The sequence below is a fragment of the Mobula hypostoma genome, chromosome 4 (assembly GCF_963921235.1).
Source record: "Mobula hypostoma chromosome 4, sMobHyp1.1, whole genome shotgun sequence".
Taxonomy (NCBI): domain Eukaryota; kingdom Metazoa; phylum Chordata; class Chondrichthyes; order Myliobatiformes; family Myliobatidae; genus Mobula; species Mobula hypostoma.
In genome coordinates, this window is record NC_086100.1 from 33,523,386 (window position 1) to 33,595,474 (window position 72,089).

Below are 72,089 nucleotides of genomic sequence, written 5' to 3' on the forward strand. Positions count from 1 at the left end.
ATGTACCTCAAATCCCTTTAAATCTTCCTCTCACCTTAAATCTGAACTCTCTTGCTTTTGAAAGCATCAAGTTGGATAAGACTCCAGGACTGGATGAGATGTACCCCAGGCTACTGTGGGAGGCGAGGAGAGGAGATTGTTGAGACTCTGGCAATGATCTTTGCATCATCAGTGGGGACAGGAGAGGTTCCAGAGGACTGGAGGGTTGCAGATGTTGTTCCCTTATTCAAGAAAAGGAGTACAGATAGCCCAGGAAATTATAGACCAGTGAGTCTTACTTCAGTGGTTGGTAAATTGATGGAAAAGATCCTGAGAGGCAGGATTTATGAACATTTGGAGAGGCATAGTATGATTAGGAATAGTCAGCATGGCTTTGTAAAAGGCAGGTCATGCCTTACGAGCCTGATTGAATTTTTTGAGGATGTAACTAAACACGTTGATGAAGTTAGAGCAGTAGATGTAGTGTAGATAGATTTCAGCCAGACATTTGATAAGGTACACCATTCAAGGCTTGTTGAGAAAGTGAGTGAGCATGGGATCTAAGGGGACATTGCTTTGTGGATCCAGAGTTGGCTTGCCCACGGAAGGCAAAGAGTGGTTGTAGACAGGTCTTTTACAATGCGGGGCGCTGGTAGCGGGACCCAAATGCAAGACACAGACACTGGAGTACAAGGAACAGGACTTGACTAGAGTAGGGACGTGACAGGATACAGACAAGGAGCAGAGACAAGAACGCAGACTTGGGCTAGGACAAGGACAAGAAACCGGGAACCCGTACAAGGAACTATGAACTAGAAGCCAGGGCATGGGAAAGCGGGATCAGGACTAGGAACCACAGACTTGGAGCCTGTGCTTGGGCTTCGAGCCAGAGACTGGACAAGGACCCAGGACCTGGGTCTTGCCTTGGGCTCGGACCCCAGAACTAGGCAAGGACATGACATGGCTACAGGACAAGATATGGCTGGGGTCTTGGCTCTTGAGGCTTCAGGCTGGGGTCTTGAGGCTTGAGCTTGGAGGGAGGCTTGGGGTCTTGAGGCCTGAGCTTGGAGACAGGCTTGGGGTCTTGAGCCTTGAGCTTGGAGACAGGCTTGGGGTCTTGAGGCTTGAGGCTGCAGGCTGGGGACTTGGGTCTTGAGGCTTGGAATGTGGAGGCTGATAACTCGGAGGCTGGAGCTCAGAGATAGACTGGGAACTGTACATCAACATAGAGCCGGGACTTATCCTTCGAAAAGCCGGGACTCATCTTTAACACGACACCAACGTGAGACAGGACAGTACATAGACATAGAGCCGGGACCTATACTTAGACAAGCCGGGACTCAACTTCTTCTCCACACCAAGGTGGGACAGAACCATCCGTCGGGTAACGGCAGAATGGCCAGACTTACCCAACAGAGGCAAAGACAAGACAAAACATGCCCCCCACAGGGCAACGGCAGAATGGCCTGACTTACTCCATGGAAGCGAGGACAAGAGACAAACACCAAAGAATGACAGACAGTTCCATCTCTGCATTGAGGTAGCTCCGAGTAGCAGTCACGGCCAGCAACCTCAGCTGGCTATCGAAACAGCCAGATCCCTACCTAGCTCAGAGTGGCTGATGGCCACTCAGCTGGCCCAGGAAACAGCCGAATCCATACCACAAAGACAGCTCTGACTACTGACAGCAAGGCTGCATGAGGGGATGGTTCCCCAACGTGGTCTAAAGATAGCAAGTGGCCGATCTAGCCTTCCACCAGCAGGTTGCTCCCAGGGGATCTTGACAAGAGAAACCAGCAGCCCACACTCAACCCCAAGGCTTCTTATATTCCAAGCCCCAAGATGGGAATCAGGTACCTATGATTAACTCAACCAAATCAAGGGACGGCTGGAAGACCCAGAGTCCTGAGTCCACAGATCGGACCATGAACTGGAATGCAGACTTCACGGACTGGACCATAACAGGGTCATATTCTGCGTGGAGGCCGGTGACCAGTGGTGTCCCTCAGGGATCTGTTCTGGGACCCCTTCTCTTTGTGATTTTTATCAATGACCTGGATGAGGAAGTGGAGGGATGGGTTAGTAAATTTGCTAAAGACACAAAGGTTGGGGGTGTTGTGGAGTGCTGTCAGAGGTTACAGCAGGACATCAGTAGAATGCAAAACTGGGCTGAGAAGTGGCAGATGGAGTTCAACCCAGATAAATGTGAGGTGGTTCATTTTGGTAGGTCAAATGTGATGGCAGAGTATAGTATTAATGGTAGTGTGGAGGATCAGAGGGATCTTGGGGTCCGAGTCCATAGGACACTCAAAGTTGCTGCACAGGTTGACTCTGTGGTTAAGAAGGTATACAGTGCATTGGTCTTCAACAACCGTAGGATTGAGTTTAGGAGCCTAGAAGTAATGTTACAGCTATATAGGACCCTGGTCAGACTCCACCTGGAGTACTGTGCTCAGATCTGGTCGCCTCACTACAGGAAGGATGTGGAAACTATAGAAAGGGTGCAGAGGAGATTTACAAGGATGTTGCCTGGATTGCCTTATGAGAATAGGTTGAGTGAATTTGGCCTTTTTTCCTTGGAGCGGCGGAGGATGAGAGGTAACCTGATAGAGGTGTATAAGACGGTGTGGATAGTCAGAGGCTTTTTCCCGGGGCTGAAATGGCTAACACAGTTTCCCAGGGCACAGTTTTAAGGTGCTTGGAAGAAGGTACAGATGAGAGGTCAGGGGTAGGTTTTTTATGCAGAGAGAGGTGAGTGTGTGGAATAGGCTGCCGGCGACGGTGGTGGAGGTGGATACAATACAGTAATGTCTTTTTAGAGACTCCTGGATAGGTACATGGAGCTTAGAAAAATAGAGGGCTATGATTTACCCTGGGTAATTTCTAAAGTAAGTAAACATTCGGCGCAGCATTGTGGGCTGAAGGGACTGTTTTGTGCTGTAGGTTTTCTATGTTTCTATGTTTCTATGTTAATCCTTTCATTCCAGGAGTCTTTTTTCTGAACCTCCTCTGGGCCTTCTCCAGTGCCAGCAGATCTTCCTTTAGAGACAGTGCCTAAAATTGATCAGAATATTCTAATGTGGTTTGACCAACCTTATAAAATCTCAGCAATACATCCTTGCTTTCTTGTCCCTTCAAAATGAATGCTAGTATTTATTTTCCTTACTACTGGCTCAACCTGCAAGTTTACCTTAAGGGAATCTTGAACTAGGACTCTCAAGTCCCATTTTACCTTCAATTTCTGAATTCCCTACCCACTTATAAGATAGTCTACACTTTTATGCATTCCACTAAAGTGCATAATCCCACACTTTCCAATTTTGTATTCCATCTGCTACATCTTTGCCCATTCTTCCTACCTGTTCAAGACTTTCTATAGATTCCATGCTTTGAAAAAATACTTGTCCCTCCACCTATCATCTGCAAACTTGGCCACTGCCAAACTACTGGTGCTCTTTTTTGTGGGGGCAGAACAGAGAAAACTTTATGGTGCAGCTGCTAGTTTTGTACTCCAGCTGGGGTCTTGATGTTAGTACCTAACTGTGAAACAGGGGGATATTAGCTCATAGTCATAGTCATAGTCATACTTTATTGATCACGGAGGAAATTGGTTTTCATTACAGTTGCACCATAAATAATAAATAGTAATAGAACCATAAATAGTTAAATAGTAATATGTAAATTATGCCAGTAAATTATGAAATAAGTCCAGGACCAGCCAATTGGCTCAGGGTGTCTGACCCTCTAAGGGAGGAGTTGTAAAGTTTGATGGACACAGGCAGGAATGACTTCCTATGACGCTCTGTGCTGCATCTTGGTGGAATGAGTCTCTGGCTGAATGTACTCCTGTGCCCACCCAGTACATTATGTAGTGGATGGGAGACATCGACCAAGATGGCATGCAACTTAGACAGCATCCTCTTTTCAGACACCACCGTGAGAGAGTCCAGTTCCATCCCCGCAACATCACTGGCCTTATGAATGAGTTTGTTGATTCTGTTGGTGTCTGCTACCCTCAGCCTGCTGCACCAGCGCACAATAGCAAACATCATAGCACTGGCCACCACAGACTCGTAGAACATCCTCAGCATCGACCAGCAGATGTTAAAGGACCTCAGTCTCCTCAGGAAGTAGAGACGGCTCTGACCCTTCTTGTAGACAGCCTCAGCGTTCTTTGACCAGTCCAGTTTATTGTCAATTCGTATCCCCAGGTATTTGTAATCCTCCACCATGTCCACACTGACCCCCTGGATGGAAACAGGGGTCACTGGTACCCTAGCTGTCCTCAGGACTACCACCAGCTCCTTAGTCTTTTTCACATTAAGCTGCAGATAATTCTGCTCACACCATGTGACAAAGTTTCCTACCGTAGCCCTGTACTCAGCCTCATCTCCCTTGCTGATGCATCCAACTATGGCAGAGTCATCCGAAAACTTCTGAAGATGACAAGACAGTAGTTGAAGTCCGAGGTGTAAATGTTGACGAGAAAGGGAGACAAGACAGTCCCCTGTGGAGCCCCAGTGCTGCTGATCACTCTGTTGGACACACAGTGTTGCAAGCACACGTACTGCTAATAGTAAGGTGAACTTACTATTAGCTTAAAATATTTTTCTCATTTTATTGTCAATGGAAAATAATCACTAAGAAATATGGGGTACCCAGCTATGTACAATAAAGTAAAACAGAAAAGATTTTCGTTAATCTTGAGTATTTGCTGAATTAAAAAAAAATCAAGTAAGTATTTAAACTAGCCAACTGCTGCATCAAAACTGGCTGGTGAAGATGTACTGCCCAACGTCTCCCATCAGCAAACTCACTACCTCTTGAGTGCATCCTGGGTGAGGTGGGGATATGATCTCAAACTTCTGGCTAATTAAGTAAGAAATTATCTGGAAATTTCCACTCTGACCCCTGCAGCTGAGTGAATCTGAACTAAGATTTCATGTTACACAATTAATTTTGACCCATATCCGTTTGCTCTGACCTAGGTGGTGAATCATTTACATTCTGTTTCATTGGTATACTGTGAATCAGTACTCATCACACAAGCTTGAAGCCTATAATTTGGGTCTATTTGGCTCTGGGAAAGAGGGAGCATCTGACCTATTTCTTTTCTTACATAATTATTTTGCATAATGCCTGATCCACCCCAACCTATCAAATTGATCTCTTCAAGGTGAATACCACCTAACCCCTTTTTTATTTTGTAGACTTTAATCTATTAAGGGTCAAGAAGGTAATTTAAAGTTTCTAATTTTGGCTAAAGTACTATCATCACCTATTTTAACATTCATGATTTTACTGTTAAGTGTACAATTTGTTGCTGACAGCTAAGTGTCAGTTCAAGTTTAAGGAATGTCACAAAGTAATTGAGTAATATTCTTGATATCAGGCAGCCCATTCAGATATGCACTGTAAAATCTTTCAAAGGCCCTCCCTGTCAAAACATAGGCAAAGGTAAGCATGATAGGAGAAGCATATCATCCTTTGCTATTTCAGGCAGCTGCAAAGGGATCCCATCATAAGTTGCATCTTCTCTTCTTTCCTCACTTCTGCTTTCCACAGGGACCACATACAGTAACTCCCTGTTCTGCTTAAACCTCCCTACCTACTCTCCATTTCCTGCTACATTCCCCTGAAACCACAGATTACCCCTACAATTCCTCCCTCACCACCATCCAGAGGTCTGAACAGTCCTTGTAGGTGGGGCACCTCCTCCAACCTGATCTATTATTTTAGGCAAAGCCCCCATCGGTGAGACCAGGTGTAGACTGGGAGTCTGTTTTTCTGAGCAGCTGCTTTCCATTTGCAATGGCCATCTTGATCTCTTGGTTGTGTGCCATATCATCTTCCCTCCCTATTACCACATTGACCTGTCTGTGTTGCCATTTTCCAAACACAATCTACACGAACCAGCGTCTCATATTCATTCTTGCTACCCACCAATCTAATGATATTAACATTGAATTTTCCAATTCTAGGTAACCCCATCCCCCAAAGTTCCTTTTCCTCTCCTACCTGTTCAACCAGGGTCTTTCTCCCTTTTTCCACCTTGTTCATACTGTGCCCCATCCCCATTGCTTCTGTGCATCATCCTCCCCCATCTTGTTCTGTCTGCTCATCACCTTCACTCAAATCCGCCTAGATTTCTTCTCCCTCAGCCTATCTCTATCCTTCTTATCCCTTTGGCACTATCTGTTCATAATTCATCTATTACTTGGTTCCATTCATCACCTTCCTGCCTCTGTCTCTAACTTCACTCTCCCACACTCTTCCCTACTCCCACACCCAAATCTGGCATAATCTGTCTTTTTTTTCTCTTTATCTGTTTCCACTCATCAACCACTTGCCTCTAAACTCCCCCTCTCTCTTCACCCATGTCCCCAACCTGTTTCTGTTTGTCTATTATCCCCCACCTCATACATTTCCACTTATCATAATTTACCACCTACCAGTCCCTGGCTTACTTCTCCCCTTACCACTTTATACAGTACTGGATATCTTCCTTATACCTGTCAGTCCTGATGTAGGGTCCCACTCCAGAGATGCTGCTCAATGCATGACCCACTGAGTTCTTCCAGCAATTTGCTCCAGTTTCCAGCATGTGCAAGTCTCTTGTGTCATAAAATATTTCTGATTCTAAAGCATGACGCTTAGTCTTAATCTTTAACCAATTTTTCATCTCAACTGCCTGAAAGCCTTTACTTAACTTACCTATCAGATGCTCAGATATAGAGTTTTTAAAATTAATTTTAGAAATTAAAGTCCAACTAAATGAACACTAACAGCAATTTACATTGCTTAGGGGCAATCTTTTCAATGAGATTCACTGAAACCACAGACTTCAGAACAATTTTAAAAGTAAAGTTGTATATATTGGTCGTGTGATTAAAATCATAAGACACAGGGGCAAATTTTGTCCATTAGCTCATCGAGTCCACTCCGCCATTTGATTATGGCTGATCTATTTTCCTTCTCACGCCTATTCTCCTGTCTCTTCCTATAACCTTTGATCTCCTTACTAATCCTATCAGCATCCACTTTCAATTTACCCAAAGACTTGGCCACCATAGTCATCTGTGGCAACAAATGGCACAGATCCACCAGCATCTGGCAAAAAAAAACCCTCCTCGTCTCTATTATAAAGGATGTCAATGTGCTCTGAGGCTGTGCCCTCTGGTCCTAGACAGTCACACTATAGGAAACATCTTTTCACATCCACTCTATCTAAGCCTCTCAATATTCATTAGGTTTTAATGAGAAGCCCCTCATTCTTCTAAACTCCAGCAAGTCAGACTCAAAGCCATCAAGTGTTCCCCATATATTAACTCTTTTATTCCCAGGATCATTCTCTAACTGGATGCTCCAGTGGATGCTCTCCAATACCAGCACATTATTTCTTAGATAAGGGATTAAAGCTGCTCACTATACTCCAAATGCTTTATAAAGCCCCCGCATTACATCCTTGCTTATATATTCTAATTCTCTTAAAATAAATGTTCACATTGCATTTGCCTTCCCTACTACGGATTCAACTTGTAAGTTGACCTTTGGGGAATCCTGCACTAATACTCTCAAGTCCCTTTGCACCTCTGATTTCTGAATTCAATCCCGATTTAGAAAATTGTCTACCCTTTATTTCTTATACCAAAGTGAATGATCAAACACTTCCCTACACTGCATACCATCTGCCAATTTTTTGCCCATTCTTCTACTCTGTCCAAACCCTTTTGCAGATTCCCTGCCTCCTCAATGCTATCTGCTCCTCCACCTGTCTTTGTATCATCCATAAAGTTGTCCATAATGCCATCAATCCCATCATTCAGATCATTAACATATAATGTAAAAAGTAAGGAACCCAGCACCAACTCTTTCTTCAGGGATCATTTTGCTTGGACTGACATGGTCCTGGATATTAAAAGAAATCAGCAAATGATGGGGCTATACAGTGAATCATGCAGCATCTATGGAGAGAGGAACTCTGAACATTTCAGCTCAATGATCCTTTCAGATTTCCATCACCTGCGTGTTTTTTTGTTTTCACTTCAGGAACTGAATACCTTCTAACATCATATTACAAGCACACAATTTGTGGTACTATTTGTTTGTGTGATGATTTAATTCTTTTGGTTAACATTAAAAAGGGCATGCTTGAGGTTTGTAACACACTGGTACCATTTTGATAAGGTTTGCAAATCAGCCTCCTGTTACAGAAACTGTCCAGTTTCCACTCTTGGTCAGTGAATTGAAAACCAGTCCTCAGGAGCAACATACAGGTTATCTCAACATTAAAACAAATATCCTTTGCTCTGGAAAAGTCAACTGATAGTGCAAAGGTTCACAAATAACTCTTCATAAAGCCAAGGTGACCAGTCAATAGCAAAAGCTCAAAATCAGGTCTTTCCAGGTTCATAATCCTGTCATTTATGTGGCTGTAATCAAAGAAAAAAAATAACATCAGTAGCAACTTCAAGCTGTGAGGTGTCTTTAACATTGCAAAATCTCCTCAGGTCTTTCACAGAAGGGTCAGAGAACAACATATACAAAGTTGAAAACACATTTGACAAAACAAAAGGCAGCCTTTAAGGTGTATTTTCGAGGAGGAAAAGGGATGGAGATGTTTAAGCTGGAATTCCAGATCTAATCATATTGGCAGCTAATAACATGGGGGACCACCAGTGAAGTGATTAAAATCATGGAAGATCAAGGGCCAGAATTAATAGTTTTTAAAATGATGCTCTCACAACCTCATTTCTGATGCACCAAATATCTTTGAACCAGCTCCCATTTCCTTACTGTATGATGTAAAATGGTTGTAATGCTGTATAATATTAAACAGTTCAGGCAAAGTAACGTTACAAGAGTCTGAAGAAATGGGGGAACATCTTGACCAATGAGTGAAAATAGATGTAAAACCAGAAAGAGTGTTAGATAAATAGAGCAAAGCTTGTAGAGTGTAGCAACTATATAGAAAGGTGAAACAAACTTGATTAGACTTGGGTGCAGGCTTTTCACAGTGTTACTGCAACCATACTGTACCTTAATGTCCTGATGATGCATTGGAACACTACTATTCCCCAAGCCCTGCAATGGGGCCATTGTGATAGTCAAGTACCCCATTATTTTACCATATGTTTGAGTCAAATGATGTGGCACCTTTTTTAATATATTTTCAGTGACTGAAGCCAAAATATGAAGCTTCACGTACCCCTGATGGGTGAAGCACTTGAGAACTGCTAAAAATGGCAGAACATGGCAGGTGGATTTTTCTATTTGCTGCACAATGGAGTTTGCTGCCAGATGAAATTAGATTCATTTTCCACTGTGCTGGCTTAAAGATGCTGGCAGTGAAGATTCAGTATGGAAATGCCAGCTTCATGGTGGTGCTGTTCGACCATCTGCTGAGCAAGGCTCTCGCCCTGATGCACAAAGTGATGAATTTTGAATGCAATTTTCTAAGTGGCAGCTTCCGATTTGGGTAGGAGTTAAAGGGAGGGGGGAAGCTGGTGTGGAGCACAAGATTCTATTTGAGGTGAGCAGAATATTCCAATGTTGTACATCGGCATTTTGTTTCTCAACTGCCTCTTCCCAACAACAAACAGTTGGCACTGTAACTGCAATGTGAATTCTACCTATCTCAATACATAGAGGACCCCTCACAACTGCATGATAACTCCAGGAACATCACTAAAACCCCTGAGTAGAGGGACTCTGAATCTTTTCAAATGTGGCCGCCATTGAAATTTACCTCCAGCGTACATAATATGAAACAAGTACTTTATAAGTAACACTTCTTAAAAAAAAAAATATGGTAAATGATCACTGCAAATAATGAAGAGGTGAGCAAAGGGGAACCTAACTCAAGGGTCGAGGTAAGTGTGTGCAATCGAGGTCGAGGCATCCTCGAGTGATTAGAGTTGGAAGGAGTGGACCGAAGTAAAGTTGGGGCGGAGGAGTTTTGGAGCCCATCCTTCCAAACCAAGAGCGAGATTTGATTGAGTTAAACACAGGCCGATCTAGAAAGGTCAGGCACGGGCCATAATGTAGCAGCAGCATCCAGGCCCGGAGTGTATCAATGCGACAGGACCTGGGTCTTTGAGCATGGAATGACCCAATGTTTGGATGATTTAAACTCTGGACTGGATGGATTGAAAAGATTCAGAGACGAGGGTGGGGCCAGTTCTTCTCACTTCTCCTCAACATTAGCTCAGCTCTTCACCGCACTGAAGTTAAAGCTATGGCCTGCTCTGCAAAATCCTCCATCGTGTAACTCTATTGCAGTGTCAGCGATCAGCATTCATGGTTCAATTTCCACTGCTGTCTGTAAGGAGTTTGTACATTCTCTCTGTGGCTGTGAGGGGTCCAGTCAACATACAGCTTAGGGTTAGTAAACTGTGGACATGCTATGTTTGTGTGGAAGCATGTCTGCACATGCAGTCTGCCCACAGCATATATTCAGACTGTATTGGTCATTGATGCAAATGGTGCATTTCACTGTATGTTTTCTGTTTCAATGTACATGTGACAAACAAAGCTAACTTAACCTTACAGAATAAGCAAACCAATGTCTGTGACGTTCCCAAAACTGAGGTCCCACTTATACTAAATCAATTATACCAGATAGTAGGTTCTCCAAGACCCTATAATAATTCACAATGGAGTCCAGTTGTATAAATGTGTCTGAACAATTAATTGGAAATAACTCTAGGCAGCTCCTGCAGACCATAATATTGTTTCAAGACATCACACCCCTCCACAACAGGAGGCACTATGGTGCATCTGGTCTTCAATCCTGACTTCTGGTTGTGACTGTGTGGAGTTTGCATGTTCTCTTTCTGATAATGTAGTTTTCTGCAACAGCTTAGTTTGGCTCCTATGTCGAAAGGTTAATTGACTACTGTGAGTTAGCTCCAGTGCAGATGGGAAGAAGGCGAGTCAGGTTGAAATTGACGATAATGTGGGAGAGATGGATTACAGGGAAATAAATAGGGGAGTGGGAATGGTGGCATTTCTCTGAGAGCCGCATAGATTCAATAAGCTTAATATCTTCCTTCCATGTAGTGAGAAAATGCCAGTATGTCAGGATCTCTGTCCATTAGCAAGAATCAAAACTTTCCACGGGAAGAAATAGATGAGTCAGCCTAACAAACAGCAGAAAAACTTCTCCAATTGTTTCTGATGAGAACTTCAAAGATTTCTGTCATGGATGCTGACAGCATTGCAGAGGAATAAATGTACCAGAGGTCCAGACCAAAAGCTCAAGCAAAAAGTGAGAAACATTCTGCCAAATATATCATGTCACACAGACCAGACAGAATGCAGAAGGCATGAATGCGATTTTGACACTAAGGATTCACAGCAACAATATATTTTTGACAGCAAAACTGCAAAGCCATTTCCTCATTTTATACTCATGCATGCATTGTTTTTGTTGTATGCAAGTGGAAGGGAGGATTGCTGAAGTTCAAGTTTAATTGTCGTTCAGCCATACATGAATACTCACGAATACACATAAACAAAACAACACTATTCTGGGGCCAAGGTGCAAATCACAGCACCAACAATCATAAACAGCAGAAGGCACATATAGCACATATAAGGTAACAAGCATATATAACAAGCACATATAACATAGCAGTAAAATACAGTCATATAAAAAAATAGACCCTAAGTCCATGAATGTTGCAGCAGTCTGCAGTTGAACACTATACAGCTTGTCTTCTGCCAAGTGAACACTGGGGGGCAGCACTGACTCCAGCATGGATGCTGCTCCACAGCCACCCCTGCACTTCGGAGGAGCACCCAAATCAAGTCGCCACGTGCAACTGCAAACAGGACACAACAACTTTGGTTGACCCCATAGAAGCCACTGCATTTGAGCATGATTGCCATCTTACTGGAAGTACGCTCATAATAGTCTTGGCAACACACATCAAAGTTGCTGGTGAACGCAGCAGGCCAGGCAGCATCTGTAGGAAGAGGTGCAGTCGACGCTTTAGGCCGAGATCCTTCGTTAATAGTCTTGGTGCAGTTCAAGTGTCCAGGTTACACTAACTACCTGATTATAAAGCAATAATTTGACAATTCCTCTTGCTTTGCACTAAAATCTGCTTGTACATTCTCATGGCATCTTACTATTATTTCCATTTTCTTTGGTCTAATATTATGCTGTAGATTTATATTATAACTTTAATTTCCAGTTCTGATGACAGGCCTGGAAATATTTATTTATACTTAACTTTGCAGATGCTGATGGATTTCGTGTATTTGCAGTATTTTATAATTTAACTTTAATCCCTTCTCATTTTGCTCAATCCAATGAGATGAATTAATCATAGAACATAGAATGGTGCAGCAAAGTAACTGGCCTTTTGGTACCCAGTATGTTGTGCCGAACTAATTAAAATAGTAATCAATGTCCACTAGACTAATCCCTTCTGCACATAATGTCCATATCCTTCTATTTCCTGCACATTTATGTGCCTGCCAAAGAGACTTTTGAATGGCTCTATCATACGGCTCACCCCATCAGTACATTCCTGGCACCCAACACTCTCTGTGTAAATAAAAATTGTCCTGCACATCTCCTTTGAAATGATCTCCTCTCGGTTTAAGTGCACACCCTCCGATATTAGATGGTGGGTAGTGTTTGAAGGGAGTTATTAGAGCTAGATGTCTGTAATTAATGGTGTCCGCAAGGATCTGTACTGGGATCTCTGCTGTTTGTAATGTATATAAGTGACCTGGATGAAAATATAGATGAAGGTGTTAGTAAGTTTGTGGATGATACCAGGATTGCAGGACTCATGGATGGTGTAGAAGACTGGCAAAGAATACGGCACAATATAGATCAGTTGCAGATATAGGCAGAAAAATGGCAGATAGAGTTTAACCCAAATGAATGTGAGCTCCTTAGGGAAAATGCAATGTTTAGGGAAAGATCCTTGACAGTGCTGCTGAGCAGAGATATCTTGGAGTCCAAGTTCATAACTCCTTGAAAGTGGTTAAGAAGAGCTATGGAATGCTTGCTTTTATCAGTTGAGGCATTGAGTTCAAAAGTCAAGAGATTATGTTGCAACTTTATAGAACTCTGGTTAGACTACATCTGGAGTATTGTGCACAGTTCTGGTCACCCCACTATAGGAAAGATGTTGAGGCTTCGGAGAGGGTGCAGAAAGGCTTTACCAGGACACTGCATGGTTTAGAGAGCATGTACTATCAAGAGAGGCTCAACAACTTGGGCTGTTTTCTCTGGAGCAGCAAAGGCCGACTGAGGGGAGATCTGATAGAGGTTTCTAAGATTATTAGAGGCATAAAGTAGACAGGGAGCGTCTTTTTCCTGGGGTAGAAATGTCTCATAGCAGACGGCATGCATTGAAAGTGAGGGGAGGTAGGTTCAAAGTGGATATGAAGTGTAAGCTTTTTACTCAGAGAGTGGTGAATGCCTGGAATGGTGGTGGAGGCAAATATATTACAGGCTTTTAAGAGAAGTTTAGAGAGGCGCGTGACCGTGAGGAAGATGGAAGGATATTGACATTGTGTAGGTAGGAGGGATTAGTTTTTGGGAGTTTTTTGATTTAGATTTTAGCTGGATTGGCACAATATTGTGGGCTGAAGGGCTGTACTGTTCTATGTTCTATGTCCTTGCAGCTGAACCTGTTAAGCATTACGTGAACCAGTATGCTACCATGCTGCCCTACAGTGGCTAATTATGGAGGTCATTGCTAGGTACGTTGACAAAGTTATAACAGGTAAACCAATGATACAGTGAAGACTTCTCCAATGATTTCACTGCGTTATAATAATGCTTAAGGCAGAGACAGTATATCATGTTATTGTTTCCTCAATTCATAAAACTCCTTGAAATTTCGAGCTACTTGCAAGAACTGAATTTTCTCAAACAGAAATCAAATACTGCAGAGACAAGAAACCAGAAAAAAAATATTGGGACAGAGAACAGCTCTGACAGCAGGACAGAGAAACAGATGTAATTAGTTGGAAATTGTCCCTGATTTGTACCACTAAATGTAATATGTAGGCACATCAGCTGGTTGTGCATCACCTCCAAAATTAATAGGTTGCATTTGAAAGCAGAATGTAGGCACTGACATTGCAATGTAATGCCTTAAGTACTGCTGAGAGATGAATTTCTTGGCAAATCATTCAGCTTCCTAACTAGTAGTCAGAACCAGAATACCATGATTGCCATTTGTGTTTCAGAGGCTCTTACAGTTTACCAGTTACCAGCACACAAAAGACAGTTCTGATGACTCATTTTGAGGAATTAACTATGATGACATGTATAGAGATAAATATGCACACAATCAACACATCAGAACATATGATACATGTGCAGACACCAAAATAATGCATATGCTCACATGTCAACACACTTGCTAACATAGTCAATTGTTAAGGATTAAATCATTATTGAATTATTATTAGTAGAAAAGGTGAAAGGAGAAACACTTAACAGGAAGGCTGCAGATATTTCTAAGTTCTATCTTTCCCAGTCTTATTGAAAACTAATCTGTACTTACTAAAACAAATCAGAGTAACTGGGCAGTTCTAACATTGAGGAACATCAGAAGACACTTTATCTCACTGTACCCAAGTGGAATCTAAGGATTTGTTTCTCCATTACTATTCCAAACATTGATCACACTTTTTAACTCATACTTTCCAAAAGACCGTAAGACATAGGAGCAGAATTAGGCCATTTGGCCCATTGAGTCTGCTCCACCATTTCATCATGGCTGATCCAATTTTCCTCTCAGCCCCAGTCTCCTGCCTTCTCACCATATCCCTTCATGCCCTGATCAATCAAGAATCTATCAACCTGTGCCTTAAAGACTTGGCCTCCACAGCTGCCTATGGCAAAGAATTTCACAGATTCACCACTCTTTGGCTAAAGAAATTCCTTCTCATCTCCATTCAAAATGGACAGCCCTCTATTCTGAGACTGTGTCCTCTGGTCTTAGACTCTCCTGCTATAAGAAACATTCCCTCTGCATCAAGTCTCATTGTAAATTGTCCCACGATAAGGCTAGGGTTAAATCAGGGGTTTTCTGGGCATCGTGGCTCAAAGGGCTAGTAGGGCCTATTCTGCACGGTATCTCAATGCATAGATAAACAAATTCCCTGCAGGAGGCTAATCAATGATAAGCTATTTATGGTACTGCCTTAGGGTATTTCTTTACATATCAAAGCATTTTTAATCTCTCTCTAACTCATAGGTCAACATTTTGGAATGCCATGTCCAGTTTTGCTCCCTGGATCAAATGGAGAGTGGAGAGGAATCCAGGAAGGCTGAAGAATTTGCATCCCATTTCACTAAAAAAAGTATAAACGGCTCTGATTAATTGCTGTGAAGATTTGGCAATTATGCAGTCTAATTTATTTCCCATTAAGCTGGAAAATATAACGAAATGAGCTGCACGCTCTTCTGAATGATTTCAGAAAAAATAAAAAAAAACTTGGAACAGATTTTGTTTGTCAACAGGGATGTTTTCAATATTTCTAGCTTCCTTTAATGGTTTATGCATGAGATGCATAACTGATCATATACTCCATGGGACATGATTTATGGTTCACTGAAAGAATCATGCATGTATTTGTGCAGTGCAATTGCCAGGACCGAATAAAACTGATACCTTGGCATTTCATGGATCCATTCTTTAACACTGATGTGTTACATGAATCTTCCTATGACATTTTGTGTTCCTGGGGAAATTAAATAAGTGATGGAAAAAAGTCGTTTTGTGAAGAATATAAATTGAGTAATCTGAAAACTTCACTTCATTCTCACACTTTTATAAAATAAATTACTGGCCTATCAAAAACACCCACAATCTATGCAGCAGAAACTTTATGCGTGTTTCCCTTAATAACTTTTACTTCTCTCAATGGGAAGCTGTCAACTTTTCTACCTTTTTTTTTGTTGGCTGCGGTCCACTTACCTCCATTTGCCCTTCATATACGTCCAAACTACCCTCTGCTATAGACTCATAGACGGTAATCCAATGCAGAGTCAAGCCCTTCAGTCCAAATTGTCCATGCTAACCAACATAATCATCTAAGCTGGTCACATTCGCCACTGTTTGACAGATATCCCTCCAAAACTTTTCTGTCCATGTTCCAGTTAATCTGTATTTTAAATCTTACCAAGTGCTTAAGACTTTTGCATTAGGATTAGGGTTAGGGTTATATATATATTTTAAATATCTCTGCCTATGTGTATATATAAACTATATATCTATATTTTTCATTACACTGTATAAACGTACGTATATGCACACACATATGCATATGCATATATATATATATATACATATAAAATTGTAATTTATAGTCTATTTTATGTATCACACTGAACTGCTGCCACAAAACAACAAATTTCTTGACATATGTCAGTGGTAATAAACCTGATTCAGATTCGGCTTCGGATGGAAGGAAGGAAGTAGGGTGTCAGAAAGAGGATTAGCAGTGATCCATATGCCTCTGCTGTCACCTACTCTGTCAAAACATTGGCTGCCACCCAGCCCACTGAGCCTGACTCTGGTAGTGGGCAACACTACTCTGTAGTTGCTGGTGGTTGTGGTGCGCAATGTTTCCCGAAAGGAGAGGAAAGAGCGTTGTGTGCGAGACTGTGTGGCGTGTCTACCGTGCTGAAACATGAATGCATGTTATACATCTCTGAGTATTAATACAGTGGCAATTGTAGGAAAGTGTGATAAAGTATAAAAGTAAGATGTAGAGTGGTAGAAGTTAGCGATAACTGTGTTAGGACCTGTGTGTGTGAGGCTAGTAATATATTCAAAGCCATTGAGTGTAGGTGTGTGGGCAGGTGGCCAAGTGGTTAAGGCATTGGACTAGCTACCTGAAGGTCGTGAGTTCGAGCCCCGGCTGAGAGAACGTGTTGTGTCCTTGAGCAAGGCACTTAATCACACATTGCTCTGCGACGACACTGGTGCCAAGCTGTATGGGTCCTAATGCCCTTCCCTTGGACAACATTGGTGTCGTGGAGAGGGGTGACTTGCAGATTTGCTTCCGGCTTCTTAGGCTTCACTTCTGGCATCGAGTCCTCCCAGTGCCTTTTGGAGATAAGATTGCTGCTGGAATTTCTGATCTATATTAGTGAGCTGTAAGTGACTGTCGGAGATATGATCAATAAGTCTGGGTGACGTGATATTTGTGTGGTGCTGTAGGCAGTGAGGGCAATTATATAAGGCTATAGATCAGGTGGAGAGTTGTGTGGGGCATTGGCAGACAGAACTAAATACAAGCAAGTGTGAGTGATGTTCTGGGATGCCAAATAACGATGGGACATACACAGCAAATGCTGGCGACAGAAGCGATATTGACGAGCCAAGACATCTTGATGAACAAGTCCACAATTTTCTTAAAGTGGTCATTTAGAATTGAGTCGCCTGGGACTGTACTTGCTGGAATTCAGAAGAATGAGAGGAGATCTTATAGAAACATACAAAATTATGAAAGGAATAGAAAAGATGGAGGCAGAAAAGTTGTTTCCTCTGATAGGTGAGACTAGAACTGGGGGGACATAGCCTCAACATTTGGGGGAGTAGATTTAGGATGGAGATGAGGAGAAACTGCTTTTCACAGAGGGTGGTGAATCTGTGGAATTCTCTGCCCAATGAAGCAGTGGAGGCCACAGTAAATATGTTTATGAGAAGGTTGGATAGATTTTTGCGTAGTAGGGGAATTAAGGGTTATGGGGAAAAGGCAGGTAGGTGAAGATGGCCAGAACAACCATGATCTTATTGAATGGCGGGGCAGGGTTGACAGGCCAGATGGCCTACTCCTGTTCCTATTTCTTATGTTCTTACGTTCTTATGTCAATACAGTTGGATAGAATGTGTAAAGGTGACATAGGATTTTGGCCTGAAACACCGACTGCTTGTTTCCTTGCATTGATACTGCCTGGCATCTAATGGATTTCTCCAGCATTTTGTGCTTATTGCTCAAGATTTCCAGCATCTGCAGAATCTCTTCTGTTTACGATAGGGAATGCTTGACTTAGGATGAGGCACAGAATACAAGAATTGGTACAAAATTTTATAACTTTACAAACTTTGTAGTTTGGTTTTCCAGAACAGGCAGGTCCTCTCACATATAGTAAAGCTGTGAGAGATATAGACCTGTTAGTTTGTCAGAGTCTTTGTACCATGATGGATTGTCTGAAACAAGAGGCAAAAATTTAACATTGGGAGATGGCCTCGGAGGGGATCAAAGTGGAATGTCTGTCACACGGGGAGTGTTTGATATCTGGAATGTCCTGCTAGAGGAAGTGGTGGAGGCAGATAGAATCAGAGTTTGGAAGCTTGAATATTCAAGACGATTATTATTTACAGAGATGGTTTTAAATAGTTTATTCCCTGGAGAACAGGATAATGGGGGGAGATCTCATAGAGGTCTATAAGATTATGAGGAGTGTAGTAAGGGTGAATGCATACAGGCTGAATGAGACTAGAATTAAAAGTCATAAGTTAAAGGTAGAATATTTAAGGAGATTCTGAGGGGAAACTGCTTCACTCAGAGAGTGGTGTGAATGTTGAATGAACTGCCAATGGAAGTGGTAGATGAGGGTTTGATTGAAACATTTACGAGAAGTTTCGATAGCTACAAGGATGAGAGGGGCATGGATGACTATGGTCCGCGTGAAGGTGGATGGGATAAGGCAGAAAACTAGGCTGGCACTGACTAGATGGGCCAAAGAGCCTGCTTCTGTGCTGCTGTGCTCTATGACTCCATGATTCTACCGGCTAAGCCACAGAAGATAATGGGCGTCATGCAGGCAAATGGGATTAGTACAGTTAGGTACGATTCTCAACAGAGACGTGGTGTGCTGAAACGCCCATTTCTGTGCAACATAACTCTATGACTCTTAATGAGAAACTACATACAAGTAGCATCTCTAGTCTGCTAATCAAGAATCTGCATGCCTAAATCCTTCCAGAGCTTTCTGTGGCTTGAGGAATCTTTCGAAACTTTGTCATGATTTCCAGCCAACCACACAGGAAGTGACCAGCTAACTGTGAAAAAAATATATAATCTGCTGTCACCTCGACCATCTTTATTACTCAGAAAAATTCACACCTAGAGTATGAAACTCCATGACTAGCATTAGGTGAATTCAAGACTCAGGTTTATTTAATGTCATTTCCAGTAAGCAAGTGTGAAGGAAAACGAAATATTTGTTACTCCGGATCAAATGCAGCACAAAAATAAAACACAGTGAGATAAAGAACACTAACATTTAAAGGCACTATAAATATAAATACGTACGACAGCTTATATGCATAGGTTGATCATATGTCCATAAAGTGACATTAAGCATCTGAGTGTCTGTACATTAGGCGACCTCGACAGGAAATGATAAAGTAGTGGTGGTGGTGGGGGGTGTGGAGTGGTGGGTTAGTGGGTGGAGGTGTTGATCAGCCTTTTCTGACACCTTCCTTTATAAATGTGCTTGATGGAGTGTAGGCTGGTGCCAGTGAAGCATTGTGCAGATGGGCATCCTAGACCCTTCCTGTCCACCGCAGTGCAACTTCCATACCATGCTGTGCAATCATTGCAAAGAAATGGACAAGTTCCCGGTGGGAATTGAACTGGAACTAACTATCCATAATTTCACTCAGGTTCACTGACCGAGTATAAAAGGCAGCGACGCACGGCAGTTATCTTGGAGATCTGACCAGCCACCAGTCAGCATTTGGGATTGATTATCAAGAACAAATTAAAGAAAGGCAGGGACAAGTGGAGCAGCCACTGTAGGTAGAGTTTGTTCTCCCCCACCTCCTTTACATTTGATGAGTTAGAACAGTAGCGATGCCAGGCAGGATGGTTGAATGCTCCCTCTTGCAGACTGTGGGACTGTGGGAAGGCAGGGAGACCTCCAGTGTCCCCCATGACTACAAATGTCAGAAGTGCATCCAGCTGCAGCTTCTAACAATCCGTATTAAGGAGCTGGAGCTGAAACTGAATGAACATCCGGATCATTCAGGAGGCTGAGGGGGTGAAAGACAGGACATATAGTGAGGTAGTTACACCCAAGGTGAAGGATGCAGGAAAATGGGAGACAGACTTGAAGGAAAAGGATGTTCAGGAGCCATTTCAGAGTACCCCTGCTGCCATCCACCTCAACAACAGGTATGTCACTTTGGATACTGTTAGGGGGAATGACCTAACAGAGGAAAGTCACAGTGGCTGGGTCTCTGGCACTGAGTTTGTCTCCGTGACTCAGATGGGAGGTAGGGGAGATGAGGCACGCTGTGGAGGTAGGGCATTCGCTTGATAGGGAAACAGAAAGGAGATTCTGTGGGCGCCCGGATGATATGTTGCCTCCCGGGTGCCAGAGTCTGGGACATCTCAGACTGAGCCCTTGGCATTCTGAGGTGGGAAGGTGAACAATCAGAGGTTGTGGTCAATGTAGGTACCAATGACATGGGTAGGATGAGTGAAGAGGCTCTGTATAGAGAGTTCAGGGAGATAGGTGCTTAGTTAAAGGGCAGGACTTCCAGAGCTGCGATCTCAGTGTTGCTACCTGTGCCACATGTTAATGAGGTCGGAACTAGGAAGATTATATAATTTAACAAATGGCTAAGGAGTTGGTGTAGGACAGAGGGTATAAGATTTTTGGATCGTTGGGCTCTCTTTCAGAGAAGGTGGGACTTGTACTGAAGAGACAGGTTACACCTGAACAGGAAAGGAACTAATATCCCAATGGGAAGGTATGCAAGTGCTGCACAGTGGGTCTTAAACTAGAGTTCCAGGGGGGATGGGAACCAGAGTGCCAGAACAGTTAGCGGAGAGGTTGTGGAGACAGATGTTGGTAAGACCTCAGACAAAGTTAGGAATCAAAAGATTGAGCATGGTGCGACTAGTGTCCTGAGTTATGTATACTTTAATGCAAGAGGTATTGTAGGAAAGGTGGATAAGCTCAGAGCATGGATGAACAGTTGGAATAATGACATTGTAGCCATTAGTGAGACTTAGTTGCAGGAGGGGCAGGAGTGGCAGTTTATTATTCTGGGGTTTCTTTGTTTTAGACATGACATAACAGAGCAAGATTATAGGAGGAGGGGTGCATTACTAGTCAGGGAAAGTGCCATGGCACTGTTCAGTCAGGACAGACTGGAAAACTTGTGTAGTGAGGTGTTATGTGTGGAACTGAGAAATAAGAAAGGTTAATGGGGCTATATTACAGATCACACAACAGTCCTAGGAATTTAGAGGAACAAATTTATAGAGAGATCGCAGACTGTTGCAAGAAACATAAGTTTATTATAGTAGGTGATTTTAACTTTCCACAGGTTGACTGGGAATCCCATACTGTAAAAGAACTAGATGGGATAGAGTTTGTCAAATGTGTTCGGGGAAGTTTCCTTCATCAGTACATAGAAGTCCCAACAAGAGATCGTGCGGTACTGGATCGAGTATTAGAGAATGACACAGTTTGTATAGGGGAACACTTTGACTCTAGTGATCACAATGCCATTAGTTTCAAAGTAAATATGCAGTAAGATAAGTCTGTACTGTGAGCTGAGATTCTAAATTGGAGAAAAGCCAGTTTTGACGGTATCAAAAATGATCTGCCAAGTGTGGATTGGGACAGGCTGTTTCTGGCAAAACTGTACTTGGAAAGCAGGAGGCCCACAAAAATAAAGTTTTGAGAGTACAAAGCTTGTATGTGCCTGGCAAAATATAAGGTAAAGATAACAAATGTAGGGAACCGTGTTTTCAAAAGATATTAAGGCCCATGTTAAGAGAAAAAAGGAGGTACATAGCAGGTATAGGCAGGCAGGAACAAATGAGGGGCTTATGAAGTCTAAGAAATACAAGAGAACACTTAAGAAAGAAATCCAGAGAGCTTAAAGAAGGCATGATGTTGCTGTAGCAGACAAGGTGAAGGAGAATCCTAAGGGACTCTACAGGTATGTTAAGAGCGAAAGGATTGCAAGGTTCAGAACTGGTCCTTAGGAAGATCAGAATGGTAATCCAGCCAAAGCAGACGGGAGAGATCTTAAATACATTTTTTTGCATCTGTATTTACTCAGGAGATGGACACAGAGTCTATAGAGGTGAGGAAAATCAGGATAAATTCCCAGGGTCTGACAAGGTGTTCCCTCAGACCCTACGGGAGGCAAGTGCTGAAAATGCTGGGGCCCCAGCAGAAATATTTAAATCATCCTTAGCAACAGGAAAGGTACCGGAGGATTGGAGGATAGCCAATGTTGTTCTGCTCTAAACATAAACCAAGAAATTATAGACTGGTGAGTCTGACATCAGTTGTGGGAAGGTTATTGGAAGGTATTCTAAGAGACCGTATATATGTGCCTGAATAGACATAGACTGATTAAGGATAATAAACGTGGTTTCATGCGTGGTAAGTCATGTCTAACCAATCTTATAGAGTTTTTGAGGAAGTTACCAGGAATGCGGAAGAAGGCAAGGCTGTGGAGGTGGTCTACATGGTATTTAGCAAGGCATTTGACAAGGTCTCACATGGGAGGTTGGTCAAGAAGGTTCAGTAGCTCAGTATTTAAGATGAGGTAGTAAATTGGATTAGATATTGGCTTTGTGGGAGCAGCCAGGGAGTGGTAGTAGATGATTGTCTCTCTGACAGGAGGTCTGTGACTAGTGGTGTCCCGCAGGGACCAGTGCTGTGTTCTTTGTTGTTTGTCATCGATATTAATGACCTGGATGATAATGTGGTTAAGTGCATCAGCAAAAATGTGGATGACACCTAGATTGGAGGTAGGAAGTCTATCATAGCTTGCAGAGGGATCTGCATCAGCTGAAAAATGGGGTGAAAAAAGGCAGGTGGAATTTAATGCAGACAAATGTGAGGTTTTGTACTTCAGTAGGCCCAACCAGGGTAGGTCTTACACAGAGAACGGTAGGGCACTGTGGAGTTTGGTAGAACAAGGAGATCTGGATACAGGTCCATAATTCATTGAAAGTGATATCACTGATAGATAGGGTCATAAAGAATATTGCCTTTCCTTCATAAATCAATATATTCAGTACAGTCGATGATATGTTATGCTGAAGTTGTATAAGACATTGGTGAGGCCTAACTTGGAGTATTGTGTAAAGTTTTGTTCTCCTACCTAAAGGAAAGACGGTAACAAGGTTGGAAGAGTACAGAGGAAATTTACAAGAATGTCGCCGATTCTAGAGGTCCTGAGTTATAAGGAAAGATTAAGTAGATTAGGACTGTATTTGTTAGAATGTAAAAGATTGAAAAGAGATTTTATAGAGGCATACAAAATTATAACGAGTATAGATAGGGTAAATGGAAGCAGGCTTTTTCCACTGAGGTTGGGTGGAACTAAAACCAGCAGTCATGGGTTAAGGGTGAAAGGGGAAATATTTAAGGGGAAATGAGGGGAAACGTATTCACTCAGAGGGTGAGCTACCAGCACAAGTCATGCATACTAGCTTGATTTCAAAGTTTAAGAGAAGTTTGGATAGGTACATGGATGGTAGGGGTATGCAGGACTATGGTCCTGGTGCAGGTCGATGGGAGTAGGCAGTTTAAATGGTTTTGGCTTTGGCATTAACTAGATGGGCCAAAAGGCCTGTTACTGTGCTGGACTTCTCTATGACTCTAAGCCAGAGGTTCTCGTACATTAACTTCAGCACATATTTTAGAGTCATCAAAATTCTGAGCAAAAACATTTTAGTGGTAACCTTCAGATTTAGTACATATCAATTTTCATATAAAGAGTTCATCTTTAAAAATGTCAGATTAACTACTTGCAATAAGACTAATACAAGCTGGCGCTCTTGTGAAATAAACCCAATGATTTAAGTAAGTGATGCACAGAATAATTGGGAAAAAGTGCAGCCTCAACTTAAGAAACAGTAATTTATTCCTGAACTTCTTATCCACAACCTGTCTTTAGAACAGCTGGCATCTCCCAAGCTATTGTGGAAACCTAAGATGTATAATTATCATGTCTTCTTAAGCATTCTAGAATGATTGGTTTGAAAGAAACTCAGTAATTATCATTTTCACCGTGAAAAGACATCTGCCTGTGTTCAAATTCATGTCATCAGCTTTTGTCAAGCTTTCAAGTGAAACTATGTTCCCAGTAAATGAGTTCAAGCGTCGTGAGGTAATGTCGCAGCTCTATAAAACCCCGGTTAGGCCACACTTGGAGTATTGTGTTCAGTTCTAGTTACCTCATTATAGGAAGGATGTGGAAGCATTAGAGAGGGTGCAGAGGAGATTTACCAGGAAGCCGCCTGGATAATAGAACATATCCTATGAGGTAAAGTTGAGTAAGCTAGTGCTTTTTTGTGGAGCGAAGGAGGTTGAAAGGTGACTTGATAGAGGTGTATGTGACGATAAGAAACATAAATTGAATGGAGAGCCAGTGCCTTTTTCCCAGGATGGAAATGGCTAATATGAGTGCGTATAATTTTAAGGTGATTGCAGGAAAGTATAGGTTTGTGACACAGACAGTGGTGGGCACTTGGAATGCGCTGGATGGTGGTAGTGGCACATATGCTAGCGAGATTTAAGAGACTCTTAGGCATAAGATGAAAGTAAAATGTGGAGCTATATGGGAGAGTTAGATTGATCTTGAAGTAGGTTAAAAGATTGGCACAACAGTTTCTTAGAAAACTGCATGGTCTGAAGGTAGGTTAGTCCTGGGACTGAGTGGTGTACACCCCAGGTGGCTGAAGAGATTGTGGAGACATCAGTAATAATCTTTCAAGAATCAATTGATTCTGGCATGGTTCTGGCGGAAAGGAAAATTGCAAATATCACTCCAGTCTTCAAGAAGGGAGAGAGTTAGAAGAAAGGAAATTATAAACCAATTAATCTGACATCTGTGGATGGGAGATGCATGGTGGTGGGCCTAGTGTTAGTGCAGGGAAACCCCTATCTAAAGAACTGGAGTCAACTGTTGACAATATGGTTGTGGAGTACTTGAAGGCATATGATAAAATAGGCTGTAGTCAGCATGGTTTCCTCAAGGGAAAATCTTGCCTGACAAATCTGTTGGAATTCTTTGAAGGAATGACAAGTAGGATAGATAAAGGAGAATGGTTGATGTTATGTACTTGGATTTTTCAGAAGGCCATTGATAAGGTGCCACGCGTGAGGCTGTTTTACATGTTATAAGCCCATGGTATTACTGCAAAGATACAAGTATGGATAAAGCAGTGGATGATTGGCAGGAGGGAAAGAGTAGGAATAAAGGGAGCCATTTCTGGTTGGCTGCTGAAGACTATTGGTGTTCTACAGGGGTCTGTGTCGGGACCGCTCCTTTTTACATTTTATTTTAATAACTTAGATGTCAGAACTAAAGGGTTTATTGCAAAGCTTGTGGACGATACAAAGATAGGTAGAGGGATAGGTAGTTTTGAGGATGTAGAGAGGCTACAGAAGGACAAATAGGTTAGGAGAATGGGCAAAGAGGTGGCAGATGGAATACCGAGTTGGGAAGTGTACGATCATGTAGTTCAGAAGAAATAAAAGTGTAGACTATTTCTAAATGGAGAAAAAAATTCAAAAAATGGAGGTGCAAAGGGACCTGGGAATCCTAGTGCAGGACTCACTAAAGGTTAATTTGTATTCTGAGTCTGTGTTGAGGAAGGTGAACACAATGTTAGCATTCAGTTGAAGAAGACTAGAATATAAAGGCAAAAATGCATGTTGAGACTTTATAAAGCACTGGTGAGACCTCACTTGGAGTATTGTGAGCAGTTTTGGGCCCTTATCTTAGAAAGGATGTGCTGAAACTAAGGAGGGTTCAAGGGAGGTTCATGAAAATGATTGAACTGCTTGTCATATGAAGAATGTTTGATGGCTCAAGGCCAGTATTCGCTGGAATTCAGAAAAATGAGGGGTGCTGTCATTGAAACCTATCGAATTTTGAAAAGCCTCAAAAGAGTGGATGTGGACAGGCTGTTTCCTATGGTGGGAGAGTCTAGGACCAGAGGACACACTCTCAGAATAGAGGGTTGTCCTTTTGGAATGAAGATGAGGAGGAATTTCTTTAGCCAGAGAGTAGTGAATCTGTGGAATTTGTTGCCACAAGTGGCTGTGGAGGCCAAGTCTTTATGTATATTTAAGGCAGGAATTGACAAATTCTTGATCAGTCAGGGCATGAAGGGATATGGGGAGAAGACAGGAGTTTGGGGCTGAGAGGAAAAATTGATCAGCCATGATGAAATAGTGGAGTAGACCCAATGGTCCAGATGGCCTAATTCTGCTCTTATATCTTCTGGTCTTATGGGCTAATATTGTGGACCAAAGGGCGTGTACTGTTCTATGTTCAATGTTTTAAAGTTCTTTTCGATCTTTGAATTCCGCTCTTTCTCAGCTGCCTGGATGCAATAAGATGGACTGGATAAAGATATAATTGTGATGCAATAATGTGTGCATTAAACTGTTTTATGGGCATAGACCAGGTAGTCTAGTGAAAATAAGTCTGTGTTCAGATTTCTGTGCTCAAACTTTCACCTCAAGCAATATAAAAGGGTTTTCTCTCCCACCACAGAAAATTGAGGTATCAGTCATGCCCAACCACAAGCCTACAAAAGCATATGGTTTCTTCTATAGTGTACTGAACAAATAAAAATTGTCCTGATACTTCACCAGCTTGAATAACTATCTGATCTGATCCAGTGAGCTTCAGCGTAAGACCAAGAAATGTACCCTAGGGATGATCTTACTGAAGCTAAAGATTTTATACTACCTTAGCTCTGAAAATTGATGAACTAAGGATCATCCGGGAGGTCGAGTAATTAATAAATAAAAGTTTTGAGCAGGTGGTTACACCCAGAGTGTAGAATTCAGGGACTGGATGGGTGAACACTGAGAGAGGTAAAGGGAGTAAGTGGTCAGTGCAGTGTCCCCTGTGGCTATTCCCCTCAGTGGCAGGTACACCTCTTTAGATACTGCTGAGGGGGATGACTTATCTGGGCAAGGCAGTGATCGCTATACCACTAGCACTGTGGTCAGCTCTGAGCCTCAGAAGGATAGGGTGAAGTCAGACGGAGAAATAGTTACAAGGGACTCAATAGTTAGAGAGTCAGATATGAGATTCTGAGGCAGCAAACGAGATGCCAGGGTTATGTGCTGCCTCCTGGGTGCTAGAGTCCAGGATATCTCTGAGCGGTTGCAGAATATTCTTGAAGGGTAGGGTGAGCAGCCAGAGGTCATGGCAGGAGAGGGGTAGAGGTCCTGCACAGTAAGTTTAGGGAGTTAGGAAGGAGGTTGAAGAGCAGGACCTCCAAGGTGGTAATCTCCGGATTACTCCTGGTGCAACAAGCTGGGGAAGGTCAGAACAGGAAGATAGCGCAGACGAATGAGTGGCTGAGGAGGTGGTGAAGAGGGCAGGTTTTCAAGTTCTTGGATCACTGGAACCTTTCCTGGGGAAAGGGTGACCTTTACAAGTGGGATGGGTTGCACATGAACTGAAGGACAACCAATATCCTGAGAGGAAGGTTTCCTAATGCTACTGGGGAGGTTTTAAACTAGATTAGACGTGAAGAGGCAGAGAATGGGGTGGTTGGTGCACAAGTAGAGACAGCCTGTAGGGAGTTTGTGAGGAAGGATTAGGCAGATGATAGAGCAAAGATGCATTCAGCCGGATGGTTTGAGATGTATCTATTTTAATGCAAGGAGTATCATAAGCGAGGCAGATGAACTTACAGTGTGGATCAATATGTGGACTTATGATGTTGTGGCCATTACAGAGACTTGGATATCTCAGGGGCAGGAATAGCTGTTGAATGTGCCAAGCTTCAGATATCTCAAAAAAGGACAGGGAGGGAGGAAAAAGAAGTGGGGGTGTGGCATTGCTGATCAGGGATAGTATCACGGCTGCAGAAAAGGAAGAAGTCATAGAGGGATTGTCTGCTGAGTTATTGAGGATGGAAGTCAGGAACAGGAAGGGATCAATAACTCTCCTGGGTGTTTTTATAGACTCCCCAATAGTAACAGAAACATTGAGGAGCAATAGGGAGGCAGATTCTGGAATGGTGCAATAATAATAGGGTTGTTGTGATGAGTAATTTTAACCTTCATAATATTGACTGGCATCTCCTTAAACCAAGGGGTTTGGATGGGGTGGAGTTTGTTACATGTGTTCAGGAAGCTTTCCTGATTCAACATGTGGATAAACCAACTGGAAGAGAGGTTGTACCTGATCTGGTATTGGGAAATGAACCTGGTCAGGTTTCAGATCTCTCAGTAGGAGAGCATTTTGGAGGTAGTGATCACAACTCTATCTCTTTTACCATAGTGCTGGAAAGGGAGAGGAACAGACAATTGGGGAAAACATTTAATTGAGGGAGAGGAAATATTATGCTATTAGGCAGAAACTTGGGAGCATAAATTGAGAGGGAAATGCACAGCAGAAATGTGGCAAATTGTCAGGGAATAGTTGCATGGTGTTCTGCATAGGTATGTTCCATGAGGTAGGGAAGGGATGGTTGGCTAAAAGAACCATGGTGTACAATGGGTGTAAAAATTTAGTTAAGAAGAAAATCTTACGAAAAGTTCAAGAAAGTAGGTACCGTTAGATCTCTAGAAAATTACAAGGTTGCCAGGAAGGAGATAAGAATGATGCTAGGAGAGCTAGAAGGGGCCATTAGAAGGCCTTGGCGAGCAGGATTAAGGAAAACCCTCAAGGCATTCTACAAGTATGTGAAGAGTAAGAGGATGAGCTGTGTGAGAATAGGACCAATTAGGTGCGTTAGTGGAATCACATACATGGAGTTGGAGGAGTTAGCAGAGGTACTTAATGAATACTTTGCTTCAGTATTCACCAGGGAAAAGGAATTGACAATTGTGGAGATGACTTACAGTGGACTGAAATGCTTGAGCATTTATACATTAAGAAAGAGGATATGCTGGAGCTTTTGAAAAGCATTAAGTTAGGTAAGTTACTGGGACCGGACGAGATATACCCCAGCCTACTGTGGGAAGCGAGTGAGGAGATTACTGAGTCTCTGATGATGATCTTTGCATCATCAATAGGGATGGGAGAAGGACCAGATGATTGGAAAGTTGAACAAGGTTGTTTCCTTGTTCAAGAAAGGGAGTAGAGATAACCCAGATGTTGGAAAAGACCCTGAGCGGCAGGACTTATGAGCATTTGGAGAGACATATCTGATTAGGGATAGTCAGCATGGCTTTGTCAAGGGCAGGTCGTGCCTTATGAATCTGATTGAATTCCTTGAGGATGTAACAAAACACATTTGGTAGAGCAGTGGATGTTGTATATATGGATTTCAGTAAGGCATTTGATAAGCTTCCTCTTGCAAGGCTCATTCAGAAAGTAAGGAGGTATGGGATCCAAGGAGACCTTGCTCTGTGGATTCAGAATTGGCTTGCCCACAGAAGGCAAAGGATGGTTGTAGATGGTTCGTATTCTGTATGTCGGTCGGTGACCAGCGGTGTTTTGCAGGGATCTGTTCTGGAACCCCTCCTCTTTGTGATTTTTGTAAATAACCTGGATAAGGAAGTAGAAGGGTGGGTTAGTTAGTTTGCTGATGATACAAAATTTGGGGTTGTTATGGGTAGTCTGGAGGGTTGTCAGAGGTTACAGTGGGACATCGATAGGATGCAGAACTGGGCATGGAAGTGACAGATAAGTTCAACCCAGATAAGTATGCAATGGTTCATTTTGGTAGGTCAACTTTGAAGACAGAATATAATATTAATGGTAAGACTCTTGACAGTGTGGAGAATCAAAGAGACCATGAATTCCATGTCCATTGGACACTCAAAGCTGCTGCACAGGTTGACAGCATTGTTAAAAAGGCGCATGGTGTGTTGACATTCATCAGCCATGGGATTGAGTTCAAGAGCCGTGAGGTAATGTTACAGCTATGTAAGTCCTCAGTTAGACCCTTAGAGAACTATGTTTAGTTCTGGTCATCTAACTACAGGAAGGTTGTGGATGCTATGGAGAGAATGCAGAGGAGACTTACAAAGATATTGTCTGGATTGGTGATCATGTCTTATGAGAATAGGTTGAGTGAACTTGGCCTTTTCTCCTTGGTGCGATGGAAGATGAGAGGTGACCTGATAGAGGTGTGTAAGATGATGAGAGGCATTGATCATGTGGATAGACTTAGGCTTTTTCCCAGAGCTGTAATGCTAACATGAGTGTGCATAGTTTTAAGGTGCTTGGAGTAGGTACTAGGGGGATGTCAAAGGTAAATTTTTCACACAGAGAGTGGTGGGTGCATGGAGTGAAACCAGCAGCAGTGGTAGAGGTGTATATAATTGGGTCTTTTAAGACACTCTTAGATAGGGTACCTAGCACTTAGAAAAAGAGAGGACTATGTTGTAGGGATATTCTAGGAAGTTTCTAGAGTAGGTTGCATGGTCGGCACAACATTATGGGCTGAAGAGCCTGTAATGTGCTGTAGATCTTATGTTCTATGTTCGATATTCTATGAAAATTCGTCTGTTATTATTTTGATTAATGTCAGCTTGAGAGTGCAGTTGAGTTGATCTGTTCGCTATCATTACATCAATTAACTGCTGAGTAAGGCTGTCCTTTTCAATTATGGTCTCCATGACAAAGCACAGATGGGTGCAAATCCTCTTTGAACAACAGGGGAGATTTCTCCAGTGGTCATCCCACCTCACCCACAATATCTTGAAAAACAACTCCATTGTCCGATGATGGCTGTTTGCGGAATTTTGATATTCACACATTGGCTATAGCATCTCCACTTCCCGAGGTCATGAGTAAAGCTCTATTAGTGTATATCTGTTGCTTCATCAACCTGTCACAATGTGCTCTGATTCCTCAGGACTTATGCAGGGGTCAGTTAAAAAGATGTAGAACAGAGCAGACATCTGGTAAGATGTGAAGCCGAAAGTTTGCAAGGCTCTCTTGGCAGTGATAGGTTGGAATAATGAGGTTATCATTTTACAGTGCTGTCACTGCATCATTCTCATCCATCACAGCTCAGTGCCTGCAACATAGCCTTAGCAATCTAACAATTCTTTACAGTACTACCATGTGTATTGTATGGCATGAAAGGTAATTTATTTAGGAAATATTCCTGCATACTTTGTTCTTGCTTGCTGTCCCCCTCAGCTTCTTTCCCTACACTGCTTTCCATTCAAATAAAACAGCTCCCAAGAAGCCTGTGTATTCACCTACTCTCTGGGCACTTTTGGAAGGGACTCAAAAGGGTGGTGAGAAGTGCAACTTTCTTGATGTAACTGATGCATTTGTGTATTTGTCTAATAAAATTAGGTCTGGAAGAATTCAAAATTATTTTATTTTTCTTGTTTTTTTCCCTTTTCCCTTTCAGTCCTGATGAAAGATCTTGGCCCAAAACATTGACAGTTATTCTTCTCCATTGATGCTGCCTGACCTTCTGAATTCGTCCAGCATTTCGTGCGTGTTACTCTCGATTTCTAACATCTGCAGAATCTGTTGTGTTTGTAACTTTTTTTCATGTTACTGTATTCCTAACAATAAAACACCATATATTGTTAATTGAAATACATTATTGTTCATTATGGGCTAACGCTTTGAAGAAGAAGCTAAATGCATGTTACACCAAGACAAGTACTTTCCTAAAATCAAGATCACCGAAAGTGGAGGGGAGGGTTAGCCTACATATTTGTGCAATCCATTTATTTTTTCTTATGGTACATCTATGTTAATAATACTTAATCAGGGCACTATTGATCCTTCAATGAGATGTGGACTTAAGTTGCATTCACATATCTCATTGTAACAAGCAACACACTCAAAATGCTGGAGGAACTCTGCAGGCTAGGCAGGATCTATGGAAAAAAGTACAGACGATGTTTCATCAACTGTACTCTTTTTCATAGATGCTGCCTAGCCTGCTGAGTTTCTCTAGAATTTTCTGTGTGTTGATTGGGATTCTAGCCTCTGCAGATTTTCTCTTGTCTATCATTGTAACATACAGCTTGTTGTTGCTTGGACAATCACAGCGTTATCCAAGTGCCCACCTTATAGTTTCCAGTATAATTATATTCAGTAATTGGACAATGCAGGATTGCAATACTAGACGAGGAAGAGTCCTGATTCAATGTATTGTGAGAGTTTGATTAGCATTTCCTAATTTTGCTTTACTTACAGCAAAGTAATTGGCACGGTCACAATTTAACAATTCATATTCCTCTCAACCAAGGTTAAGTTTTGACTTACTGACAGGCAAGAAATGCTGTATGTCTTCCTGATCCAAGTAAATCACTTTATTCTCCCCAGAAAATCTTCCAATATCCTTCTGAAATGAAATAACTCTCACAAGTGGATAAAATCAGAAATCCTCAGGTTTAACCAAATTCAAAAGCAGATAGCAACTTAATAATTGACTCAAACACTGCAAGGACAATTGCTCTGCAGTTCTTTATATATCGACAGAAGTTGTTTAAAATGGACCCATTTCGCAGAGCCTGTAACTCCTATATGGATTTCTGTAAAATATCCGAGGTGAAAAGTACTTCACAGTCATCAGCAATTTCAAAAGTTGCAGTGTGTCACCAGCATAGAGTTTCCATTATTTTTAAAATGCAAGTCCACTATTGACAATGCAATCTGTCAATTTGGAGGTTTAAAAAACTTCACACATGCTAGGAGAAATAGTAGACAAAAAGTGATTGTGTTTTTCTATTTCTGTCTCATACTGATTCAGAGGATGATGATCTCAATGTGACCCAGCATTTACTGAACATTTGTAATTACACCTGATCAGAGGGGCAGTTAACAGCGAACCATGTTGATGGGACCTGAGTTACGTTTAAGTCAGACTTGGCAAGGGCAATAATGGGTTGCCTTCAGTGAGGGACATTGCGAGATAAGAGGGGTGTTTATAACAATCTCATGGCTTCATTGTTACTGTTAATAATGCAATCTGCATTAAGAACAGAAGAACGAGAAGCAAGCTATTCAGACCCTTATACCTGCTCCACTGTTCAGGAACATGGCTGATCGTTTACATCAGCACCATTTTACTGAACTAACCCATTATCCCTTCAATTCTCTAACATTTAAAAATCTATCAGTCACTCTTGAATATATCCAGTCCTCAAAGACTTACTAGATTAGATACCCCAAACAGTGGGAGTATCAATTCCACATCTATAGTACATTGACAAATGCAATTGATCTCACATGGGCAGCATGGTAATGCAGCGGTTAACATAAAACTACAGCACCAGCGACCCAGACTGAACGTTGCCGCTGCCTGCAAGGAAATTGTATATTCTCCCCATGACCGTGATGGTTTCCTCTGGGTGCTCCAGTTTCCTTCCCTACCATATTCCACAGATGTATGGATCTGTAGGTTAATTGGTCACATTGTGTAATTGGTCAGCATGGGCTCAGTCGGCCTGAAGGGCCTGTTATCATGTTGTACTTCTAAATAAAATAAATATAATGTGTTTGCCTGCCTTTGGGTTGCTGTAGTCCTGGTTCACCAGCAAGGGAGTCAGGAGGAGAAAGGTGATTAAGATGGTTGTATCTGCACCCAGATGAACCAAGACGTGCATCATCTCTCTCTCTCTCTGTATTATTATTGTTACCACAGTCTTATCAGAGTGGCAAGAAAGACGGGATTAACCTGAGCCCCAGATACTGTAATTGTCCTGAACACTGTTTTGGAATGCATGGAATGTTGTTATTATAAGTAAAGTCCTACAGTTGAAGAAAAACTTTGTGGAAAATTATGCCAATGATTGGGCAGTACTGTAAGCTGAAGGTTTAAACAAAGACTTTGATTCTTATTTGAAACAAATTGAATCGAGGAATGTGTCAAATGTTTTTGCTGATCTGAAAAAGACAAATATGTTCCTCACTGAACAGATTTTATACTGCTTGCATCAATCAGTGGATTTATTAGATATAAAAGTTGCTGAAACTCTGTTAAAGTATTCCAAGTCCAAAATCAATACTCAGTGTATAATATTTTGGATTTCATCATTGGCACTGAGGAAGAAGAAGCTTTTGCTCGTGGCATTATTGTATTGAAGTATCAGCAAGCGCTTGTGGATTTTTTGCATGTCTAGATGACGCCCGCAAGAAAGAAAGAAAGTCTGTGTCTTTGAAAAATTGTCTCAGACAGTTGTTGTCATCAAAGGATTTATCTTTAAAATCAGCCTGGATTTTGTACTTGCCTGTGAAAATTCCAGTGGGTTAGCTCACCATTCTGGCCCAAGAAGCACCATTCAAGGAGCCTACTCATCACATAAGTGCCTAAATACAAAGTAGATCACCTGCATTTCATCAATAAACATAATATCCTCAGAAACATGTTCCTCAAATAGTGACAGTTGTGGCAGGAAAAAAAACAAGTTCAATTTCCCTGGAGATTTCATCAGGAATGCGTAGATTACATTAGATTGTGAGGACATTATGCATTAAGAAACGATACAATGTTTTTCCAGAATGATATCACAGAAACACATGACAAACCGATTTAAAAACTGACAAAAACCACATAATTATAACATATAGTTACAAAAGTGCAAAGCAATACCATAATTTGATATGAACAGACCATAGGCACAGTAAAAGTCCCTAAGTCCAAAATGCTCTGCTTGGGCTCGGCATGTGATTGAGATGAAAGAGGACATTGAATTTTCTTTACTTCAAATCATGTGATTACATAACTCAAGAGAGTGGAGCGACAATCTAATCACAGATGGATCCTACATGCAAACCAATAAGCATGTAGCTGGACTCCAGGAAAATTTCCCTGCCGATCATTGCACGTTCATCTCTTCTTATATTTAGAGATAGAATTCCTGCTGTGGGAGAGACTTGTGTTCCTGTGAAGTACAGTTGGATTCTGCTCCTGGTCCTAGTGAAAGGGAACAGCCGGCACCATTAGAATGCAACTGGCTGGAAAAGATCAATTTGAAATGAGGAAAGAGCTTCATCTTTCAAAGCAAATTGAGGAAGCAGCAGCCATCATCAAAGATTCCCAGCATCCAGGTCATACCCTCTCACAGTACTCCCATCAATCAGGAGATACAGAATCCTTAGGTTCCGCTCCACCAGGTTCAGAACTGTTATTACCCTACAACCATCAGGCTCCTGAACTAGCGTGAATAACTTCAACCACTGCTACTATGACCTATAGAACCACTTTCAAGGACTCTTTACAACTCATGTTCTTCTTATTACTTTTATTTGGACAGTTCATCTTCTTTTGCCCTTTGTTTGTTTGTCAATCTTTGTTTATAGTTTTCCATAAATTCTATTGTATTTTGTTTTCCGGCAAATGCCAACGAAAAAGTGAATCGCAAGGTAGGATATAGTAACATATACATACTGATAATGAATTTAATTTGAACTTTGAAAGAAGGTGTACTGCAGACAATGATGGGTTAGTATGCTTTGGGTAGATTTTAATGGCTACACTAGTACCTTGCTTAATGTTTAAGATATATATGCTGTAATGAAAGTGTTAATCGAATCACTGTTAAAAGGGTCATTCTAGCTTCATGCTTGTGGTGATCTAATCCTGACAGCCCTACTGTGCAGGGAACCTGGCAGGAACACCCACCATCCCGACTTCTGCTTGGCTCTGTGCTGGGAACTTGGAGTGAATCCAGTCAGTAATTGCTCATGGCCTGTTATGAAGAGGCTGCCCGTGAGGACTGGTGTTAGGTCACCCAGCAGTGTGGCTACTCAGTGTGGAGATTTGCCGGGGCCCAGCAGTGCCTGCTCCTTGTATTAATGGAACATGCTTTTGTCCAATCCCACTCTCTTTGATTGGCTGCACAAGTTCAGGGTCCAGCGCGGAGCCCTATATCTCAGCACCGCCAGTCCCAACCTGTTCAATATCATCTGCTCATCACTGTGAGGGTGACAGTGGCGGGGAATCTGGAGCGTTGTAATGAAATACTCCTCTTTGTGGCAGTAATGAACCAGGGACCAGTAGAGGAAGAAAGAGGATTATTGGGCAAAGGTCCATGTGGAAGGAGAAGCCACTTCCCTTCTCCATAAGACCACAAGATATAGGAGCAATCTTAGGCCATTAGGCCCATCGAATCTGCTCTGCTATTTCAACATGGCTGATCCATTTTCTCCCTCAGCCCCAATCTCCTGCTTTCTCTTCTCCTGCGTGACTAATCAAAAATCTATCAACCTCTGCCTTAAATGTACCAATGACTTGGCCTCCACAGTTCTCTGTGGCAGCGAATTCCACAGATTCACCACTCTCTGGCTAAAGAAATTCTCCACGGTCTCAGTCTGTGTCCCATGACTTGAACAAAGCAGCTGACAGTGGCGAGGATGTTTCTAGTAGTGGGAGAAGACCTGAAGGCACAATCTCAAAATACAAAGAATTCCTTTAGAGAGGTCATGAGGATGAATTTCTTTAGCCAGAGGGTGTTGAATCCGTGAAATTCATTGCCATAGATGGCTAAGGAGGCCTGGTTATTGGGTATATTTAAAGCAGCAGTTGATAGGTTCTTGATTAGTTAAGTGTGGCAAAGGTTATGGGGAGAAGGCAGGAGAACGGGGTTGAGAAGAATAATAAATCAGCCATGATGGAATAGTGGAACAGACCAGAACGTCCTAATTCTGCCCCTATGTCTTCTGGTCTAATGGACAGTTAACTGTATGAAGAAACAAGACAAAGTGACCCACATGGAATTCCTCTAAAGTTATACCAAAACAAAGCAAGACAATGAGGCTTTGCAGCGACAACAAGGTCATGGTACCATACCATGTTAAATTGGAAACAAATCCATTACCCAATGCAGGGGATTTAACTTGCTATCTTGACTCTCAGAAGCTTCTTCAGTGAGGTGAACATATCCCCTGGATGCCAACAGCTCAAGTTGGAACCTCGGTCAGAAATTTACCTCATCGTCAACACCAATGGCGCTTCAACAGTACCAACAAGTTTCTTCTCTCTGTTTTTAGATTTTTTGGAGCACAGTAGCTTAGTGATTAGCACAACAGTTTTACAGTACTAGCAATCACTGGTGAGGGTTCAATTCCCATCACTCTCTCTAAGGCAGGGGTTCCCAGCCTGAGGTCTACTGACCTCTTGTTTGATGGTATTAGTCTATAGCATAGAAAAAGGTTGAGAATCCCTGCTGTAAGGCAATTGTCTATGTGGGTTTCCTCTGGGTGCTCCCATTTCCTCTCACATTTCAAAGACCTATGGTCAGGGTTGGTGTGTTGTGGGCATGCTATATTGGTGCCTGAAGCATGACAACACTTACAGGCTGCCCCAACGCAATCCCTGCTGATTTGATTTGATGCAAACAGCACATTTCCATTTATGTTTTGATGCTTCAATGTACCTGCGGCAGATAAAGCTGATCTTCCTCTTTACGTTCTCTTTATTCTTTTGCAGTGGCAAAAATCATATCATCTGCTTTATGGATGAAATCCTCGTTTCGGACCTTAAAACAACAGAGCATCTACCAGCTCTGGCGAAGGTCATGTCCAGACTGCAGTGACATGGAATTAAATGCTAATATCTGTGAAGATCAGTGGAATATCCAAGCCATTGAGCTGATGCACAGGTCTGTACCAGACTCAAAGCAGTGGGGATGCTTTTCTTAATACAGAAGCACCATCCAGCATGGCAAAGCTTAGGGAATTATTGAGTGTGTTGGATTATTACAATTCACATGATTTTGGAAGTTAACAAGTTCAACCACTATCTCCATATTTTGGGAACAGGATCCTGGTGAATTATTGCTTTCCATTCCCATTAATTTTATCAGTTTAAATTCTCACTATGTCAATTAAAGTCTTCCTTGAAAACAAACACAAAATATTTATTTACTTCCTTTGTTCTTTGCTTATTCTCAGTAGAACATATGTCCTGCTTTTTCAGTCTGTATGGGACTGTGGTGATGGTAATTTAAACTCCTTAGCAGTAGGTTATCAAAATTCTACCTGATAGAGTTATATCAGCAGTTTGGTTGAACATCAAAAATAGCATCAGCCATATTGACTCATTTTCCCCTCTGTAAGGGAGAAACATAAATGTTTGTTTTTCAATTATCTGTTAAATTAGTATCTATCAAACTTGCTACAATCAGTTTTTTGCTAGCCTACTCTAATAATCTACTTTCTCCTTCCCTATCAATGCCCTGATCTTCCTTTGCTGAATTCTGAAATGTTTCCACTCCTCAGGCTTACAGTTTAAAATGTCAATGTTATAGCCTTTTCCTTTGATCTAGTACTATCACTGACTTCTCATCTTAACAAAGGCCTGACAATATTTGCTCATTTTCTTTTGCCTGGAAGAGATATATTTTACTTGTAAACTTTGTGTTATTTTTTAAATGTTTGCATTTCTGTTTTACTTTCATATATTTGAATATAACTTTGCAATGCTCATTAAATGACTCATTCCTCATATATTTGCTGTTTGATGTTTTTACAAGTTCAACACCATGGCTCAGACTTAATTGTTTTTTGGGTTCATAAGGATAATTTTGGGGACAAAGGGGGCAGTTAGGAACACACACAAAAAAATGCTGATGAACTCAGCAGGCCAGGCAGCATCTATAGGAAGAGGTACAGTCGATGTTTCGGGTTGAGACCCTTCGTCAGGACTAACTGAAAGAAGAGCTAGTAAGAGATTTGAAAGTGGGAGGGGGAGGGGGAGATCTGAAATGATAGGAGAAGACAGGAGGGGGAGGGATTGAGCTAAGATCTGGAAAATTGATTGGCAAAAGGGATACGAGGCAGGCTGTCAAGATGAAAACACACTCAGGTTGGGGGAACAACACCTTATATTCGCCTGGGTAGCCTCCAGCCTGATGGCATAAACATTGACTTCTCCAACTTCCGTTAATGCCCCACCTACCCTTCGTACCCCATCCCTTATTTATTATTATTATATATTTTTTTCTTTCCCTCTTTTTTTCTCTCTTTTTTCTCCCTCTATCCCTCTCACTATAACTCCTTGGCCATCCTCTGGGTTTTCCCCCCTCCCCCTTTCTTTCTCCCTAGGCCTCCTGTCCCATGATCCTCTCCCTTCTCCAGCCTCATATCCCTTTTGCCAATCAACTTTCCAGCTCTTAGCTCCATCCCACCCCCTCCTGTCTTCTCCTATCATTTCTGATGTCCCCCTCCCCATCCCACTTTCAAATCTCTTACTATCTCTTGTTTCAGTTAGTCCTGATGAAGGAACTCGGTCCGAAACATCAACTGTACCTCTTCCTATAGATGCTGCCTGGCCTGCTGTGTTCACCAGCATTTTCTGTGTGTATTGTTTGAATTTCCAGCATCTGCAGATTTCCTTGTGGGGGCAATTAGGAGTCAGGTTTCGGGACAGTGATGTAGAGGTGTTAAAAATAAGGCTGCAGTCTAGGTCTCTGCTCCATGCTACAAAGGCCAGCAATGTAGAAGTGTGATGCAGGACGCTGTATCAGATGTCATACCAGTGAGCACAGGGGCTGGTGCCTACCCCCCCACCACCCAGGACAACGAGCCATCAGTGGAATACTTGCGAAAGCCTTTACAATCCACTTTGATATTGTTTGCTAGCCTGCTTTCATATTTCATCTTTTCCCTTCTAATGATTACTTTAGTTGCTCTCTGTAGGGTTTTAAAAGCTTCCCAATCATCTGTCTTCCCACTAATTTTTATTTTGTTGTATGCCTTCTCTTTTGCTTTTACATTAACTTTGACTTCCCTTATCAGCCACCGTTGTACTATTTTACTATTTGAATATATCTTCATTCTTGGAATACACCTATCCTGCACCTTCCTCATTTTTCCCCAGAAACTCAAGCCATTGCTGCTCTGCTCTCATCCCTGCCAGTATCTCCTTCTGATTTACTTTGGCCAACTCCTCTCGCATACCACTGTAATTTCCCTTACTCCACTGAAATACTGCTACGTCAAACTTTACCTTCTCCCTATCAAATTTCAGGTTGAATTCAATCATATAGTGATCACTGTCTCCCAAGAGTTCTTTTACCTTAAGCTCCCTAATTGCTTCTGGTTTTTTACATAACACCTGATCCAATATAGCAGATCGCCTAGTAGGCTCAACAATAAACAACTCTAACAAACCATCTCGTAGGCATTGAACAAACTGACTCTCTTGAGATCCATTTCCAACCTGATTTTCCCAATCAACCTGGATGTTGATATCTCCCATGACTATCATAACATTGCTCTTTTGACATGCCTTTTCTATTTCCTGTTGTAATCTGTGGTCCACTTCTCAGCTACTGTTGGGAGGCCTGTATATAACTGTCATTATTTTATCCTTGCAGTTTGTTAACTTACCCCACAAGGATTCAATATCTTCCAGTCCTATGTCACATCTTTCTACTGATCTGATGCCATTCTTTACCAGCAGAGCCAAGCCACCCCCTCTGCCTATCTTCTTATCCCTCTGATACAATGTGTAAACTTGGACATTTAGCTCCCAACTACAACCATCCTTCAGTCACAGTTCAGTGATGGCCGCAGCCTCATATCTGACAATCTGTAATAGTGCAACAAGATCATCCACCTTACTTCTTATCCTCAGTGCATTGAGATATAACATTTTGAATACTGTATTTGCTACCCTTTTTGATTCTGCATCCTTAGTGCACCTCACCCTGCTGGCTACAATTATCATCTGCCTGCCCTTCCTGACAGTCTGACTGCGTGCTATATTTGCTTTGTTACCATCCAGCCTACCCTAAGTCCCTTCACTGCAGTTCCCATCCCCATGCACAAGTTAATTTAAACCCTCCCCAACAGCTCTAACAATCCCTCTAGTGAGAAATATTGGTCCCCCTTGAATTCAGGTGCAACCCGTCACTTTTGAACAGGTCATACCTCCCCCAGAAGAGATTACAATTATCCAGGAACCTGAAGCCCTGCCCCCTGCACCAGCTTCTCAGCCACACATTAATCTGCCAAATCATCCTGTTTCTACCCTCACTGGTGCATGGCACAGGCAGCAGTTCAGAAATTACTACCCTGGAGGTCCAGCTTCTCAGCTTTCTATCTAGCTGTCTAAATTCCCTTTTCAGGACCTCTTTGTTTTTCCTTTCTATGTCATTGGTACCAATCTGTACCAAGACATCTGACTGCTCTCCCTCCCTCTCCAAAATGTTGTGGATGCGATCTGAGATGTTCCTGACCCTGGCACCTGGGAGGCAACATACCATCTAGGTATCCTGTTATCCACAGAATCTCTGGTCTGTCCCCCTGACTATAGCGCTCCCTGTCACTACCACTCCCCTCTTCTCCCTCTTTCCCTTCTGCACCACGGACCTATGCTCAGTGCCATTTACCCTGCCTCCATGACATTTCCCTGGGAGGTTCATCCCCCACAACAATATCCAAAGCGCTATACTTATTATTGAGGGGAATGGCCACAGGTGTGCTCTGTGCTAACTGCTTAATCACATTTCCATTTCTCCTGACGGTCACCCAGCTACTCGCCTCCTGCCACTTCAGGGGACTACTTCCCTGTAACACTGAATGATTATCATCTCACTCTCCCATATAAGCTGCTGCTCCAGATTCCTGCCAGTCTTCAAGGAACTGCAGCTGGATGTACCTCACACAAATATATTTCCCTGGGAAACTCTGAGTCTCCCGGGACTCCAACATCTGGCATGAAGAACACCAGCAGCCATTTACTACACCAGGTACAGTAAGAGAAAACAGAGAACCCTAACAGAAGCTTTCCCAGAGCCAACGCTTCACTCGAGCGGAAGCCTCCTTTGAGTCAAAGCCTGACACTCCTACTCTCACCACTGGCCTACTCTCAACTCGCCCGCTGTCCCTTCTGTATTTTTAAACAATCATCACCGACCTGCGAGAAACCTCGTCGCTGTGGCCTGCTCCTGCCGCTGACTGGGCTGTCAGAATGAGCCTGAAAGCCCACAAAACTCTACAGATGAAATAGTGTCAGAGGTAAGATGTGTTGTTTTTCCATTTCATGCAAACATCCTTAAGAGTTCCGAGGGTCAAATATACTGTATACCCTCCTTGGGATCCTGAAGAAACTGCACTTTACCACGTTTATTGTCAAATTTTTATGTCAATGTTTTATTGTGCCAAACCATTATATTCTGTAGATAAAGGCCACAAGACATAGGAGCAGAATTGGTGTATTTGGCCCATTGAGTGTATTGCTCCATTCCATCATGACTGATTTATTATCCCTCTCAATCTTATTTTCCTGCCTTTTCCTCACAGCCTTTTGTGTCCTTACTACTCAATCTCAAGATTAAACACAGCCATCTGTGGCAATGAATTCCACAGATTCACCACCTTCAGGCTAAAGAAATTCCTCCTCATCTCTGTTCTAAAGAGACATCCTTGTATTCTGAGGCTGTGCCCTCTGATAATAATATACTAATAATTTTGTTTGTGATATTTGTCCCAGCTAATTTATTTATAATTTAATTTATTAAATGTTCACAGTCACCTTACATGTGTTGCAACCAAGCACCTTAATACTTTCAGAAATGGCTTTAGAGTCCTTGTGGAACCACATGGGAATAGGCTGTTTAGCCCAAAATACCAATGCTGACCGTCAAGTACCCATTGAAACCAGATATCATTTATGAATACTTGGCCCATTGCCTTGGAAATTCAAGCAGAATCAGAATCAGGTTTATTATCATCAGCATGTGTCAAGAAATTTGTTAATTTAGCAGTAGCAGTTCAATGCAAAACATAATATAGAAGATAAAAGAAAATAATAATCAATCAATCAATCACTTACAATATATGTAGATTGAATAGAATTAAAAAATGGTGCAAAAACAGAAATAATATATATTAAAATTGAGGTAGTGTCAGGGGTTCAATGTCCATTTAGGAATCAGATGGCAGAGAGGAAGAAGCTGTTCCTGAATCGCTAAGTGTGTGCCTTCAGGCTTCTGTACCTCCTACCTGATGGTAACAGTGAGAAAAGGCATGGCCTGGGTGCTGGAGGTCTTTAGTAATGGACACTGCCTTTCTGAGACACCGCTCCTTGAAGATGTCCTGGGTTCTTTGTAGGCTAGTACCCAAGACGGGGTTGACTAAATTTATAACCTTCTGCAGCTTCTTTTGGTCCTGTGCAGTCACCGCCCCCCCATAGCAGACAGTGATGCAGCTTGTCAGAATGCTCTCCACGGTACAACTATGGAAGTTTTTGAGTGTTTTTGTTGACATACCAAATCCCTTCAAACTCCTAATGAAATATAGTCGCTGTCTTGCCTTCTTTATAACTGCATCAATACGCTGGGACCAGGTTAGATCCTCAGAGATCTTGACACCCAGGAACATGAAACTGCTCACTCTCTCCACTTCTCATCCCTCTAAGGTATCTGTTTCGTCATCTTACTCTTCCAGAAGTCCACAATCAGCCCTTTCACCTTACTGACGTTGAGTGCAAGGTTGTTGCTGCAGCACCACTCCACTAGTTGGCATATCTCACTCCTGTGCACCCTCTCATCTCCATTTGAGATTCTACCAACAATGGTTGTATCATCAGCAGATTTATAGATGGTATTAGAGCTATGCCTAGCCACCCAGTCATGTGTATAGAGAGAGTAGAGCAGTGGGCTAAGTACGCACCCCTGAGGTGTGCCAGTGTTGATCGTCAGCGAGGAGGAGATGTTATCACCAATCTGCACAGATTGTGGTCTTCCGGTTAGGAAGTCAAAGAAGTCAGACACTGTCCCCTGTCTGTATTTCTGTTGTATTGATGAGCGCATTACTGTTTCTTGCACCTGAACAGAACTTGAAAATTTTAATACTTATGCTGCGGATTTCTACACTAATGTCACATTCACATGATTCGTTTCTGACTCTTGCAATCCCTTTCTTGACATCTCTGTCTCTGTTTCAGGTGATAGATAACCTACCAATACAGGTCCTCCCTACTTAAGAAAGCCCAATTTACATACCAGGTGCACTGAGTTGCAATTGCAGATTAAGGAAATGGATCTGCAGCTCAATGACCTTCGACTACGAGAGAATGAGGAGATGAGAGACAGAAGCTACAGGGAGGTAGTCACCTAAAGATTGCAGGAGACAAGTAACTGTCAGGATAAGGAAGTGAAATGCACAGCCAGTGCAGAGCACACCTGTGGCCATTCCCCTCAATAATAGTACAGATCTTTAGATTCTATTGAGGGGGATGACCTACCAGGTGGAGCCACAGTGACCAGGTTTCTGGCACTGAGTTTGGTGCTGAGGCTCAGAAGGGGAGACAGATGAAGAGGACTTCAGTGTTGATCTGAGATTCCCTAGTCAGAGGAACAGAGAAGAAGTTTTGTGGGTGTGATAGAGTCACCCAGATGGTATATTGCCTTTCTGGTACCCGGATCAGGGATGTTTCAGATCCGGTCCTAGCATTCTCAAGGGCGAGGGTGAGCAGCTAGAAGTCTTGATAGATATTGGCACCAATGACATAGGTAGACAAGGTGAGGAGGTCCTGAAGAGAGATTTTAGGAACTAGGTAGAAAGCTTAGAAACAGGACCTTCAGGGTAGTATTCTCTGGATTACTGCCTGTGTCACGTGTCAGTGAGGGTAGGAATAGGATGCTTTGGCTGGTAAATGCGCGGCTGAGGAACTGGTGCAGGGGGCAGGGGTTCAGATTTATGTATCATTGGGACCTCTTCCGGGAAGATATAATCTGTATAAAACAAACAGGTTACACCTGAACCAGTGGTGGTCCAACATACTTACGGGAAGGTTGGCTAGAGTTGCTTGGGAGTGTTTAAACTTTTTTGGCAGGATGATGGGAACCGGAATGATAGTGCTGAAGGTGAGGTAGTTGGTTTACAAACAGAGGTAATGTGTGTTCAGGAGAGATTGTCGATAGGGCAAAATTGCCATTAACAGGATGAGTTGCAATGTAAATGGTGGGCAAAATCGGAAAGGGTGAATGCACGACTGAATGCACGAAGTAAATAGAACAAAGTACATGAGCCTGTATCATAGTAACGGACTGGCATGTATGACGATGTAGGCATTACTGAATCATGGCTAACAGAAGATTATGGCTGGGAGCTTAAAATCCAAGGATACATATTGTAACTAAAGGACAGGCAGAAAGGCAGAAGGGGTAGCATTGCTCTGTTGGTAAAATAAAAATTCAAACCATTAAAAAAAGGTGACATAGAGATGGAAGGTGTTAAATCATAATGGATAGAGCTAAGGAACTGCAAGGGTGAAAAAACCCTGATAGGAGTTTTATACAGACCCTCAAATAGAAGTAAGGGTCTACAAATTACAATGGGAGATAGAAAATGCATGCCAAAAGGGCAATTTCACAATAGTCAATATATTTCAATATGCAGGTAGATTGGGAAAATCAGGTTGGTGCTGGATTCTAAGAGATGGATTTTCTAAAATGGCAACGAGATGGCTTTTTAGTGCAGCTCATAGCTGAGCCCACTAGACGATCAGCTGTTCTGTATAGGATGTTATGTAAAGAACCAGAATTGATTAGAGAGCTTAAGGTAAAAGAACTCTCAGGGGAAGTTGATTATAATATGATCAAATTCACCCTGAAGTTTGAGGAGAAGCTAATGTCCCTTTGCTCCACTGTAATACTGATACATCTGACTTTAGCTTCAGAATGGAGTTGGCCAGAGTTGATTAGAAAAGTATGCTGGCAGGGATGACAGAAGAGCAGCAGTAGCTGGAATTTCTGGAAGCAATTTGGAAGGCACAGGCAATATACATCCGAAAGAGGAAGAAGTATTTAAAGGCAATTTGACACAACCATGGCTAACAAGAGAAGTCAAAGCCAGCATAAAAGCTAAAGAAGGGGCATATAATAAAGCAAATATTAGTGGTGAGTTGGAGGATTGGGAAATTTTTAAAAGTGAACAAAAGGCAACTAAATAATCATTAAGAAGGTAAAGGTGAAAAACACCAGAAATTTGTTGAATTGAAAGAGGAAATTGAAAGTTCCTGTACTTCCTCTCCAATGGCAACAGCAGGAAAAGAGCATGGCCTGGACTATGGGGGTCCTTGATGATGGATGCTGCTTTCTTGTGACAGCGCTCTTTGTAGATGTGTTCAGTAGTGGGAGGGTTTTTCCTGTGCTAGACTGGGTTGTGTCCATGACTTTTTACATTCCATTCTTGGCCATTGGTGCTTCCATACCTGGCCATGATGCAACTGGTCAGGATCTTCTTGTGCATCTATAGATGTTTGTCAAGGTTTTAGGTGACATGCCGAGAATGTGCAAACTTCTAAGTTTAGGTATATATTCAATACAGTAAATGCAACATTGTGAAGGAAGATTATAACTTTATTTTCCACTCCTTAAAGCAATGCGCTTGTGACCAAATTCTATTTGGTGCAACAATTTACACAAAGTTCCAGAAGTAATTTATGAAGGGCTCTGGGAAAAAAAAACACATACACTTTTCTCAATGTCTCCGTTTCTCATATGTCTAATATGCATTCTACAATGCACCTTCTCAGCAGCTGGAACCCATGGAGCACTGAAACTTCAAAATCAGTAACTTGTGATAGAGAAGTAGACTCAAAACCCTTAGAAAAATGGAGAGAACTTGAGTGTAGGATTTGCTAAGAATAAATGTGATCTTGCAATCATCCAGCTGCAGTCTGGTTTACATTTCTTTGAATTTTATTTCCATTATCTTTCTTTAATTGTTTCCAAAGAAGAGGCCCTTTCAGAGTGGCTATTAAATCACTGGGCTGTACACAGAATCAAGCTGATTCAGATGCTTGCTTCGCCTCCATCCTCCCTCTTATTCAACTCTTCAAAGACATTATTGCAGGGAAACTTTCTGCCTGAGGGGTCTCCATCTCCAGCAGGGTGCAGTTGATTGCACTATGTTGACAGTCAAGTCACGTAAACATGTCTGACATTTTCACAAGTACAGTTCTTTCATTTAGTATTTATAGAAAGGTGATTCAAAATTTCATTGGCAGCAAATTATTAGCTACAGCATTGATTTGCTTTGGGGTATATTTTGATTTACTCTTTAAAATTGACTGAAGTTAACATTATTCTTAAAATAGAACCAATCATAAGGAACTTTAGAAGATTCTTTAACAATTAACAAGCAACTAATGAGTCAATTAATTAGTGTAAACAGGAAACTTCATTAATGCAAAGCTGGACTGCACACCATTCAAAGAGAACAGCACAACTAACTGTGTAATATGGCCAATTTTCAAACCAGGTCCTATGCACACTGGCATTCATTATCAGCAAACACGTGCTTTTAAGGAAATATAGCTCGAGTATATGCAAAGAAAGAGGTGCAAGAGTGGCAGATTGTGACAGGGACAACCAGTGTAATGCCAGCAGCTCCACCAACTGAGTTATAAGAGTACAGATGTAAGGGACTAAATAATAGTATGTATGACAGAAGTAGGAATTATTATAAATACATGCAAGTGAGTTGTGGCAAATATTAATGAGAATGCAGCTAATCAGCGAGAAGAAAACGTTTGCAGACTTGCATAACTTACTGCCTGAAAGGCAGAAATGGTTTACATTGTGTGTTAATAATTCCAAATCATGGAAACTGCCCCATATTTCCTTTATTACAAAAATAACTATGCCTCAAAAGGACTTCATTTGCTGTAAAGTTCCATAGAAAGCTCTTAGGGCATTAAGAATGGCTTTTAAATAGAACCATAGTTTTTTTTTAAATTTAATATCTTCTGATGAGTGGACAGTGACCTGTAATGTTAACTCTTCTTCCCTCTTCATAGATACCAACTGAGCTGCTGAGCGTTTCAAGCATTTCTGTTTTAATTTCAGAATTTCAGCATCTACAGCTTTTAATTTTGCATTTGGAATTCCTTTTTCATTGTTTGCATGTCTTTGTTTTTAAGAAAAAATATATCTAAGGAAGGCCTAGGCACATATGAAGAGTCTGATTATGCCCCTTGGAGGGATTAAAGAAGCTTGGAAGGATTAGACTTAGAGCAGCTCATGCCTTGGCCATGACCAAGAAGCACACAGCAAGCATCCATTGGGACATGTGTGCAGATATTCCAAAAGGGGAAACCTAGCTACAGCTGCATTTATATCTACTGTCCACCACTTAGGAAAATGATTTAGTAAAACATAGGAGAAATAATAAATGCAGCAATATGTATGATCATTGAATTTTCTATGAGAAACAATAATCAACTGAAAAACATGGATTCTTTAAAGAGAACTCATATTCAGTTTCCATGACAATGTTATTGTGGAATGCAAATATTTGTCTCCTTTAACCCATATCCATGCTTTTCAAACTTGTAATATGGCAGGGTAATTTAAATTTGATGTCACTATAGCTTTTCATACAATACAATTTCAAATCCATCTCCACAATAATGTAGATAAAAGGAAGTACAGTAAGGGATGTAGCACTGTATACAAAATTTGTAGAGGAACCAGCAGAAATTGTTGTAACTTTAGAGCTGAGAAATTACAGATGGTCAAAATAACTTGAACCAGTTATGTAGCAGGCCCAGGACAGCATTCTTTTTTACAGGTCCAAATCCATTTGAACTGACCTGGTTAATATTTACACTCAGTGGCCACTTTATTAGGTGCACCCATACACTTGCTCGTTAATGCAAATATCCAACCAGCCAATCATGTGGAGGCAACTCAACGCGTAAAAGCATGCAGACATGGTCAAGAGATTCATTCTGTAGGTGTTACAGAGAATGGTGTGAAAAACAAAAAAAAAACAGTGAGCAGCAGCTCTGAGGAAGTAAACGCCTTGCTCATGAGATAAGTCAGAGGAGTATGGCCAGGCTTGTTGAAGCTGACAGGAAGGCAACGTAACTCAAGTGACCATGTGTTACAACAGTGGTGTGCAGAGGAGTATCTCTGAACAGACAACACATCAAACCTTGAAGTGCGTGACTTTCAGCAGCAGATCACACCAGGTTCCACACCTGTATGTGGTAAAGTGGTCTCTAAGTGTATATTAAAATGGCAGACACAAATTGTTAAGCAAACATGTTCAATATATAATAACCAATATTGGTAAGAATAAATCTGATACTTTAAAAATCTATAGTATAAAGAAGGCAGCGTGTTTAGAATCTGGGTGAATAGTAAACCCTGAGGATTGCTTCCATGATTACTTACAGCACCTAAATGTATGCACAACTGCTAAGATTATCCCTTGTTCTGAGCAATAACTTACAAAACAATATGTTATTTTTAACTGCAGCACGACAGCACAAACAATGAGTCATAAGAACTGAATTATTTAAAGATTTCAAATCAGTTTGATTCCTCATCCCATTTCTGGGACTAACAGGAATGTAAAGGTTAATCTTGTGCTGATGATGAGAATTCCTGGATTATTTTTTTTAATAAAAACAACAGAAAAAAATGAAATTTAAAGGTTGGTATTAATATTGTAAAAAAAAACTGAGAATACAGGTGAATGAGTGCACTTTGCAGAAGGCAACAGGCTTCTAGTCCCAAAGCTCTTGACTTCAAGACACAGTTGCACTTACTGAAGCAACGTTAGAATTGTATATGTTCATATATTGCAGGAGAAGTGTGGTTCACAGACCTCCTTTCAAATTCTCTAGAATTCAGTGAGCACTAGCAACTTTAAAGTTGCTCATCCCTATCAAATAGGATCATAATAGTTTCTTGAAAATCAGACTAAAATTCAGGAAGGCCCATTGTACTTAGGACGGGTAGCCTTTGGACCATTAATGTTCAGGAATACAAAGCCCAATTAAAAGAATGGGTTCATGAGGCACAACTCTAGAAGCCTATAGGGAATGTGCTGACAGAATCAGTTTCTTTGATGATTAGCAGTTTTTTTCTCCTTGTCCTGAAACGTCAACAATGTCTAAGGCTCATAAAGGTAAATATATGGCTATGGACATACTGGAAAGAATTCTCAAGGCTACCTAGTTATATCCTACACACATCCTCTTGATTTCACTGACACCCCTAACACAATGAGGCTTCTTCCTGTACTCTGAGTATCAATGTTTTATAACTTTTTTATGTGTGAAATAGGACTGAACAAAGTAGTGTTGAAAATCAACCTTGTTGGGAATGAAAGAAATACAGAGAATTACACCAATGTTCCAGCAATCAATATTACACAATTAGTCACAGCCAGCTGGGAGCGAAGTGCCATTGTTCGATACCAAGAAACAATTATTTCTGCACATAATCTATAATGAGGCTCTTCTTTGTCTTTTGCCAACAAGGTGCAATAGAAATTATTTCTTCCATTACCAAGGCTACAAAAGAGTAACTTCTACTGTCCAAAGAAAAATGAAGCAAGGCTTTGAAATCATGTAATGAATTGTGGTAATTAACAGAAATAGGTAACTGAATCAGAAATCAATTTGGTCACTTTTCCTCAAGTTGTCTCTAATTTCCTTCCTGAATCTCTGAACCTGATGTTTGTGTGCTTTACAATTCATTTGTTGAAAATCATTTCCCCATTTCAAATGGTATTTAATTCATTATGGGCTATAATACTGATCACTTGCAGAATTCAACGTCTGTACTGATTCCTGAAAAACATAAAACTCCTTTGGTCATTGTGTTTAACAATACAAACTCATTCAAAATAAATCATTTAGTAATTAATTCTAGCTTAAAGTGTAGAGCAATGCTGTTCCCTTAACTGGTAAGCGACCCTACATCGGAAAAGTTATACTTATTCCTTAATTGTGACAACTAGAGAAACTGAAATGTTCAACTCTACCAATTCTGCAAGAAATTAAATGATGTCAATATTACAACACAAAACATAGAACAGTACAGCACTAGGCAGGCCATTTGGCACATGAGGTTGTGCCAATCGATGCCAATTGATAGTAAATGTCCTCCTTCTGATTATCATCCATATCCCTCCATAGACTTCATATTCATTTGTCAATCTAAAATCCTCTTAAACTCCACCAAACTATCTGGATTTACTACTACTCCTGGTGACCTATTATGCACCTACTTCTCTCCATGTAAAAATAAATCGTGCCTCACCTTTAAAGCACCCCCCCCCCACAACCTTAAAGTCTTTCTCTGGCGTCTGATATCTCTATCCTGGAGAAAAGATTCTGTCTACCCTATCTGTGCCTCTCATAATTTTAAAAACCTTTATCAGGTCTTCCCTCAGACTCTGATACTCTAGGGAGAACACAAGTTTGTCCAACCTTTTCGTTATGAGGTTCGTACCTTCAAATCCAGGCAGTACCCTGGTAAACCACATGCCTGCCCTATCCATAGTGGTCATTATTCCTACAGTTAGCTGTAGCCTGACTTCCTTACTCGTACACTCAACATCCCTGCTAATGAAGACAAGCATCCCATATATTTTCTTTACTGTCACATATTGACCTGCTTATTCACTTTCAGTGAACTATGGACCTGATTCCATAATTCATCTGTACCTCATAGCTACTAAGGGTCCTACCATTAACTGTATACTTTCTCCTTTCATTTGACCTCCCAAAGTGCAACACCTTAGACATCTGGAGAAGAAGGATGCTTATGTGAGAATGCTGTTCTTGGACTACCGTTCAGCATTCAATACCATAATCCCCTCCAGGCTCGACAAGAATCTCAGAGACCTCGGCCTTCACCCTGCCTTGTATAGCTAGATCCTGGACTTCCTGTCAGCTCACTGGCAGGTGGTAAGAGTGGGCTCCCTCACCTCTGCCCCTCTGACCCTCAGCACAGGTACTCCTCTGGGCTATGTCCCTGCTTTATTCTCTGTATACCCATGACTGTGTTGCCACCCACAGCTCCAATCTGCTAATTAAATTTGCTGACGATACTACATTGATTGGCCTTATCTCACATAATAACGAAGCAGCCTACAGAGAAGAAATCGTCACCCTGACACAGTGGTGTCAAGAAAAGAACCTCCTCTTCAATGTCACAAAAACAAAGAAGCTGGTTGTGGACTACAGGTTAACCCCTAATAACATGAATGGATTAGGGGTTGAGAGGATGAACAGCTTTAAGTTCTTTGGCATACACATCACTGTGGATCTCACGTGGTCTGTACGTACTGGCTGCGTGGTGAAAAAAGCACAACAGCGCCTCTTTCACCTCAGATGGTTGAAGAAGTTTGGTATGGACCCCCAAATCCTAAAGACTTTCTAAAGGTGTTAAATTGAGAGCATCCTGACTTGCTGCATCACTGCCTGGTATGGGAATTGTACTTCCCTTAATCACAGGACTCTGCAGAGAGTCGTACAGACTTCCTGCTATTCAGGACATTAACAGAGACAGGTGCACAAAAAGGGCCGAAGGATCATTGAGGACCTGAGTCACCCCAACCACAAACTGTTTCAGCTGCTACCATCTGGGAAACAGTACCGCAGCATGAAAGCTAAGACCAGCAGACTCCGGGACAGCTTCCTCCACCAGGTCATCAGACTGATACAATTGTATTTTTATGTTATATTATTTTATGTTATAATTGTATTCACGCTGATACAATTGTATTTTTATGTTATATTGACTGTCGAGTTGTACATACTATTTATTACAAATGACTATAAATTGCACATTGCACGTTTAGACAGAGACGTAAAATAAAGATTTTTACTCCTCATGAATGTGAAGGATGTAAGAAATAAAGTTAATTCAATTAAACTCCATCTGCCACCTCTCTACCCACACCTGTAATCAATCTATATCCTGCTGTATTCTTTAACACTCTTTTTCTTTCTCCACAAATCCACCTATCTTGGCATCATCCACAAACTTGCTAATCCATCCATCTATATTTTCATCTGAATCATTGATATATGATTGATGTTGAATCATTTTACATGAATAATAAAGGGGATTGACAAGTACATACATTTGAACAGCCCTTCAGCAACACTTCTTAACTTCAGAATAATGTCCTTTATGTCTTCTTCCAAAACTCGTGACAATATTTCTCATTCATCAATGACAGCACAATAGCTCCTGGGTCTTTAGTTTAAGTTACTTGGATCCTATAGCTCTTGACACTGTCTTCATTTGAAAACACATTATGCAAAATAGATTAATCATGTAACAAAAAAAAAATTCTCAAATGGTGATTTCAAAGTGTTTATGAGAACCCATTCACTGGAGCACAGCATGCAGTACTACCCATTCATAAGCACACAAAGAGTGAAACCAGTTTTTGGGCACCAGGCTGCACAATGTTGTTCAGTACATCCATTTTATACTGCTGGGATGGAGTGGGGGTGAAATCTGATTTTGACTTCAGTTCAGAGTGAAGCTGCCTCTTTTAAGGAAGAAAGTGCTGGAAGCTCTCAGCAGGTCAGGCAGCATCTGTAGAAACAGAAGCAGAGTTAATGTGTCAAGTCAATGCCTCCTTCATCAGAAACACTAACTCTTTTTCACTTGCCACAAATTATGCCTGAATGCTGAATATTTCCAGCACTTTTTGTTTTGTTTCAGATTTCTAGCATCTGCACTTAAAAAAAATCCATTCTCTTTTCTCAATGTTTATGAAAGATATCAAAATAAAGTTAGGCTCAATAATTTTAAACATTCCATATAACAGACCAAATTAACACATCATTTCCTCGTGATGAGTATGAGAACCAAAGAAACTGCCGCCTGATACCCATAACATATAATTTGCAACATTTCTATATGGAAATGTCATGTTTTCAGACTCTTCTCCTCACCTTCCATAACCCTGCTTGTTCTGTTCAGATCAGTAAGTTAGTCAGTTCAGTAAACCAAAGGAGATACTTGTTGGCTAACAAGTAACCTTTAATAAAAACTGAATTGACATGCCTGAGCAGTTTATGATAAAGAGACCGCTTCGGACCAAAGGTAAAACAAAATGTGGAGAAGAAATGATGACATATCCTCTCAATCCGATGACCAGTAGCCCACATTTCCATTCTCTCAACCATTGGTTTCCATGTCACCATATAGAACTTATGATGGGTTCTCCTGGTGAAGATCACCGATCGTTGGGTAGAAGCTCAAAGTCATGAAAACATTTGAAATCTTCAGCTGGTAGTAGAGTAGCAATTATTAGTGAACCCATGGTGTCCACGCTAACATTTCTTGTGAGATTATAGGCTGTGCGTCAGCTCTTTGATATCTTTCAGTTCCTAAGTGACCCAGACTGATGCATTTAACTGCATATACTCAGACTATTTTCTTTAAAGATTTCAACTGGTCCAGAATTTAATATACCTTGTTGATTTTATATAAATATTCTCCAGAGCTTTAATCTTGTTTGAGACTTGTGAACATGGTAATAAGCCTTTAGTTTTATGATTAGTGTGACAGAAATAACCTGTCTGGATCTTTAATTATGCTGGCAGTTTTGTGATCTGTGTGACAGAAATAGCCTGTCTGGATCTTTAATAATTTAAAAAAAATGATCTTATTATTATAAGAAGTAGTCATGATAATCACAAGCAATCAATTTTCATCTTATTCTTCATTTCACTCTTCTGGACTACCCCCGAGAAAACAAAAATCTTTCTTAATTAGACATTTTTTTAGAATAAGTATTGATAACAAAACCTAGGCATGCTTAAATTGTTTTAGAGTAGGGAGCTAAGGCTTTGGCTCAAGAGGCTTCCAAGGGAAGAGGCAGAGGCTAGGTTAAGGATTTTTGGATTTCTTTTTATAGTATTTGGTAGGTAGAGCAGTGGGAATAGATCCCAGGGCACTTGTGTGCTCCTCTTGAATGATGTGAGAAATCTGGGAAACTTCAAGTGTCCGTGATGGCTACACCTGTGAGAAGTGCATCTGGGCGCAGCTCCTTACGAACTGAGTCAGGGAGTTGGAGCTGGAACTAGATGACGAAAGGATTATTTGGGATAATGTGAAGTTGATAGATAGGAGCTACAGGGAGACAGTCACACTTAAGTTGCAGGATGTAGGTATCAAGGTGACTGTCACGAGAAAGAAAGAGAACGAACAGATAATGCAGAGTAACACACATCAAAGTTGCTGGTGAACGCAGCAGGCCAGGCAGCATCTCTAGGAAGAGGTACAGTCGACGTTTCAGGCCGAGACCCTTCATCAGGACTAACTGAAGGAAGAGTTAGTAAGAGATTTGAAAGTGGGTCAAAGACGAAGGGTCTCGGCCTGAAACATCGACTGTACCTCTTCCTAGAGATGCTGCCTGGCCTGCTGCGTTCACCAGCAACTTTGATGTGTGTTGCTTGAATTTCCAGCATCTGCAGAATTCCTGTTGTTTGAGATAATGCAGAGTTCTCCTTTGGCTGTTCCCCTTAATTACAATGAATACTGTTGGGAGGGATGATCTACCAGGGGGAAAGCTGCAGCGACCGGTTCCCTGGTACTGAGTCTGACTCTATGGTTCAGAAGGGTAGGGGATGTATTGGTAATAGGGGATTCAGTTGTTAGGGGAATAGGCAGGAGATTCTGTGGGTATGAAAGAGACTCTACGATGGTATGTTACCTTCCAGGTACTAGGGTCACAGACTTCTCTGATTGGGTCTACAGCATTCTCAAGGGAGAGTAGTCATAATGCTATCACTCAAGTCGAGTAAGATATTCTCCTCAGGGGTTGTTTGTTGGTAGGTCTTCAGGTGGTTCTAGAGGCCAGTCTGAGATCCACATGTTCTGGTGCAGTGTGGACATGAGTACATAGAGACTGTGTTTAGTGGTTGGGTTTTTTGGTTGTTCATTCTGTCCTTTTTCAGCTGCTGCTTGTTCTTTCTGGTACAGTGAAGGTTGCTCTTATGTAGTGCATCTTCCTTCTGGACAGATTTCCTCCAGGTACTTCTACTGAGTGCAATTCCTTCCCAGCTTTTAGATGTAATGTTGAATTTCTTCAGGCTGATTTCGATGTTATCTTTGAGGCATTTCTTTTACCCAATAGGCCTTAAGGGATCTGTTGGGGACCTGTCCATCGTAGTTGGTTTTGCCTTATCATGGTGGAAATGCTGTTTATGTTGGCCTCCTCCAGTACACTAATGTTTGTACATGCTCAAAGTCTTTCATAAGGTTCTTTGGTGGTGTTGTTCCAGGGCTTTTAGGTGTCAGCTGTAGGTGGTCCATGATTCATCTCCATTCAGTAATGTAGGAGGAACGACTGTTCTACAGACCAAAAGTTTTGTTTGGACATGTTGGTCACGGTCTTTGAAGACTCTTTTCCTTAATCTTGCATAGACTCCACTAGCACTACTCAGGCAGTGGATGGTCTCTGTGTTGATGTCTGCTTTTGAGCAGAGAATGCTTCCTGAGTTGGGGAAGTGGTCTACATCTTCAAGAGCGAAATCATCAAATTTTATGGTGGGCTGATTGGGCGGTGGCTGGTATGGGATCTGTGTATTTTCATATTCAAAACAAGACCCTGGGCTCTATATGCCTTGGCAAAGGCATTCAAGATACATTGAAGTTCTTCCCCAGAGTGTGCCGTGATAGCATTGCCATCTGCATACTGAAGCTCCATGGTAGTGGTGGTGTTGATCTTGTTCTCGGTCTTGAAATAGTAGAGTTTGAGAAAGCCTGTTGTCCATTCTATACACAACTGGGATTCCCTGTGACAGATCTTAGCTAATGAGACTGAAAGATGGTAGCAATAAAGATGGCAAATAGGGAGGATACAATGATACAGCCCTGTTTGACTCCTGTCTTGACAGTGAAGGGTTCTAATTCAGCACTGTTATTGATGAGTACAGTGGCTGACATGACCCCAAGCAAATTCTTCCCATCATTAAGCTCTCCAGTTTGCCCATCAGCATAGCCAGTCCACAGCAAATGTCATTTTATTGGCTCTTCACTCAACCCTGAAAAATTTGGACAGCAAAGGTGCATGGATCAGGATGTTCTTTATTTACTACAGCTCAGCATTCAATACTATCTTCCCCTCAAAACTACTCAATAAGCTCCAATACCTTGGCCTCAATGCCTCCTTGTGCGATTGGATCCTCGATTTCCTCACTTGCAAACCCATCAGTTTGAGATTGACAACAGCATCTCCTCCACAATCTCCATCAACGCAAGTGCTCCACAAGGTTATGTGCTTAGCACCCTGTTCTACTCGCTTTATACTTACAAAAGTGAGGCTAAGCACAACTCCAACATCATATTCAAGTTTGCTGATGACACCACTGTTGAAGGCCAAATCAAAGGTGAATCAGTGTATGGGAGGAAGATTGAAAATCTGGCTGAGTGGTGCCACAACAATAACCTCTTATTCAATGTCAGCAAGACCAAGGAGCTGATTATTGGTTTCAGGAGGAGGAAACCAGAGGTCCATGAGCCAGTCCTCAAAGGAGGATCAGAGGTGCAGAGTGGAGAAACCCCTCAGGTTCAGGTATAACCCTTCATTTTTGTAAGAGTCATACCTTCCCCAGAAGAGGTCCCAGTGATCCAGGAATATGAAACCCCGTCCTCTGAACCAACTCCTCTGCCACACATTCATCTACCAAATCATCCTATTCTTACCCTCACTGGCATGTGGCACAGGCAGCAATCCAGTGATTACTATCTTGGACATCCTGCTTTTCAGATACTTAATGGGGGAGGGTGAATTATGATGCTACTCGGCAGGAACTTGGGAGCATAAATTGGTAACGGATGTACTCAGGGAAATACATATTTAATAGAAATGTGGAGATTATTTAGGGAGCACTTTCTTGATGTTCAGGATAAGATTGTCCCAATAAGGCAAAGAAAGGATGGTAAGGTGAAGGAACCAAGAGGAAGAAGGAAGCATTCTTAAGGTTCAGAAAGCAAGAATCAGATAGGTCTCTTGAGAATTATGAAGTAGACAGAAAGAAGCTTTGAAAGGTACTCAGAAGGTCTAAATGAAGAGATGAAAAGGTCTTTGTGACATATTAAGGAAAACCCAAGGCACTCAACCCATATGTGAAGAACAGGAAGATGGCTGGACAGAGAGTAGGACTGAACGGAGAGGAAAGAAGAAGCATATGCCTGGAGTTGGAGGAGGTAGGTAAGGTATTTCATGAACTTTATTAACCAGTGAGAGGGACCTTGACAAATGGGAGGTCAGCGGTATGCTAGAACATGTCAATGTTAGAAAGAGGATGTACAGGAATTTTTGAAAACATTAGGATAGATTAGTCTCCAGGACCAGATAGAACATACCCCAGGTTACTGCAGAAGTGAGGGAAGACATTTCTGAGTCTTTGGTGACAATATATGCACCCTCACTTGCCACAGGAGTAATACCAGAAGATAGAGGGGACGGGGGGAAATATAATCCCTTTGTGCAAGAAAGGGAGTAGAGATAAGTCTGGGATTTATAGAAAAGTGAATCGTACATCAGTGATGGGCAAACTACTCAAGAGGAGTCATAGAGACAGCACTTACAAGCACTTGGGGAGGCATAGCCTGGTTAGGGATAGTCAGCATGGTTTCATAAGGGGCAGATCATGTCTCATGAATTCATTGAGGAAGTGACAAAACAAACTGATTAAGGCAGACCTGTGGATACAGTGTGTATGGATTTTTGTAAGGCTTTCGACAAGATTCCTCATGGTAGGCTCATACACAATGTCTGGAGGCATGGGATCCAGGGAGACTTATCTGCGTGGATTCAGAATTGGATTGCCCACAGAAGGTAGAGGGTTAGCAGTAGATGGAGAGTATTATTCCTGAAGGTCCATGATTAATGGTGGTCATGGGGATTTGTTCTGGGACCCTTGCTTCTTGTGAATTTTATAAATGATTTAGATGAGGAAGTAGAAGGGTAGATTAGTAATTCTTCAGATGACACAGATGTTCATGATGTTGTGGTTAGTGTAGAAGGTAGTTGCGTGTGATGATGGGACACTGATAGGATGCAGAACTGGGCTGCAAAGTGACAGATAGAGTTCAGTTCGGAAAAGTGTGAAGTGATGTACGTTGGAAGGTCAAACTTGAAGGCAGAGTACAATGTTAATGCCAGAATTCTTAATGTTGTGGAGTTACAGAGGGACCTTATGTTCCACATCCATAGATCCCTCAAAGTTGGTACGTATGGAGAGTACAAAGGCATATGATGTCTTTAGTCAGGGGGTCAAGTTCAAGAGTCAAATAACGTAATTCTATAAAAATCGAGTTCGATCGCACTTGAAGTATTGAGTTCAGTTCTGGTCCCTCATTATAGGAAAGGTGTGGAAGCTCTGGAGAGGACGCAGAGGGCATTTACCAGGATTCTGCCTGGATTGGAGTGCATGTCTTATGAGTGAGATAGGTCTATTCTCTATGGAGTGAAGGAGGATGAGAGATGACCTGATAGAGTTGTATTAAGATAATTAAGAGGTTTTAATAGAGAGGACAGCCAGTGTCTTTACTCCAGGGTGGAAATGGCTAATCTGAGAAGGCATACTTTAACATATTTGGAGGAAAGTACAAAGGGGGGGAGGGATGTCCGAGGTGCATTTTTATGCAGAGAGTGGCAAATGGTGTTGATAAAGGCAGTTACATTAGGGACACTTGCTAGACTCTTAGACAGGCATGTAAATGAATGAAAATGGAGGGCTGGATGGGAGAGAAGGGTTAGATCAATCCTGGAGTAGTTTGAATGGTTGGCTCAGGTTCCTGGCTATGTGACCTGTACTGTGCTGAACTGTTCAAAATTCATTGTTCTTTGTTCTAGTAGGCACTCAAAAGTGCAATACAAATTGTCACCTTCTCTCCAAAATTAACCAATCTTTTTCTTTCTTTGTCTTGTTTCTGTGCAGAATACAGCGATCTGCATACAAAAGCATTGTGTTAGAAAATGATACAAACAAAATCAACCCTGCATAGGGGAATCTAAAACCCCATGGGGCCATATCATACGACTGACTCCAAAACAGTAGCAGAGAAGCAAAATAAACTGCAGATGCTGGAAATATAAAATTAAAAGGAGAATGTTTAAAATATTCAGCAAGATAGTCAGCATTTGTAAAGGGAGAAACAAAGTTAATGCATTGGATTGATCCTGCCTTAGAATTCAGGGCATCACCTTGAAATATTGCTTCTATTTCTGGCTTTACAGATGCTACCAGAACTATTTTCAGTATTTTCTGATTCTATTTGAAAACACTGACACAGATCTCCCAAACAAATTGCAAATTCATTCAGTGTCTAATGTTTCAAGTGATTCTAATTACTCGCAGCTGAACAATTCACATATCTAACTCATGAACAATTTACGTACATAATTCACGGAATTGTTAACTTCACATTAGTATCACTATTTAAAAACTGTTGGAAATGTTCAGTCCTCAGGCAGTGATTGCTGAGAGGCCTGCAGTGTATTTACAATACTTCCAATTTTCGGTTCACGTGTCCAGTAACTAGCATACTTTCTTTGTAGAACATCATCCATTCTACACTGGAAATTCTAAATTTTTCCCATTTTTACTAAAGGAATATTGTTCTAGTCAGGAAACCAACATAGTAAGTTTTGATCTCTTGGCCTGCTGTCCATTGACCATTTTGTCCTGTTTCACAATTTATAACTTTTTATTTAGCCGAGCAATTTAAGAAATCAAGATGTGAGGGGGACTAAGCAGATAAAGCATTCAAGGAGTTCACACAGTCAGTAAAAGTCTGTGTTGTAATTCTATTACCTCCATCTGCTGCCTCTCCTCCTTCATTTCTCCCATGGCCCATTCTCCTCCCCTATCAGGTTCCTTTTTCTTCAGCTATTTACCTTTTCCACCTATCACTACATAGCTTCTCACTCTATCCACCCACCTTCCTCCTCACCTGGCTTCACCTATCACCTCCCAGCTTGTACTCTTTTTCGTCCGTCCACTTCTTATTCTGGCTTCTTCCCCTTTCTTTTCTGGTCCCATTGAAAGGTCTTGGCCCAAAACATTAAACAGTTCGGGTATTCTTCTCCGTAGATGCTGACTGACCTGCTGAGTTCTTCAAGCATTATTGATAAGTTACGCTGCATTTTAGCATCTGCAGAATCTCTTGTGTGCCTGTGTCTAGATATCTGGAGTGTACAGATCTGGGCCGTACACTCCAAACATCCAGACCTGCCTCTTGGTTTTTTTGCACTACCTTACTTTCCCTTTTCTATTTTCTATTTATGATTTATAATTTAAATTTTTAATATTTACTATTGATTTGTATTCAAGGGAGTGCGAAGCGCAGAATCAAATATCACTGTGATGTTTGTACGTTCTAGTATCAATTGTTTGGCGACAATAAAGTATAAAGTATAAAAGTATATAAAGTATAAGTAAAGTGAGGTGATTTTGTTCTATATCTGGTAAAATGAAGCTTGAAGTATAAATAAAAACTAAATCAACATGGGTTTCAGCTCAATTCATTACGATTTATTTGTAACTGTTGGATTCAGATTCACTTTTTTATCACATGTACATCGAAACAGAGTGAAATGCACTGTTTGCATTGACAACCAATGCAATCTAAGGATGTGTGGGGGATACGAAGTGGGTCACACATTCCAGTGCCAAGGGATTGTTAGACAAAAGAATTGTGGTGTTATTAATATATATGAGAACAAGTCTTCAACAAAATAACTGTTGAAGTATAGGGTAAAATGAGTCATCGGCTTTGAAATTAAAAGAATAGTATTATAAAAAAAATAGTGGTATCTAAAAAGCACCGGTCTAAAGTAGGAGGATGTTCAAAAGATATAGAAACATAGAAAATAGGTGCAGGAGTAGGCCATTCGGCCCTTCGAGCCTGCACCGCCATTCAGTATGATCATGGCTGATCATCCAACTCAGAACCCTGCACCAGCCTTCCCTCCATACCCCCTGATCCCTTTAGCCACAAGGGACATATCTAACTCCTCTTAAATAAAGCCAATGAACAGGCCTCAAATGTTTCCTGTGGCAGAGAATTCCACAGATTTACCACTCTCTGTGTGAAGAAGTTTTTCCTAATCTCGGTCCTAAAAGGCTTCCCCTTTATCCTCAAACTGTGACCCCTTGTTCTGGACTTCCCCAACATCAGGAACAATCTTCCTGCATCTAGCCTGTCCAATCCCTTTAGGATTTTATACGTTTCAATCAGATCCCCCCTCAATCTTCTAAATTCCAACGAGTACAAGCCCAGTTCATCCAGTCTTTCTTCATATGAAAGTCCTGCCATCCCAGTAATCAATCTGGTGAACCTTCTTTGTACTCCCTCTATGGCAAGTATGTCTTTCCTCAGATTAGGGGACCAAAACTGCATACAATACTCCAGGTGTGGTCTCACCAAGGCCTTGTACAACTGCAGTAGTAGCTCCCTGCTCCTGTACTCGAATCCTCTCGCTATAAATGCCAGCATACCATTCGCCTTTTTCACCGCCTGCTGTACCTGCATGCCCACTTTCAATGACTGGTGTATAATGACACCAAGGTCTCGTTGCACCTCCCCTTTTCCTAATCGGCCACCATTCAGATAATAATCTGTTTTCCTATTTTTGCCACCAAAGTGGATAACTTCACATTTATCCACATTAAATTGCATCTGCCATGAATTTGCCCACTCACCCAACCTATCCAAGTCACTCTGCATCCTCTTAGCATCCTCCTCACAGTTAACACTGCCACCCAACTTTCTTGTCATCCGCAAACTTGGAGATGCTGCATTTAATTCCCTCATCCAAGTCATTAATATATATTATAAACAACTGGGGTCCCAGCACTGAGCCTTGCGGTACCCCACTAGTCACCGCCTGCCATTCTGAAAATGTCCCATTTATTCCCACTCTTTGCTTCCTGTCTGCTAACCAATTCTCTATCCACATCAATACCTTACCCCCAATACCATGTGCTTTAAGTTTGCACACTAATCTCCTGTGTGGGACCTTGTCAAAAGCCTTTTGAAAATCCAAATATACCACATCCACTGGTTCTCCCCTATCCACTCTACCAGTTACATCCTCAAAAAATTCTATGAGATTCGTCAGACCTGATTTTCCTTTCACAAATCCATGCTGACTTTGTCCGATGATTTCACCGCTTTCGAAATGTGCTGTTATCACATCTTTGATAACTGACTCTAGCAGTTTCCCCACCACCGACGTTAGGCTAACCGGTCTATAATTCCCTGGTTTCTCTCTCCCTCCTTTTTTAAAAAGTGGGGTTACATTAGCAACCCTCCAATCCTCAGGAACTAGTCCAGAATCTAAAGAGTTTTGAAAAATTATCACTAATGCATCCACTATTTCTTGGGCTACTTCCTTAAGCACTCTGGGATGCAGACCATCTGGCTCTGGGGATTTATCTGCATTTAATCCCTTCAATTTACCTAACACCACTTCCCTACTAACATGTATTTCCCTCAGTTTCTCCATCTCACTGGACCCTCTGCCCCCTACTATTTCCGGAAGATTATTTATGTCCTCCTTAGTGAAGACAGAACCAAAGTAATTATTCAATTGGTCTGCCATGTCCTTGCTCCCCATAATCAATTCACCTGTTTCTGTCTGTAGGGGACCTACATTTGTCTTAACCAATCTTTTTCTTTTCAAATATCTATAAAAGCTTTTACAGTCAGTTTTTATGTTCCCTGCCAGTTTTCTCTCATAATGTTTTTTCCCCTTCCTAATTAAGCCCTTTGTCCTCCTCTGCTGAACTCTGAATTTCTCCCAGTCCTCAGGTGAGCCACTTTTTCTGGTTAATTTGTATGCTTCTTCTTTGGAATTGATACTATCCCTAATTTCTCTTGTCAGCCACGGGTGCACTACCTTCCTTGATTTATTCTTTTGCCAAACTGGGATGAACAATTGTTGTAGTTCATCCATGCAACCTTTAAATGCTTGCCATTGCATGTCCACCGTCAATCCTTTAAGTGTCATTTGCCAGTCTATCTTAGCTAATTCACGTCTCATACCTTCAAAGTTACCCCTCTTTAAGTTCAGAACCTTTGTTTCTGAATTAACTATGTCACTCTCCATCTTAATGAAGAATTCCATCATATTATGGTCACTCTTACCCAAGGGACCTCTCACGACAAGATTGCTAATTAACCCTTCCTCATTGCTCAAAATGCAGTCCAGAATAGCCTGCTCTCTAGTTGGTTCCTCGACATGTTGGTTCAAAAAACCATCCCGCATACATTCCAAGAAATCCTCTTCCTCAGCACCTTTACCAATTTGGTTCACCCAATCTACATGTAGATTGAAGTCACCCATTATAACTGCTGTTCCTTTATTGCACACATTTCTAATTTCCTGTTTAATACCATCTCCAACCTCACTACTACTGTTAGGTGGCCTGTACACAACTCCCACCAGCGTCTTCTGCCCCTTAGTGTTACGCAGCTCTACCCATATCGATTCCACATCTTCCCGGCTTACGTCCTTCCTTTCTATTGCGTTAATCTCTTCTTTAACCAGCAACTCCACCCCACCTCCCCTTCCTTCATGTCTATCCCTCCTGAATATTGAATATCCCTGAACGTTGAGCTCCCATCCTTGGTCACCCTGGAGCCATGTATCTGTGATCCGAATTATATCATAATCATTAATAACAATCTGCACTTTCAATTCATCCACCTTATTACGAACGCTCCTTGCATTGACACACAAAGCCTTCAGGCGCTCTTTTACAACTCGCTTAGCCCTTATACAATTGTGTTGAAAAGTGGCCCTTTTTAATGCTTGCCCTGGATTTGTCGGCCTGGATTTGAAATTAAAATTCTTAAATCAACCAAACCCAAGATGATGTGGCTATGTTAATTACCCAACATGAGACCTTTACTTCGCACTTTAAACATGGCCATAGGCATATTTGCTCTATCTATTAATAACTGAGATAGTTGCATACAAAGAATCAGCCCTCAAAACACTGATTTTGGATGTCTGAGCTCTCTGGCCTCCAAAGCTTTTAGACCATCCACGTTAATTACTTTGCCCCAGCAAAGGTGTTTGAACATTCAGAAGTCTCTTGTCAGATGCAGTATGTTCCACTTTGATTATATACATCAATGGCACCATTTGTCAGACATAAAATATTGATATAAACAGTGTAATTGTAGCTATGGGTATTGCATTCAATCATCTGTTAAATTCAGGAAGGTTCTACTGAGGGGATCTTCACATCTGCCTGTTTCTCTGGTGACTTAGTCACAGTCCCAAGAGTGACATTCACAAGAAAGTAATCATATTTTTGCATTAAACTGGGTTTCAACCTATGTCCCAGCCAACCAATACAACGTGTTACTGAAACTTAGAAGATTCCTGTTACTGGAAATTTGAAATAAAAGCAGAAAATTCTGGAAACATTCAACAGGTAGAATCAATGGAAAGAGAAACAGAATTAACGTTTCAGATCCAAGGCCCTTGTTAGGACTGGTTACTGTTTTTGATTACCACAGATACTGCCAGATCTGCTCAGTGTTTCTAGCTTCTTGTCACTTTAATATATAATGCCCTGGTTAAAATCTTTACTGCTACGCTGTAGGTGTTTTATTTTAGCAGTTCTGTAAGAGCAGTCTGTTTTGCTTTCAGCTTGTTTGGATTTGAGTTGAGATAAGAGGCTTTGTTGTTTACCTTAGGAATGTGGTGTCAGCCAATCAGGATGGTAGAATAGCAAGAAGGTTCTAGAGAACACTGGGGGAAGAGGCCTTTGTTGGTGGGAGCTGGGAGAAGACAGGAGGGAAGATGGCTGGAGATGCTGTCCCTGTTGCACAAGATGCTTTGTGCAGATGAATGGCTTTGAGGAGGAAGGACCAATACTCCCGTGGGAGAGACCATTTGTTCAAGATGGGTTTCAAGCGACATTCGGAAGGTGATGTGTGCTGTCATGTGGACCCATGGTCCAGCGTGTGAGATACAGACAAGTTCAAGAATTGAGGTCCACCGTGCATGTGTCTATTTAAGTACAATGGACCCTTATTGTTTTTTTTTCTTTTTTTCCTTTAATAACTGTTTGCTTAAGTTACATTCTTAAATATATTTCTTATTAATTGTATGCAGTGAACAATCTGTCATTTCTTGCCAACAGGTAATTGCCAGGGGCAGTAAATCACACAGTATTCGCGCAAACTGGAGTTTGCATGGGCAAGACATACCAACCTCATGGATTTGGCAAGACCAAAGGCATGTACACCTTAGACATATGAAGCCTGGGAAAGGCAGGTATCTCGCTACAGAATCCAGTGGCTGTTGGCGAGGAGCTAACGAGCCATATTTCCAGAAACACCCAGTAAAAGGGGGTTTCAGGTGATATATGTATATAGAGATGTTATATTAAAAACAATGTTTTTAAGTTCTGACTACAGATTATACAGAAGAGTGATAAACAAACGTTCTTGATATTTAGTTCAGAATTAGCAAAATAATATTTTGTTCTGAAAATGTTAAGTACTGTATGTTAATATTCTGTAATTATAGACTGGAATACTGACAGGATAGGACACACTTGATTGCAACTTCACCTGAGGCAAAATTGTGACTAAAGCAGTCCTCACGTACCCCTGCAAAATAAATTAAAACTTCTACAATCTTCTAAATTATTCTCACTTGATTAATTTATTTTCTTGATGCTGCTTTATTTATTTGCCTAATATAATAAAAATAAGGATATAGTCTTAGGATTCTTTTCATAAACACATGACTTTAAGAGTTGCCATTTCAATCATCTCTAAGCCAGAAAACGGAGACAAAGTGAACCACTGCAGCACAAAAAAAAACAAAGTAGGGGTTTTAAAACTTTTATGAAATTGTGCATCATTGCAGCTGTGAAATCCAGCACTGTAGAATCTCACAATTCAAACATTAAACTGCCACTAGACTTGTAGGGAACAAATTAAAGCTTTCAGCTGGTTAAAGTTCTCTTCAAAGACTCACCTGAAGAAGATGTCAGTGGCAACTCCTGGTCGAATTGCGAACTCCTTACTGTGTTTTAAAAACTGGTGGCTACCCTATAGACTCATGCACTCCAGAAAGGGTGTTAAGCTGAACAAGTGCTATGTCAGCTGCTCAAACGTGTGACTGAATTTAATAAAAGGAACACCAAAGCTCACAGATTATTTACCTCGCTGAGGTAAATGGAATCTGCATTCAGATTGGATTATCATAATAGAACAGAACCAGTGTCAAAGTAAGCTATTTTAGAGAGAAGGAAAACAGCCCTGAGCATAATAATATTAGCTGGCAAGGATTCTAACCTGGTTATGTCATAACTAAGTATCATGGAAGCAAATGTGAATATATGTATGCAAATTATTCACATACAGTCTATACAGTACTCATCAACATTGATGTGCTGCAGTATACATTTTCTAAACTTGATATATTTTGAACTATTTTTGTTATTTTTAATAGTAATTTCAAAAATCTCTCATTTTACAAACATTTGTTTGCTTCCTTTTTTCTATGTTGTCTTGTTTCATTAAATTTCAGAATCAGTCTTAATATTTTAAGGCAGCTCACTTCTATTCTGATTGCTCACACCTCAGATACATAACTATGTAGGACAGGTGCTACTATATCCAATAACCCTCCAGGCCTTGGAAGCCTTTCCCCACCACTCCATGACAGTCATGATAAATGTCCTTTCTGAAGCTCATAGAGGAAGATTCCATGAAGAAAAAAACATTTGTGGTTAATTCTCTCAATACGAAGATGGAAATGACAACTCCTGTGCTCCAAATTTAGCTCAATCAATTATCATAGATCACTATCACACATATAACTCCATGGTTTCAGAGATTATTTAAATTCTAAATGTTACCTGGTATTGGAGATCTTATTTTCCTTTCAATGCACTCAGATGCTACAAGCTAATTATACTTAAATGCGAAGCCTACAACCCTCAGGGGAAGTATGACCGGCGAATAATATTCTGCTTTCCTCTCCATTCTACTGGTATGACATCCAAAACTAGAAGGCATACTGCGGGTTTAAACTGAAAGGGAAGTTGTGTAAAGGGAATCTGAGGGGTAAGTTCTTTTCACAAAATATTTGGTATCCAGATTGAGTTGCCAGAGGAGGTAGAGAAGGTGGCAGGAACAATGACAACATTTTAAGAGGCATCGGGACAGGTGTGTGAATGAGCAAGGTATAAAGGGATGTGTAAGTAATGCAGGCAAGTGGAAGTAATATAGGTAGGCATGGATACAGTGGGCCAAGTGGCGTGTTTCTAGGCTGTACAACCTCACAACTCTATTCATTAACAGAGAAACACACACTAATACAATTATCGCCTTCGATCCACTTAAGAATTCAAATTTATTCATACCAGCAAAAAACAATTTTACACTCAGAATCCAGTTCACAGCCAGTCAAGAAGATGTCAAGTTAATGTGCAGAGATTACACAACACCTTCCAATATGCAGTGCAATTCAATAATATCATGGCTGAGATTTTATATCAATTTCTTTCTCTATTATGTCTTTGTGGCTATGGTTTATTTGACTTATATATGATTTATATATAGCAATGTTGGTCTCCTTAATGTCATACTCAATTTCTTCACTCATAATTTAGAGAAGAAAATGTTCTTCATCCTTGTCCTAATTCAATGAACATTCATTACATCGCTTCTAAAACAAGCATGTTCTAACCGTTTAGTTGGCAAGTAGCCCAACACTGTGGTTGGTAGATTGTTGCAGTTAATGGAGATACAGCCACATCAAGTCAAAAATGCAGATTCAATCATTACTTTTAGCATTGTCTGTGTAGAATTATCTAATACTCCCTGCGATTTTGTGGTCATCTTCTAGGTGCTTCAGTGTTCCTTCACAACACAACAATATCTGGATTGGTGTATTAATTTGGCACTTTAAAGAGCCTTCTGTGAATTTAGGAAAATTGTAAGGCATTCCAAACATGTACTCGGAGTTGGGCAGAAGATAGGAAAGGTTAGTTCCACTCAAAGATAAAAGAAAAGATTTATGTTTTGAATCATAAACATGAGAAAATCTGCAGGTGCTGGAATTCCAAAGCAACTCACACAAAAAGGTTTTTTACTCCTACATCTCCCCCTTCTTTCCAGATCTGAAGAAGGATCCCAGCCTGAAATGTTGTCAGTTTAGTCTTTTCCGTAGATGCTGCCTGACCTGCTGCGTTACTCCAGTATTTTGTGTGATTTATGCTTGGAGGCTGAGGAAGTGGTTGAAGTCCTCATGAACATGGACAAGCATGGGTGATGATGACATTAGGGAGAGACTTGCTGATATTTATGTTGACATGAACTATGTCAAAATTAAAAAGACAAAAGTGTTTCCTGTCTTGAGACATATTAAGGGTGTGACAGGTTCTACCCCAAGATACAGAGGGAAGCAAGTGAGGAAACTGCTGAGGCCTTGACAGAAATCTTTGTGTGCACTTTAGCCAGACAACTGGAAAGTAGTCAATGTTGTTCCTCTGTTTAAAGGGTAGCAGGGACAAACTGGAAAATAATGTAACAGTGAGTCTTACATCAGTTGTACAGAAAGTATTGGAGAAGATTCTTGAGCACAGTATTTACTTACATTTGGAACTGAATGGACTTATTACAACTTATTAGGGGTAGTTATCATGTCTTACAAATCTGTAGTGTTTGATAAGACGATGAAGATGATTGACAAGGACAGGATAGTAGATGTTGTGTACATGGATGCTAGTAAAGCACGTGAGAAGATTGAGAAGGTCCTACATGGTAGGCTTGTCCTGAATCACATGGAATCCATGGTGAGTAGGCAAATTAGATCAAGTTTGGCTTAGTGTCAAGGGGACTTTTTGTTCTAATTCTGTTTTCTTGTAAAACAAACTGTTTGGAATTCATGTTTAATTTAAGTTTTTCTTGTGAATGCTGCTTATATGACGCAATGTGTCTGTGATGCTGCTACAAGAAAATTTTTCATTACACCGGTACATATGTGTCAGGAAAAGTAGAGGAGGCCCTATCCAAAACAAAACAGTGGAGGCAATGTAGCAGTAAACGATAGTTTTAACAATAAAGTACAAAATAAGAAGCCACGAGGGGCCACGAGTCGAGAGAACAGAAAATGAACACAACAGACTAAAAGGTACACTTTAGGCAGGGCGAATGAAAGCTACAAGAAACTGGTTGGAGCCAGATGGTTCAGTGAGTGAACAAGGACTCTATATGAGAACTGGGATTAAATAGGCTGCAGATGGTGTGTCTGGAACAAGCTTTAGGTGAATACTATCAGCTGGGTGGAGACTGGCAAGACTTTGCCTCGGGTGTAGGTTTACAGTCAACCAGGTACTGCACACCCTATCCACAGCAATGTGATCCAGTAACCGGTGAACCATGTACACTGGACCATCTTCCACCTTCCTAGGTTCCAGAGGCTCAGGCTCAGTTAGGTTAAGTGGTCCATAGAAAACAGGCTTAACTACGTGGAATGTAGTTGTGACCCTGAGGGACAGTGGCAGGTGAAGGCAGGTGAAGGCAGGTGAAGGCAGGTGGAGGAAGGAGCAGAAGGCTGACCAGAAGTGGGAAATGAACTATGGGCCCCAGTCCAACACAAAATCCTGAGGCATGCCATAGAGGTGGACTACATGTTGAAGAGCCAGGTCCACTGTCTCACTGGTTGATAGAAGCTTGGTGAGGGCAATGAAGTGGGCTGCCTTAGAGAACCGGTCCACCACCGTCTTGATCACCATCACCCACCAAAATTTGCCAACCTGGGGATGAAATCCATGGAAATGTGGGACCGCGGATATCAAGGTACCACTGCAGGAGCCCAGACAGCCCCTGGTTGAAGGAATTAGACCTGGTATGTTGGCTATCATGATGGGTCACCAGAACTGGCGTCACAGAAAATCCAGAGTCTGTCGTGTGCCTCAATTGCCAGAGAGGGGGTGAGGTTGGGCCCACAGGAGTGCTTTAGAGGACATGTCTGCTGGTTGTCAGGTGTGCTGGCTGGAGCAGGCTCGTGCTGTAGGGCTTGGTGGATCTAGTTCTCATGGTCTCAGACAAACTGTCGTGACAGGGCATCCACCTTTGTGTTCTTGGAACCGGTTCAGTAGGCAATGGTTGAGTTGAATTGCTCAAAGAGGGCCCAGCGAACTTGCTCTGGTTCACTTGGCAGGATTGTTGTATGGATATGAGGTTCTGGTGGTCAGTCCAGATCTGAAAGGGCTCGGTGGTTCACGTCAGCCAATGTCTCCATTCCTCCAAGGCCCATTTAATGGCGAGTTGTTCCCTGTCTCCTACTCCCTAACAGCACTGTGTGGGGTTGAACTTGCATGAGAAGAAGATACAAGGGTGTGTCTTCTCATCTGGTCTTCACTGGGAGAGGATGGTCCTGCCTTCCATGTCAGGTGCATCTACCTCTATCACAAAATGTGGCGGAGAATGAGAGCGGTGGTGAGGAATCTCTTAAGCTCCTCAAAAGTATGGCCTGTAGGTAGCAAACCAGATCATCTGTGAGGTAGATGACTTGGTGAGGGAGGTGAGAAGAGCAGTGATTTGGCTGTAGTTTCTGATGGAACGGTGGTATGAGCCCAAGAAGCGCTGTATCTGTTTGAATGTGCATGGTTGGGGCCGTTCAATGATAATATGCATTTTCTCTCAGTTCATGGCTATGCCTTGGGGTGAATAGATAGATAGATAGATAGGTAGATATACTTTATTAATCCCGAGGGAAATATGGTTTCGTTACAGCCGCACCAACCAAGAATAGAGCGTAAATATAACAATACAAAAAACCCCCAACAATCAAACACCAAAATGCAAACTATGCCAGATGGAAAATAAGTCCAGGACCAGTCTATTGGCGCAGGGTGTCTGACCCTCCATGGGAGGAGCTGCATGTTCGATGGCCACAGGCAGGAACGACCTCCCGTGCCACCAAATGTTGTATCACGGTGGAATGTGGCCGAAGTCCAACAGTAAAAATTTCAATATCCAGTCTGCAAACACGTTCCTCGATCGTAATATACCCCAGATTGCACCAGCCGTTGTTAGCCAGAACAGTAAGCACCCAACTCCTTTACGCTTACTGCTTTCAATGCACTTCCGGTCAGCCGGAACGGTATTACCCACCAAACTCCTCTTCTCCAAAAGTCTCTGTTATCTCAACCCGTTCCTCTTTCCTCGGCATTGTGATCCCTCTCTGTGTGTTTTCCTCCAGACTTCAGCAGGGGTGTCCGCCACTCTGTTCGCTAAGCCGGCTGGTCTTTGCTGGTCTGTGGAATACACAATGCGACCTTGCTTCTGTCCCATGTGTTGGGATGTAACCATTTCCAGCGCTAAAGAAAACCCAAATAAAACTCTCTCTACCAGCATGTTAGAAAGAGTGCAGCTTCGACGTGTTACT